Below are 72,089 nucleotides of genomic sequence, written 5' to 3'. Positions count from 1 at the left end.
TCATAAACTTGGTAAGAACGAAGAAACCATCCATTTACAGGTAAGATTCCTTCGAAATATTCTACGAAACCTTAAACAAATCCTATTTCTGCATATTGTATGCATACCATGCTCCGAGACCGAAACCTGGCCGCGAGTTGACTACTCTAAGTCAGAAACTTGGTAAGAACGACGAATCCATCCATTTACAGGTAAGGTTCCTTCGAAATATTCTACGAAACGTTAAACAAATCCTATTTCTGCATATTGTATGCATACCAGGCTCCGAGATCGAAACCTGGCCGCGGGTTGACTACTCTAAGTCAGAAACTTGGTAAGAAAGATGAATCCATCCATTTACAGGTAAGATTTCTTTGGAATAATCTACGAAACCCGAGTTTCTCGTTCGGATGAACTGGATAAAAAATATATCAGAATTGAACATCCCAGGTTCGAAGATTACAAGAGTTAAAATGACCATATTACCCTTACTAGAAATAAAGGTAATAGATATTATGGAGATTGTGAAATTACTAAACTATCCTTATCTGAAATAAGTAAAGTAAATATTACAGATAGTGAAAATGATCATATTACGCTTCATGGAAATTTGTGCAATAAATATTATGGAGATTGTGAAAATGACCTGACTACCCTTATCGAAAAAAAGTAAAGTAAATATTACTGCTTGTGAAAATGACCATATTACTCTTCTTGGAAATTAATGCAATAAATATTATGAAGACTATAAAAATAACCAGACCACCCTTATCGGAAAATAAGTAAACTAAATATTATAAATTTTTAAAATCACCATATAACCCTTACTAGAAATAAAGGTAATAAATATTATGGAGACTGTGAAAATTACCAGACTATCCTTATCTGAAACGAGTAAAGTAAATATTACAGATAGTGAAAAATGTATGTGATTATTTACAGAGAAGGCGTGTATGTGATTGTTTAGAGAGAAGGCTTCGTGCTGTTTGCGGCTCAGTCACCTGAGCATTATTTTTGAGCATTACATTTTGTTTTACAACTCTTATGAAGCGTTGTCATAAAGTTAGTGTATTAAAGAACCATAAACTTGACAGAACATGTAATAGTGTAGGTATGGTTAGTGGTGCAGACTTCCATACAGTAGGCTGAGGATCAAATCCCCCCATCCTCATTTCTTCCAATGTTTAATATTTTTACTTCAACAACACTTATAAGTGTTGTTATAGATTTTTATTAAATAAAAAAAAAGTCAAAACTTGTGAACGGTAAGGATGGTTGATGAGCTAGACTTCCATGCAGTAGATTCATGTTCGAATCTCCCCTATAACCTCATTTTTTCCAACATTATATATTTTTACTTCAACAACACTTATAAGTGTTGTTGAAGGTTCCTATTTAAAGAAAAGAAAAAAACCAAAACTTGTGAATTGAAAGGATAGTTGATGAACTAGACTTCCATGCAGTAGGTTCATGTTCGAATCTCCCCTCTAACATTTTTTTCATCATCATATTTTTGTGTTCTTCAACAACACTTGTGAGAATTGTGATAGGCTAAGTCACTACATATATGGAACAGAGTTGTTATAGTTAAATGTTGTCACAACTGTTATGCTTAAGGAATTGTCGTTTGTTTTCTTAGCGCAACCCCTTGTTTCCTAAGGGTTGGCAGTGATGATATACGACAACTCTTCCTTTGAAACCAGTTGTAAAACATAGGGCTTTCTACAATGTTTAGCTAAGTGTTGTAAATCTCCAGTTGTAGATGTATATTTTTCGTGTAGTGTGGCCCGCATCTCAAATTTTTTCTGCTTTAATCAGAAACTGGTTCCCTAGCCTAACTAAAAAAAGCATATTACAGTAAAGATCCATATACGTACTGTTTTTGTATATATATATTTGAGAATGTCCAATGAAGTGTGAGCCAACCAAACAGATCTGACTGCAACCAACGTGACACACGTTGTTAATTGATTAGAATGAAATGTACAACAATAATGACAGTTGTATATCGGATACTCAAGTTTGGTTCATGGATTAAATTTAACACCAAGTTGCATTTCATTGAGACTTTCCTTATCACCGATGTGCAAACTCAAAAGAGAGCAAAAAAGATGGTGAGCTAAAGTAATAAAGATTATTCCTTCCATCCAAATTTAGTTCAAGGTTTATGTATTTTCATGTAGATAAAGAAAAAAGCAAGAAAAAACCTGTTTGGTAGAGGTCATAAAACGTTTTTCATTTGTTTTCAACAAGTAATCATTTTCTTTGTTTTTTTTTTCGTTTTTTTTTCTGTTCAAAACAAAGTAAGAGCTTATGGAAAAAACTGCATGTGAAAGAATTATTTTTATCATTATCTTGGGTCTTTACATTTGATTTAGTTTAGTAAGGGGTGGAACTTGGGATGGTTGGGCGGGTTAGAAGGCTTGGCCGAGGCAGACCCAAGCTAGAAATTCTTTGTCCAGATTGCCCATCGAACCCGTGGAATCCATGGAGGTACTGCCCAAGTCCGTCCAAGTTCTGTTCCTCGGGTTTCCCGGTTCCTCGGATTGGCCCAAATTTCGCTCGACACATGAGATAATAAGATAATATCTTAAATTTTAGTAATAATAAAAAATTCAATTGCTAATACGATCATAACAAATTTTAGCAATAATAAGATTTAATTGCTCAATTTATCTTAAATTTCCAAGTAACCAAAGATTATTTACAATGATATAAACTTTTTTTCATACTGAATAATTGATTAATGAGATAGATATAATTTATATTTTCATTATTAAATGTGAAGATAATATCTCATAGTTCCTCGGGTTGGCGGGCTACATGGGTGCCCAAATTTAACTCGGGTTTATAAAATTTATACCCAAACTTGCTCAAAGTTTTGATGTACGTTGACCATGCCCGTCCAACGTTCGGGTTGGGCATGGGTTGGGTGAATTAACCCAATCCAAGCTCCACCCCTAAATTTAATTGATTTTCCTTAATTTTCAAAACCGTTTTTAAATTTTCTATCATATAGCTTTTAGAAAATGAAAATAAAAAATAATGGTATGTTTTTAAAACAGTGAAAACTATCTTTGAAAATGATGTTCAGAGAATAGGGCGTAACAGAGGCTGAGGTTTGGTAACGAATGTATTCGGAGGGGTCAGGACTCGGGCAAGAAAATGGCAGCCATCTAATACATTAATTTCCAGGACCATATGGCTACTTACGATTAGCACCGCTTGTATTTTCCGAAACTCCAGTCACCTTTCAATTACTTGAGTTTCATTGATGATTTTGCAGTCAACAGAAACTGTACAAACATGAGCACTTCCATGGAAAATTATACAGTGCCATACGTGCAAATCGAGTTCAAATGAGGTTTCACTAAAGCTATGAAACTCTGTTTTATCACTAATTTTTCTTTAATAATGTATCAATCACTTTATTCTCATTGAAATACGCCACACCAATTATATGAAGCAACCAAAAAATTATTTAAATACCAGATGAGGTATTATCACGATGAGACATGCCCTGAAAGGACATTAAAACGTACGCAGGTGCGAAGAGCATTATTCTTTTAAAAAAAATAAAATAAAATTACACTCTCATCAAGCATGCGAACAAAATTACAATTACCACAAGAATAATTTATATAAGAAATCTTGTGTTTAATACCTAATAGTACCCATATACACTTCCACAACCGGTCTTTTTCTTTTTTAGTGGTAATGTATACCATTAGAACCAACTAAAAATCAAGATCGATCTAAAGTGTAAAGCAAATCAAAGAAAAGTACCAGATTTATTAATACTTACTTATTCTTTTGAGAGAAAATATCGTCATGTTATTTTCCAGTTTATGAATGAGTCTATGGAGTCTGGACTATGAAGATTTGTTACAAGTGGAGAAAAAAGATAGCTGCATAAGGTTTAATGGATATGAGAATGTTGATTGTGGTTTAATCCAACAGGATTTCATCATCTGCTATCTGCTATCCGATGGTTTTCCAGTCGAGTGTCGGACCTGTATGGATGATCTTCGGAATCAGGACTAAGCAACGTGATTATAGGAGATAGAAAACAATTGCATCACAGGAAAACATCTATGAGACATGATAAAGAATAGGTTTACCGACAACATAAGTGCATCAAAATTCTATTAGTTGATATGTAATTGTCCTATAGCATGCCTTATAATCTAACTAGCTGGGTTTCTTCTGCTAATACTGTGCTTTAAAAACCAAATGGATTGAAACTAATAAGTGATCCTTTCGGTAGGAAGCAAAATGCACGGAATGAACAAGAACCAACGAAACTAAGTAAAAACAAGGACTCTTGGCATACAAAAAACTTCTTATGCTATCCCATTGGTGAAACAAATGAAATAACATAAGAATAATGTGTAGTTTAAAATGCAATTAGTGTTAAGAATTTACCATTTCAATCCACATTGTAGGGATACCTTCCCTACCACCTGTATACTGAGCCTTCACTTGTGACCGTTCCTGCTTGTTCAGATTTTTTCGGAATTTTTCTTCAGGGATGTTATTAATAAGCTTTTCCCAATCATCTTTCTTACAGTATGTTGCAACTTCCTTTTCATTTCTTGCACAGTTGTAACATCCTTGACCAATCATTGCTTTTGTTGATTTTTCTGTTCTCCATGCACTATTTGCTTTTGTTAAAACATATTTCTTATGGATATTGGTTACCTGGTACAAACTCTGTAATTAGAAAAATAAATAAGATGCACTCAGAATTACGGTATCAAGATAATGCAGTGTAAGCATTTAATTTAAGCACTTGGTAAGGTTATATGAAAAGCCGAGAAAATATAGAATCACATATGAACGTAACCTAAGGGGAAAAGAGCCAACTGGACGCACTTGAACATAGTTCCAAATGTCTTCGTTGTATTCTTCCGGAATCTTTTCCCAATCCTATTTGTTTCCTTGTAATCTCTCGGATCCAGGTTGCAAATTGTGCTGGCCCATTCCATTGCCCATTCTCATTAAAGAATACCGGCAATCGCTCATCTGGGTTGGAAAATATAAAATTAGCATAAGTAATGAATCATATGTGATTTAGAAAAGAATGCATTTCAAGGAACAAAACTTACTAGAAATGAATATATATTGTAGTTAATATAACTTAAAAACTAGGGAAATCAATGAACATGTATCTAACATTACCATTAAAGTTTTCATGAATGTTTTCGATTTCATTATCTTGTGAATTAAGAGCATAGTCTGATCCATTGGTTAACACAGATCCATCCAATTGACTCCCTAAACTATGTTCAGCATGACTAGATTTAGACACCATGGGGCTGCGTCTAGGAGACGAGGGAGACCAGTTAAATGTGGGGCTGCTTTCCCTCGAAAAAAGAGCTCCATCATCTGAAACATCAACAAATCTATGGAATACAAAAATACGACATATATATAAAAATAAAAAAAAGAAAAATAAACAATTATGTTATTAGCTGCTTGATTTTGGGATGTTAAATGAAGTTTCTCGGCATTGAAATACTGGATCATAATAAAAGTAATAATAACATCTCAACCACATCTGTTAACTAAACAACAGAGAACATTACTAGATGCTGCCCATGCTATCTATACTTAAGCCTTCTAACCCGCCCAACCATCCCAAGTCCCACCCCTACAGAGAACATTTACTAGATGCTGTCCATGCTATCTATACTTAGGCAGCTAATAGCAAATCAAGAACACTAACAATGACAATCAAGCTATTTTTCGATTTTGGCAGATCTGAATATTCTTTTCCTTGAGTTAGACCACCGTCATTGAAAAGTATGTTTTTCCTATCAGGTTTGTTGTCTCTGACCAGAAGTGCTGGGATTATGTAAGCCGCCATTAGAATAAAGTAAGCTACGAATCAAGATTGATCTAAAGTGTAAACAAAATAAAGTGATCGATTAGTACTTACTTATTCTTTTGAGAGGAAATACAATCATGCTATTTTCCAGTCTGTGTGTGAGGGTTCCTCCACCAGGATCCCATACAAAACCAGATTCCCATCGATAATCCATTTATTTTATTTTCCACCTACAACAGAGAATATAGGTGTTAAGTGAGAGATTTGTATGAATCTCTATCTCTGGAGAGGGTTTCGAAAAGTGGAGAAAAAGATAGCTGCCTAGGGTTTTTTTTCTTTTTCTTTTGAAGCATGCCTAGGGTTTTATGGATATGAGTTATGAGAATGTTGATTGTGGTTTAATCCGAAACGTTAATTTTTGTTTTCATCGTCGGCTATCGATGCCACTTTTTTCCACTCGAGCCCAAGACTAGTCAAGGTGCCAAATGCATGTCAGAGCAAGGGACGCAAGTGGTAACTGCTGATCTGAAGTTGCTACAGAGCGGATTATTTAGCAAGTATGCGTGAAAAACTAATGGGGATGCGGCGGTGGCTTAAGAGAACCCCAGACTTTCATCCATCTTGTACAGTTTTTATGCTCACCAGGAAGAATGTGTGACTTGTGTGACCTTGACCATTATATAAGTCGATGACATACAAAAATTTTCTATGCAATTGAAAAAAAAACTAATATTAAGCAAATTAAAGCTGAAGCTGATAAAAAAAAATGTAAGATTCGTTGCACATTACAAAGAACTTCCATATGAGTACTGCTGTTTGAATCTTACTGCTGGGTTCTTGACTTGATGAACTCATCTATTCGAGATTTCAGTTGAACATCGGGAATCAGCATATCTTTGGTAAGGTGTGAACGGTTGAACGGATCAATGGTGTCAATAAGAAGATGCCTTTCGATGACCAAACGATCAACTGTAGCATTAGAAGAAGGAAGAGTCACTGGATCTCTCATTAGTGTGCACTGTTTTGGGTCTAAGAACTCATCTGGTATCTCCCCTAGGGCTGTTTCCACGTCCATTTCCTCCACAGCTGCAAGTTTTACCTTGGCACTAAGGTTAACAAACTCTCCCAATTCTATCATCTCTTCACCTAAGCTAGGTATATTTACTACCTCAGTAAATAACCTTTCGTTATATGATCGACCATATTTACAAATTGCAGCAGCAAAAGTATATTCCGTATCAACCCGCGCTATATGAACATAAATGCTAATAATATTCTTTAGTAGTATCCTCGGTTCGAACCCATATTTTTCAGAACTCTTAAGGTTAAGAGAATTCCGTTTAGGGCCGACTAGTTGCACCAAGAAATAATTCAGCATATTAGCTATTCTGTCAACCATCTGGGGAAGAAGAAAGGGAGCAGTAATATGCTCTGAAGTGAATGCTAGCATGCTGATATCTTCCAATGCCAACTTCACGAACTCCCTGACTTTATTTTCTTGAGAAAGGAACTCATCACTTCTATCATTCGTCTCTTTCAATTCCATTTCTTTTAGTTCCCGAATTTTATTGAACCCTTCGTCCAGAAGATATATGCTATCGGTTATTAGGAAATTCAAAAAGTTCAAATAAACGCCCTTCTCCTCTTTTTGAGCAAATTTCGTCCATGCATCATGATGCCTTGGTTCTTCCCGCAAGTACTTGAGAAGGTGTGTAGTCTCATGACGTAACATGAATTTCTCTAAATAACGAGTATCCGAACCAGTAAGCTCAATGTCGACATAAAACCTCAAAATAGACTCAACGAGATACTGACCAAGAGATAATTGATGGTCGTGGAAAGGGGAAAAAACTGTTGAATTTGAGTCTGTTCTCTTGGGAAAAAAGTTCAAAACTGTTACCATCTTTGCTCTGAGAAAAGGGTTTCTGACATGATTGGGACTTGCTGCGAACATAATAATCAAGTTCGTAAAATCGTTTAGCAAGATGGGATCCAGTTTCTCAGGTATAATCTCGGAGACAAATATCAGCAACTCCATTGCATCATCAACAAACTGCTCAGGCATACAACCAAACTCCATAGGGCAACTCGATGGCAAGGGCATTTTAAACCCTCCAACAGAATCTACCAACCAAACGATCATCAACCGGTAGAAAGACAATGCATGCTGAATATTATAATCCTCGAACAAATGAGATTCATAACTCGAGTTCGCTATAGAAAGCAATTCAATTATTTTACTGAGACGGGAAATCTCCTCTTGGAGAAAATTTGAGGGAGGCTGCTTCTTGCTCCGCCTCTGCAGTAAGTAAAGTGCATGTCTACTATCCGACAAGAGTTTTTTAAGATCTCTGTACTCAGCCATGACTTTAAGTAAACCCAAGTTAAGGACCCTAGCAGTCATAAAAAAACAGTCGCATATAAAACTATACTGTTCAGCAAGTACAACAGAAGATCCGTGAGTCCACCATATAAATCATTCTTGGGAAAGAGTCTAGATGATATGTCAAGTGCACCAAATGTTGAAGAATTTGAAGAATATAGGATCTGGTTAACATCATGCTCGGTCGCAGTCAAGTCAGGTAGTCCACTAATATGGAAAAAAGAACCCAGCATACTCTCTTCCTCAATTACGCGCCCATTCACAGCTTCACCTTTAGGTAACCACAATGGGTGATTCACCGATGCTTTTCCACCATTCGGAAAACGCACTAACATCTTTAAAGCCTTCAACGGTTGAACAAAATTTCCAAGTGGAGAATCATTAACTTTCCTGATCTCATGTTCAAACTATCATACAAATCCTTAAAAACTCGAGCCATAATATCATAATCAGCAGTATCAGTAAAAAAACTCATTCAAAAATTCGTTTCCACATACCGTATTGTTTTCTGAAACTGCAGAAAAGATTATCGGCAATAAAGCAGAACCTGCTGATATTTTTTCACTGTGAGGAAACATATCTGGGTTATGTAAGTAAATCCGGCAATAATTAACAACCGATTTCTTAGCTGGTTCAATAACACCATTCACTAAAGAAGACTGCAGATCGACATCCTGCATATTAGTAATAATCTTCTTACCTTCTTCAAAAGCACGACCGTAGCATCCTGTAAGGTATTGAAACAGCGATTCACCACTAAACTGACCTGAAAGTTTGCCAACAAGAAGAACTTCGTCCATCAAATCACGATTCAAAAGAAGCGACTTGCCTACGCGGAGATTTTCAGCTGCCATCTTCTCTAAATACATCACTTGTTTATTATCCGCACTCGTTAACGTGACTAAGAAGATTCTTTGGATCAGAACATCTTCTATCACTTCCGGGGATCGCTTCCGCTTTCCTGTAGCCATATCAACTGGTATATTACTACCTAGGTTTTCAACTTCAAACAGTGGGTTTCTGTCTGAACTAGATTCTCGTCTGTGAAAAAAAAAAACTTATGATCGTAGACTATGGCTATATAGGTGGATTATTATTAACTGGGTCCAGAATCATAATATATAACTGTGTCTATATTTATGGGGATACAGAACCTATGATCAAAATAGAATTCTTAAACCGGAAGGGACTAGAGGCTGACAGATTTGCTTAGTCCACACTATGAGTCCACGTGACACCTAGGAAGAACGGACGCCCAGTTAACCAGGACTCTTTTTCTCTGATTGAGGGTAAGCATTTGGATCCAATCCGTGAATTCATTCCGGCCCATCCAATGTTTGTGGGTGGATGTCCAATGTGAACATTAACTTAAGGGACTTGGCACGGGTATAATATGTGGGACCCAACGGATTCTTGATCAAGATGCAAATGGTGCTTTAAGACATCCACACCTACCATAGAAGCTCTTTTAATTAATACTCGATCATTTAATAAATTCTCTTAAATGATATTTTTGGCCGGTCCTGAGTACGGGATAACATGCCAAATTAATAACTCGCTAAAATTATAAGATAATACTTTTTTGATTATCTATGTAGACCCATATGAAATATAAATTAATAATACATTATATATATATTCAATACATTAATGATTTACGAATACTTTTTGAAAAATGATTTCATTGTCTTCTGTGTTTTGCTAAAATCAATATCACATTGAATTTCATCTTTAATTTTTCTTATCATTGCAAGAATTTTTGGTGTTGTTGGATTATCCTTCTTGTGCTTGAATAATGCTCTACGAATTTCATTGGTCATTGTTGATTTTTTAACACCGTTAAGATGAGAAGCCATATTTGTGTATATGATTTGTTTGTGTTAGTAGTATGATTTCATATTGTATTTCTATATGAAATATATTTTTTTTTGATAAAAATTTATTTAGAAAATATGATTTGATATTGTGTTTATAAAAAAAATATGATTTGATATTGATATTGTGTTTATATAAGAAATTAAAAATATGATTTGATATTGATATTGTATTTATATAAGAAATATAAAAAATATGATATGGTATCTTGTTTATATAAAAACTACTTATTTGACATGAAATTTATCTATGAATTAATAAGTATTAATTTATTGGTTAATTAATATCTCGCTTAGTTAATAAATTTTGATGGTCCCAACAACATTAATTTATAGAGTTTCTACTGTATTTTGCTAAGAGCATCTCCAATGGGACATCTTTAATTTCCCATATTAACGAGGCACATAAGATTTTTACAATTTTTAACCTAAATCCTTCTCCAACGGGAATGTGAGGATTAAATGTGAAGGTGATGTGGAAGGTAGTTACACCAACATCCTCAAACTCATCCTCTAGTTTTAGAGGTTCTTTTAGAGGATATAAACATCCTAGTCACTAAGAGCATCTCCAACGGAACCTCAATGTGGTTCCTACGTGGGTGTTAATTGACGATATCCTTGAAACGATTTTTCCTTATTTGTAGAAAAGTTAAGATAATCATCTACAACGGAAGACCTTAAAGGAGAAACTGGTAGTCTATTTGTAATCATCTTATTGGCCGGATATTAATCTTTTGATTTAGTTTGAAAATTAATTGATGACATGGATTCTTCACATCCTTTAAGAGAACCTCTAAAACCACAGGATGGCTTAGAGGATGTCTAAGTAACTAACGTACACATCATCCTCACATTCAGTCTCCACTTTCCCGTTGGAGAGGAATTTTTGCAAAAAAGTGAATAAAACCAACGTGGCCAAATAAATAGGCCATTGGAGTTGCTCTAATGTCTATCGTTAATAACATATAAATAAGATATTTGATTTTAAAATCAAGGGATTGAAAAGTTCCAAACCGAGTGAAGTTGTTTATGGTTGGAGACTATCTATCTGATATTCCTAAAATAATGGAAATATTAGACTTTAAGTTTTCAAAGGATGTCTTCTTACATCAACCACGTAGGAAGCGCACCACAACCCATTGGAGATGCTCTAAGAACATATACAGTGGATGAGCCAACCTGGTGTCGGACTTGCACCCTCAATCAGCCGGCTCCAAAGCCTAATTTCGTAATTAAAAAATCTAGTTTATTTTTAAGCCTAATTTTGCTTCTTTGCAACCCCTAAAATCTAAAGACTTTAAGGCTTATACAACTAATGCTCTCATGTTGAGCGGTGAGGTAACCCCCACTTCCTATTGGCCGGAATAAGCTTTTTATGGCTTGTGTGAAACAACAGTCTTGATGAGAACACTTGACAACGCATGATTGACTTGTCGTTTTTGGAATTTTATGGAATTCCAAATTCAATTCGGAAGTCGAGTACCTACCATATTAGGACTCTTTTTCACAATTAGTACATGGAGGGGGAAAAATTCACATATTTTGTGCGAAAATAAAAGACAAAAATAAATAAAATTTTCACATATTTCCTAACTTTTTCCACCTATTTAATGCATCGAGGTGGGACGGGGCGATGCTAAACCAAAAATGTACCGCCACGGTGGGGCGCACACACCAAATCAAAAATATGGTTAAAAGAAAAAGATTCCTGGTGCATAGCAAGAGTATTTATCTAGCATTTTTTATACCCAAAACAAATTTTTGCACCCCTAACACAAAGATCTTGGCTCAGCTCCTGGATAAATATAAAATTTTCATAAAATTTAGGACGATATATGATTTACATATAATCATTATATATTCATCTAATCTCTTCAACATTAACTTTCATCGAATAAATTGTGAGAAGAAGATATAAATCAGGTATAACTGCATTTCGTACTTTGTAATATTGTGTTAATTATTGTGGTTATGAATTGTAGTATTTATAGTTAATTTAAGGATCAAGAAAGATATTCAAACACATTCTATTTTTTATTTAGACATTTCCTACACAATTGATCATGCTCGAAGAATATGATCTATTAATAACACCTACCCATTTTATTGTGAGCAAGAGTATCAAAGGTTCATCCTTTATAAGCTTTACATATCCCTACATTAACTTTTAGCCATCAAATTTAGGAATATTCTAAAAAATATTTTGTCACAAAAAAGACTCCCGTCGTAAACTGTTGTTCTTAGCGGTTTAATCGTTAGAACAATGACTTAAGTGTAGATAGATTAAAAATCGATAATTAAGAAAATGTCATTTTTATAAAAGTGAAGATACCAATATATGAAAACTTTACATCTTACAAACTATGCGTCGCATGATTGTAAAATTCATATATTTGGAGAGCCCTTTAAATTATCTATATAACTAGCATAGATAATAATAATATACAAAAAATACGTAGTTTAAAAATAAATAGAACTGATGACGTAAAGTCAGTTGTTACTTATGGATACTAACCTGAATTTGTGTGAGAACCATCAAGTGATGGTTCTCAAGCTTCCTCCCATAGGGGAGGTTGGGGATCGAACTCCTATAATAACATAAATTCATCATAAGGCATGTATTTAGGTTTAGTTCTAGAGACCACTATTATAACGTATTAAAAAAAAACTGAATTTGTTTTCATATTTGCACCTGCATTTCTTTTTCTTCGAATTAAGTTTACCTTGGTAATAAGTTCATGGGTATATCCAAATGAGAAGTTATAATACAAATAAAACTTCACTAATACCATGTAAGAAACAAGATTAATATTATGGCTATGTTTTTTATATAAGTCCTTGTAACTCTGTATTTTTTTTTGCTTTTCTGTGATTAAGAAAATTTACGCCATTTTAGTTTACACTTGTTACACCTGATTTCTCACAGCAATTTGGTAACATTGAATATTATTGCCTCCCTTTTTTCGTAGAATGCCTTTAAACCTATAGCATTGGACATATGCATATCAATTTTAGTGGTACGGAAACTGAGGTAGTTGCAGGGTAATATAAAATTGAGTGAAAATTAATTTTGACCAGCCAACGTAGACCCACCCTCCTTTTTTATGTTGCAAACAATAAAATGTTGTTTCTGTTGTAGGAATATGTGTGGATGATCACATGTCAAGCACCTCCCTTATCCTTGGACACATGTCATGCACTTCCCTTCTTCTAGACACATGTAATACCACCTAACTTTCAATCTAACACATGTAATATCTAGAGTTATCTCCCTCTTGTATATATATATGAGAATAGTCAATGAATGGAATACACTGATTCTCCTTCTCCTCTACTTTTGTTTCTATTATGTTTGTCTCTTATTTCCAATATACTTGAACGCGTTATCAGCACCTTGCTTTAGCCAAAAATGAGTGTTTTTTTTACATCAACTATAATTACTAGTTCTAATGATCCTTCACCACTACAGTTCTTCTTGTTTTCTAATTAAATCAAGTAAGGAAAGCTAAAGAAGGTATATCTAAACTATGACTTCTTCTTGATTTGTTAAGAAAATCCATGTATTCTTCTACACATGCATTTTTCCTTACCAAAGTCTAGTCTTGGGCAAAATCTAGACTAACGTTGGACAAATGTTAGACCAAAGCCTAGTCTTGGGCAAAACCTGAGTACGAAAGTCTAATTATCCAAAAAAAAAAACATCTGATTTTGTTCCTAACTCAACATGTGATGTTGTACTTTCTCTTTCATTTTTGAAAAAAAAAAGTATTTCTTTTGATACATGCATGTTTGTTCCCTTGAAAGAGACATAGTTGGTTTTATCATATACTATTAATTATCTCCCTTAAAAATAATGAATGTTTGTCCTTTTACCCTCATTAATTTAGTCACGTGATATACAAAAGTATCTCTGATTTATTTTAAAAAGATTTACCATATAGAGTTGTACCTTTATGATATTTTAATATTAATATGTTGTCACCAAATATATATATATAGTTTATGTATGGTATGTATGCATGCTTTCTTATTTATGCAATGGATTTGTTTTAGTAAATCATGATATTGTCCTGATATACAATTAATGCTATATAATAATTAATATTCATTTTATATCCTTGTTTAATATCACCAATCCATGCTATAAATATTAACCAAAAAAAAATCATTTATAAATTTTCTTTATATATTTTCCCCGCAAATGGTTTGCTACTAAAACATGCAAACGGATTAAAAATTAAATCCTCATAATTATGCGCATGTAAATGATAAATGAGCCCGTAGTTTACTTTTTTTAATGGGCCTGTTGTCAGTTGACTATTTTGTCAGCCTTGTTATCAAATTGTTTGCAATTTTTAAACCATAAATAAAGTTGGTTAGCAAATGATTGGTCCTTGTTATAACCATAAAGAAAAATGGTTCACAAACGGAGCGCTTGTTTTTACAAACGGTTTCAACTTCGAGAACCATAACGAAATTTGGTTTACCTGTTTGAACCTTCGATAACCATGTCAAAGTTTGGTTTACGGGTTTGCTCCTCTAATAACCATAACGAAACTTGGTTTATAATTTGAACCTCTAATAACCATAACGAAATTTGGTTTATGGTTTGCACTTCTAATAGCCATAAAGAAATTTGGTTTATTCTTTACACCTTTGATAACCATAAAGAAATTTGGTTATTTAATTCTGTTGATTGGGTTATGATCAGAAATTGAACAATGACATATCCGTGTTACCCACATAACCATAAGGAAATTTGGTTTTGATAATCCATCTCGTCCATAAACAAACTTGGCCACGGGAAAATGGTACCGGAATTTGTCGTATTTGTGGCCTCAGGGGGACTTGAGCACCATATTGTTAGCGTCCCTAAGTTCGAGAAAATACTTAAGAATCCCTCTACTAAATAGGTCGCAGATGGAAATGCGCTTTGTTACAAGTACGGATTTAACGGACATTGATAAAAGCAATGTAAGGCTAGTGTCAACGTAGCTGCGAGCTACAAAATGTACCGGGAAACTCTCGAGCAATAAGTTCACTACAAGAACGAAAATAATCTTAATCCTGACGTCAACCTTATAATTTCAGACTTCTTGTGCAATTCGGACTTTTCCCCAACAATTGAAGTACCTGAATTTTCTTGGGCCTAAATACATTTAGTCTATTGTACTTTATGTTGTCTTAGACTACGATTTGTCTAATGTTGCATGTATAGTTTATATATAAGTACTTGTTTTTCTATTATGTAGAATTTCACTTTGTTTATGATATTTTATTATTTAACATGTATATTAGAATGAAAAGGACATCATTCTAATGGGACAGAAATATCTAAAGAAAGTGAGATATATCGTTCCTTTTAATAACATTGTTTCCTAATATACTTTTAGGAATATCTTAAGGAGAAATATAATGTCTAGCTGATAGTGGAAGCATCCACACTATCCTAAGAAATAGACAATATTTGTATCTTACTCCTTGTAATACCTCTGTGATTACGATGATTTGATCACCATAAGTAATAATTGGGCGACGTATGGCTCAATTTTTGTTTTCAAACGGAAAAATGATTAAAGTCACAGAAGCTCTATATGCACCAAGAGCTAACCTCACCTTGTTGAGTTTCAAGGATATTTGTGCAAATGGTTATCACTTGGAAACTCACTGTGAAAATGGAATTGAGTACAAATATGTGACCTCCAGTGAATGCGGAAGGAAACGCATATTAGAGAAACTAATGAGTCACTCTAGTGGATTGTATATCACCACTATTAGGATTATCGAATCCCATATGGTTGTCAACAATGAACTGTTGTCCAGTGACTTGTATAAGCTTTGGCACGATCGACTAGGGCACCTAGGTCGTGATATGATGATCCGTGTTTTGAAGAACTCATACGGACATCCTTTCTTTCCAATGAAAAAGAAAATGGGACGAAAGATTGTTACAATGCAGAGTAACAATGTGCATTCTAAAGTAAATGATGCACATTTTATTTCTTCCAAAGTAAGAGAAGCGCAACCTTCGTCTTCCAAAGTAATTGAAGCGCACCCCCTGTCCCATTCTTCTTCGATGTCCTTATCAAAGACACATCATTCATTCTGCAAAGCTTGTTCTTTAGCAAAGATAGGACCGAGACCATCCCATGCTAAAGATACCAAAAAAATTATTCCATTTTTACAAAGAATACAAGTTGATATTGGTGGACCTATACATCCAGAATGCGGCCATTTATTTTATGGTTTTAGATGATGCTTCCACCCGTTGATCACACGCTGCATTGTTGTCCACAAGAAATGTTGCATTCGCAAAGCTCCCAGCACAGATTATACGATTAAGGGCTAATCACCCTGATTATCTAATCAAGTCTATCAAACTTGATAATGCTGGAGAATTTAGATCTAAAGGATTTGATGATTTCTGTATGTCTAATGGAATATACGTAGAGCATCTTGTACCCCATGTACGCACTCAAAATGGTCTCGCAGAAGCTACCATCACAAGGTTACAGATGATAGCTAGGGCATTGGTTATGCGTTCCAACCTGCCTATTACTTCCTGGGGGTACGCCATATTGCATGCAGCAATACTTATTCATTTTAGACCCACTGCTAGCCAATCATTTTTTGCGTACCAGTTGGTAACTAGATATGAGCCTGATATTTCACATTTACGCATATTTGGTTGTGCAGTATACGTTCCTATTACGCCTCCACATCGTACTAAGATGGGTCCACAAAGACGAGTAGGTATTTACGTTGGATATCAATCCCCAACAATTATCCGCTACTTAGAACCTTTGACGGGCGATCTCTTTACTATTATATTTTCTGATTGTCACTTTGATGAGACAACCTTCCCGTCGTTAGGGGGAGCTATGGAAAATGACTTCCAAAGGGGGCAACAGGAATTGTCTTGGTGTGTTCCCACGTTGTCTCATCTTGATCCCCGCACTCCACAATGTGAAAGTGAAGTGAAAAGAGTAATCAATATTTTAAATGTAGCAGATTCTATTGCCTGATGCATTTATTGATATCGCTAAAGTGACGAGATCACACATACCAACTGCAAGCATGCCTGCAAGGTTAGAAATCCTTAATATAAGATATGCACCATAAACTAAGGTGTTGCAACTACATTTTGTGGAAGTGTGGTTGAGGTCGTGGATCCAAAAAGGAAGTTGGAGAGACCACCAGGTTCGACAAATGCTCACCTAGAAAGGAAGTAGGTGAGTAAGGCACAATCTAATATTTATATCATCTGCAATCATCTCATGATATTGTCTCTAAATATGTCCAAGAATCATACTGGAGGACACTCAGAAGTTTTAGATGATTCTAGAGAACAATGAAATCCTATTGGATCATGAGAATGTGCATGAGTCAATGGAAGGATCATGCATGAATGTTGATGATATAATTCATACATAGTTGCTCCAAAAGTAGAGCACAATGAGATCGAACCATGCTCTATATTAATTAATCTAAAAAAAAGAGCATATTTGGCCTTCACAATCCAGGAAGAACTTAGTTCTTTGACAAATATACAGGTATTTGGTATGGTAGTGCTAACCCGTCAAGTGTAAAGCCTGTGGGACATATATGATTATTTGTCACAAAGCGTAGTGAGAGGAATGAAGTCTTAAAGTAAAAAGATTCACTTTGTGGCACGAGGTTTCTCACAAATCCCTGGATCCCTTATTCTTTTGTAGTGAGCATCATAATGTTCTACTAATTGTATGAGCTTGGAAGTTTTCAGAAGGGCTTGAAATGCATCTTATGGATGTGGTTACATCATATCTATATGGGGATCCATATACGGAGATTTTCATGAAAGTGCTAGATGGCCTTTCATTGGACAAATCAAGTAACTCTAACCCACAGAGTGCGTTTGCAATCCAGTTGAAACGCTCACTTTATGGATTATAACAAATCCAGTCGGATGTGGTATACATGTCTAAGTGATTATTTGATTGGGAAGGGATATACAAATAAATAATTGTTCCCCTGCGTGTTTGTAAAGAAAACGAGTTCCGCATTTGCATGTATAGCTCATATGTCGACGATATGAACATAGTAGGTACTCTTGACGAATTAATATCTTGGGAAAACTCGGATGTGTCTAGGACTTAAACTAGAACATCGATCTTGTTTAATATTAATTCACTAGTCTGCATATGCCCATAAGATATCCAGGCAATTTAATATGGACAAAGTGCAGCTGGCTAGCACTCCCATGAATGGTAGAAATTTAGATGTACATAAGGATCCATTCGTCTAAAGGAAGGTGACGAAAAGGTATTGGGAGAAGGATGTCCCTACCTAAGTGCAATAGGCACATTATTGTAGTTAGCAATGTACTCGACCAAATATCTTGTTCTCAATGAACTTGTTATCTAGATATAGCTCAGCACCAACGCAACTTCATTGGATTGGTAGAAAGAATATCTTAAGATACTTAAAGGGAACCATTGACTTGGGTTTGTTTTATCCCTATGAAGACAAAAGGAGAGCTGCTAATGTAATTGCGACTCCTTACACCGAAACCTCAAATAATGTTTTGGTTGGTTTTGTTGATGTTGGGTACTTCTCAGACCCACACAAAGGTCGGTCCCAAACTGGATACGTGTTCACCATAGGGAATACAACGATATTATGGAGATCGACCAAGAAAACCCTTGTGGATACCTCGATGAACCACTCTAAGATAATTGCCCTACATGAGGCGGTTCGTGAGTGTATATGGTTAAGGTCTATCATTACACATATTCGAGGGACGTGTGGTTTGATAACTACCACAGAAGAGCCAACTTGCATTTATGAAGATGATGCAGCTGGAATCGAACAGATGAAGCAAGGGTACATCAAGGGTGATAATACGAAACATTATATCACCGAAGTTCTTTTACAATAACCAACAACAATGTCTTCTAAGCATTCAAGTTAGTAACGTAAATTCTGACGAAAATGTGGCAGACTTATTTACTAAGTCATTACCTAAGGCCACATTTGAAAAACATGTGAGAAGTATAGGTCTAAAGAAACTGTCCAAACTTCCATGACTACATGACAAAAGTACTAAAGGAATTGTCTGAAACCCGTGATTGCATGCATAAGACTAATGGAATTGTCTAAAACTCCCATGACCGTTATGGACTAAAGAAATTGTCCTACATTAGAGGGAGCTTCTAATGGTATGTTGAACTCTTTTTTCCTTTCTTCGAGGTTACTTTTCCCCACAGGGTTTTGTTACTCGACAAGATTTTTCACGAGACAATAGTACTACCATAAATGCAAGTCATGAGGAGATGTCGACATCAGGGGGACCATCCAACGATGTGATGTTGACATAAAAAGGGCTAAAGGAATTTCCCAAATGCACCGGACTAAAGTAATTGTCTGACTTCCGTGATTGCATGAATACAAAAGACTAAAGGAAGTGTCTGACTGCATTGTACTAAAGGAAGAGTCCGACCATATAGGACTAATGGAATTGTCCAAGCTCCCATAACTGTGTTGGACTAAAGAAATTGTCCTATGTCAGGGAAAGCATCTAGTGGAATGTTGAACTCTTTTCCTTCACCAAGGTTACTTTTTCCCATAGGGTTTTGTTACTTGGAAAGGTTTTTAATGATACAACTCTGAGACAATAAATGCAATCATGGGGTATGTCATCATCAGAGGGAGTATCCAACGATGCAATGATGACGCAAAAGTGTGTTATACTCTTTTCCTTCACCGAGGTTACTTTTTTTCACTGGGTTTTGTTACTCGGCAAGGTTTTTAATGAGATAACAAAACACTAGAAATACAACTTCGGTTGAGGTTTTTCTTCTCGTTCAGGTTTTCGTGCGAAGTATTTTTCCTGACACGGTTTTACAAAGGAGAAAATTTTTGGCAAGCGACGCCATTTTTAGAATAACAATTGTTTTTTTCCTTCGACCAGTTTTTCATCGACGGACGTTCTCTGGCTAGGTTTTGACAAAGAAATAAGTTTGTAATGGTGGTCATCCAAGGGGGAGTGTTGTAGGAATATGTGTCGATAACCACATGTCAAGCACCTCCCTTCTTCTTGGACACATATCATGCACCTCCCTTATTCTAGACACATGTAATACCACCTCACATGTAATAGCTAGAGTTATCTCCCTCTTGTATTTATATGAGAATAGTCAATGAATGGAATACATTGATTCTCTTTCTCCTCTACTTTTGTTTCTATTATGTTTGTCTCCTATTTCCAATATACTTAAACAGTTTCTAATTTTTTTACGGGGAAAATGGAACCCAGTCTTATTTTAGCTAGTGGTAAAAAATTAGTATTTCCTTCTTGTTTGTTTCTAATTTTCAGTTAGTAACGCCTGAGTTGTACTTACTAAACACCGCTTTTATAACTTTGTTGCGCCCACTTTTATAACTTAATTATAACGACCGGAAAATATGAGTTATTTAACATTTGGTAACAGGTAAATGTTTAATACCGGCTTCGGATCCCCTGTCCCCTTCTCCCATGTGCCACCATGTCCTTCCTATAATATATCGACACGTGTCTTTTATTTATTTTCGTTATTTGTTGCAGTTAGGAGATTTACTGATTTTGGTGATTTTGAGAAATAAAAGCCGCAAGATAATCTCTTTCCATTATTGGCGTTAAGCCAAGTAGGGGTGTACATAATGTCCGGAAGCTTGCGGCCTGCCATGTACCGCCCGGGTTCGAAGGAGCCCGTGGGCCTCCAACATCCTGTCATGGGCTTGCCCGGCCCGCCCGATAATTATAATTGGGCGGATCTAGGTTTTTGTTCAAATATTGAAGTCCGGCTTGTTAGTCTGCCCGGTAGCCTGTTTAGTTACCCATCCTACTTGATTGCCGATTGTCTGGAATAAAGTTTTCTACTAGAGTGATGGATTTCTCAAGAACTTAAATTTCAAATTTGGACAATTTATTGGGATTCGAAAAAAAATTGAATTACATTTCACAATAATGAATATGAATTGCTTGAACTATCATTTGAATGAGTTACAGATATATTATCATTCATCTAGCCAAAAAAACAAACCTATATACTACTTTTTAAATTTTCGAATTATTTTTTGGGCCCGAGGCCTGCCCCACCCGACCTGGCTTGGCCTGTATTGTTTCACAGGTATGGACGGATCATGGACATTAAAATTTTGCTATTGCCTGGCCCGGCCTGGCCTGTTAAACTTAATGGGTAGTAAGGACTACAAGCCTGCCCGGCCCGACCTGTGCTATAATCGGGCTTAAGCTGGCCTGCCCAGCACGATGTACGCGCCTAAAGCCAAGTCCTAAGCAAATTCCAAGCATATATTTCTTTTCATATATTTATTTTCTTCACAAGTTCATGATGTTAATCGTATGATTTGATTCCGTGAATTCCAGACTTGCCGCAGTTAAGAAAATTAATCCGATCTTAGTAATCTAATTTGATTGCTTTTTCTGGTAGGTGCTAACAAAATTTCTCTTGATGACATCACTGGCTTTTCTGTTAATCTCATCTACTTCAGCTTTTTGGGCATGAGAGTACGGGACATGGAGATATTGAGTTGGTCGTGATATTAAAATGCCTTTGCATAATTGTATCCGTGTAATCACCCGTTCCCTTCTCCCTACAGTACTATTTCAGCAACAGTACTAATTCTGCTGAAGCGCCTAAACATCTCTCCCACTACAAGTCTCTCAATCTCTCTCGGATGAGTTTCATATATTTTTCTGGCTATCGAAAGATCTTCTTAATCTATTAATTTAGCTTTTATTTGGATTGGTTGGTTGATCATGGAAAAACATTGCTGATTGATTATGGAAAAACATTGTTCATTAAAAAAGAGAGGTTCAGAATTGGATTAACGCATAAAGGGAAAAAATTAATCTTTCGGCTTTTATTTCCCAAAATTACAAGATCACCTGACCGTAAGAAAAAAAAGAAGGAAAGTTAATAAAAAACACGTGTCGACACATTATAGGAGGGACATGGTGGCACATGGAAGAAGGGGACAGGGGATCTGAAACCTCTGATACCTATCCTTGATACCCAACACTTAAAATATCAAGCGTGCGTACCTAGATCCGACGAAGAACGTTTGGTCAAACCGTCGACTCATCCGAGTTAATAGTTCCGTAACAAAACATGTGTTTCGACAATATTAGCCTCAAGACTTATGACAGTGACTAGATGCGACCCAACATCACCTTAAATAGATTACGTGTGTGTAATGATTTATGCACACCATTTCTCATAACCATTCATTTTGTACAATCTCTACCACTTTATGACAGTTGAGTAACCCTAAAACCGATTTCTGTTCAGTGAGCTTTTAAGGTGCGACCAGTTTATTTCCCAATTCTTGCCGCAGCTAGATATGGAGGTTAGGATCGATTACAAATGTGAATCAGGAATAATAGAGGATAGTAAAACATGGACTAAGTTTCCAGTAGAGGTTGGCAATGAAATAAAGATCAGTGAGACCACGATTGATGGTGTATCGGTGAGTATTGGTGCAATTATGAATGAGACTGAATGTGATTTTGTGAATTATGCAATGATCAGGAAATTGAGAGCGTAACAGGATTTAGACTTGAATTTTGATGTGAGAAATCATTTCAAGAAGAGGGTTACATTCGGCGGTTCATGAAAGAGTGGCTTGAGTTGTGGGGGGTGTTGGATCGAGTTTATATAATCTTCTCCTTCTATACACCACCTCAGTATGAATAATTCATGTAGAAATCTTGTGTTCAATTAATGAAATTCTAATAATACCACTTCCACAACCGATCTTTTTGTGCAGTGGTGACACGAAAACCATATAACTTGGAAGATCTGATTGATTTTTACTTGAGTTGACCGTCAGTATTCAAAAGTATGTTTTTCTTATCAGGTTTGTTATTTGTCTTTGACTCTCTGACCAGAAGTGCTGGGATTATGTAAGCCACCGTTATAACAAACTACGTAAAATTAGGAAGTAGCTTAATAAAGTTGGAGCAGCATCATTCGTGCAGAAAGCTATTAGGAATTTTTATTTTTGTAGATACACAAAATAGGCTCGCCAGGTGCGCACAGGAAGACACGAAATGGAACTGAAGAATCTCACTCAAAGATTCCGATTAGTGACTTGTCAAATTAAAAGTCAGAATTACCTCACCACCAACTAATAACACGAAGCACGATGAGGAAACATCCTAAAGAGAAATATCTCGCATAAGGAATCTAAAACACAAACGAATCAAATTGGAGTACCCAACAAGACACCAGTCACGAAGTAAAGGTAGGCGAAATAAGGTTACTTGGTTGAAAAGATAATTGGCGAAGTCAGTAAATTATGGAGCAAGAAAAGAGACAGATGTCCCGACAAACACCCAAAGTTGCCAGCGAAAGAAAGGGGAAAACTTTATGGAAAATGATCTGGGCGAAGCATAAAGCATCTCCACGAGATCCAGACGAAGTAAAATGAGATGTACACCATTAGGATTGATCGGTCTATAAATAGGGGTCCTTTGACAATGTATAGGAGGTCGGATTCTTTAGGGAGGGGAGAGCTCTGCTTAGAGTGAGATATTAGGGTTTCCTTTTACTCAAGAACTTGTATTTTTCACTACTTGGAGTGGTTAATCAATAAAGAATTTTTTTATCCAAACCTTTATCATGTCTTAGATATGATTCTTTTGTTACTTGGGTGTGCTACTGGATTTACAGTAGTCACATTTTGGCGTCCAGAAACAGGGACTTAGATCGTGGATTCATCCTCATCTAAGAGTTTGAGAAAGGTTGAAATTGTTTTAAAATTGTAGAAGTTAGAGATTTTGGCGAGTTGTTTTAAAATTAGGGTTTTGTAGATCTTAAACGATTCATTCGTAGTTAAGACTAGAAATCTAGGAGAGAGAGAGTAATCCTTGGGTATTGCATCAGAAGATTGAAGGAAAGAAACTAGTCGGAAGATATCGAACCAAAGATTAGTTGATGGCAAGGACACTAGATCGGGCGAGACACGTGATAGCAATGAGGAGGAGCAAACGTTTGGAAGCGAAAAGAGGAGGAAGAATGGAAAGGGGAGAAACATCGGTTGCATGGGAAAGGAAAGATGCGAACCTACGGAGGAATAATCAGACCAATGAAGATGGCTTTAGGGAAGGCTCGATACACACCTCTGACACTGACACTGACACCGCTGCAGAAGAAGAAATGACCCACGAGGAGTTGGAGGAAAACATTGATGAAGAACACATGAAGTTGGAGCAGCTAAGGGAGACACTTCGCCTTGAACGGGAACGAGACATGGATCTAACGGAGCAACATGCCCGACTTATGAGACAAAATGCTAGCTTGGAGCTACTAAATCGCCAACTTAACGAGGAAACAGCAGTTGATGCCATAAACTCGGAGGGAAAAACGATATTGTCAAGAGAAGAAGAGACACGACAGAGGGGGTACGCCTGCGAGGACGACGGAGAAGGGAGACGAAGGAGACAACGAAGAGAAAGCAGTGAAGAAAGGGATCTGAGAAGAGCATTGGAGGAAACGAGATGGGAAGGGAAAAGATGAAGGTATGAGGAAGAAAGGAGGAAGGAAGACGAAATGAGGCGAGAGGAGGAAAGGCAACACGATGTAAACCGGAGACACGAGGAAGCAATCAGACGTGGGGAAGGAAGTCTTAGCGTGATAAGAGGAAACCATCATGAAAGAAATGGAGGAAACTTGAATCAAGAGGTCTTGAATGAGCTACGAGATATGAGGACGCTGATAAACAATTCGCGAAAAGGTGGCAAGGTGCAACTGGCAGAGGCGATAGAGGCGGAAGCTAAATCTCCATTCACCTATGAGATCATGTATGTGGACATTCCTGAGAAGTGCGTGCTACCGACATTTTCAAGCATATTCAGCGGATCGGAAAGTGTTGTGCAACACTTGAAACATTATACTTTATCATTGATGCAGTGGGGACGAAACGAAGCGGTACTCTGTAAATATTTCCCGACGAGATTGACCGGCGAAGCATTGGCATGGTTCGAAGGGATACCAGAAAGGTCGATTTCGTCATTTAAAGACCTGCAGAGAATATTCCTAACAACGTACATAAGTAACAACCTACTAAGGCCAGGAATCGAGACCTTGTTCAACCTAAGGTGAAGACCAACAGAAAGTTTGCAAGGACTAGTAACGAGATGGAGGACAATGTGTACCGAACTCGCGGGACGAGTTGATGAGAAATTTTTTATCCTAGCCTTCGTGAACGCCTTAATCCCGACCGACCTGTTGTACACCCAAATATTCATAATCTGGAACTCCTTGACAATGAATTAATTAAGGGAGTACCAAGAGGAATACACAGTGTTGGAAGAGAAGCAGAGGCAAGTCAGCGAAGCAACACCAATTCCAGCAAACGAAGGAAATTCAAGGAAAAACGAACCCCGCAAGGAGGATCAAAGGCAAACAACTCCAAGAGCAAGAAGGTATCAATAAAAGAGGTTGAGAAAAGCGTTGAATTTCCCGGTCATTCTGGTAAAGAAAATGAGGCATGCGACGAAGACAAGGAGATGCAGCAATTAAAATAGGAGCTCTACCAAGAAGAGGAAGGAAGGAAGACTTGGTAAGGGAACGAATAAGGCTAGAAAGGCAAAACGAGAAGCTCTTGATTAAGAACAATCATCTAAAAGGAAAACATATGGAACATAACACCCAGAGGGGAGAAAATACTTCGGGAAAGAAATTGGCAACTGAAGGACGTCATGCTTATTTGCGAGATAGAAAGCGGCGAGGGTAAGAAAATGAACGAGAAGATTTGAAAAGAGCCATAGAAAGCAGCAGGAGGGAGTTCAGGGAAAAGGAATATCGTATGCAGCAATTGATGGTGACAAGGAGAAAAGGCGCATCAAGCAATGACCCAGTGACAGGGAGAAGATCTGGAATGTGGGAAGAACTCGAAATGATGAACAAATGTGCAATAAGTGAGCCATGTAAACCAAATGCAAAATGAAAGCTTGCGAAGTATTGTGGTAAGATAGGATACGATTTGCAAAGAACTAAAGGGAAGGTTATCAGAAGAAGATTTAGTACGATCGTTCATTTATGCACTGTCGGCCAGACACCCCTTATTTTCAACATTGTTCAAGATCAGGAACGAGGTGAAGATGAAGGAGTTGAAAAGGTACCAGTCTGAGCACATCCACCTAGAAGAAGAACATTGATATCGAGGAAGAATCATAGAGACGAGAAAATGTACTTGTGGACTTATCATTTGGCAATATATCATATTTACAAAATAATAGCAATGATATTTTTAAGTTTGATGAACCGATTCAAAGATACGAGTTTTCATATCCATAAGGCATTTAAAACGAATCAAACCACAATGCATGCAAGTAAGACCTCAGATTAGGAGGCGAATAAGACCCACGAAATAAATGGTTTCTAGGAAAACTTAAACCCTTCGCGTAGGAAGGCTGAGAATCCACGGCATGCACCCTAGTTCACATGAAAGTGCAAGAGGAAAGACCTAACGCATGTCGTGAACAACTCTCAGAAATGAAGCTACGGGCAATGATAAGACCTATACGCTGAGGTTCCCTTTTATGACGACCTTCGGTAAGGAGTGCAGAGTATGACCAAGGCGCCGACGTATTCGGTTGAGTTGTGGGTGCCTGGGATGTATGGAGTGTTACCGTCCATGTATGTATGGCAACTCTTGGCTACAAAGAACTCGATGCTAAAGAAACCTCACTTAGGGTGTGACTTCGTAACCCCAAACCATATCGGCGAAGGGGATAAGAATTCACAAAAAAAACTGAATGTCGTAATAACTGGATGGGAGGAGACCAACATGCATGTTAGGGTTAACCTCCTTGAAGGAGCAATCAGGGGAAATATAAAGGGATGGCAGCCTCCAGATTAGGGAGCTTTGTGACCAAAAAAGACGAAGTAGATGGGATTCATTCATGGGAATGGCTAGGCCTGTCGCATTGTCGCGAAATGGGGTTCATAACAAGTGTTAAGACGAAGTAGATGGATTATTATTTGAAAGAATAATAAGCGCCTGACACTTCGTCGAATTAAGATCCTTCAAAAAGGATGAGGCACAATAAGAACTTGGAAAGAAACACATGAATGAGTAACACTAGAACGATATATAAAGCAAAATTATCATGAAATGAGTAAAAGGACACAGGCAGGCAAAGGACAATGAAGAAGGGTTAAGCAGCGAAAGTAAGGACAACATGAGGAGCATAGGCGAAAAATTAAAGAAAGAATACGCAATCAGGCACGTAACAAGGTCCAAAGCTTGCGCGCGAAGTTAACATAGCGAGATACTAACCATTCATTTCATGCCTTGGAAATACACAAAAGAATAAGAGGCAAGTATATACTTTAAATTTTGTTATTCTTTTGAGTATTCCCTCGGGGAGTATATACTTGGCGAAATAAAGAAACACAATATCGATATAGTCAACAAAAGTATTAAGAATATATGAAAGGAGTCAAGGTGTTTTTCCCCCCAAGCTTGGGAGCACCCAGATACAGAAATTGTTATAATAACTAAAGTTGAAAACATGGGAGAAGGAAAACTAAGATTGTTGTTGAACAGGAACGCCATCAGTGGATGCTTCCCCAGGGATTTCACCACCAGCCCCGCAAGACCATCACCAGTATCTGTATCAAGATTTGAAGGTTATCCCCGAGAACACGTGGAAGCGAAGGCATCCTTGGACTCTTCCTCCTCGACCTTCGTATCTCTGGTTTCTTGCTTGTCGTCACCTTCAATAAGCCTTTCTTCCCCACCTGAGATAATTCCGCGGTTGAGTGGTTGCTCGTCGTCAGAAAAGACTTCCATAGGAAAAGTAGGATGAGGAATTCCTTGCTCGTCGCAGAAGCTGTTGAAGAGAGAGACCAGGTGGTTCTGGGTATTCTTGCGAGCTAACTTCGCTACTTTCCCAGAATCTTCTATCATCTCATCAATATCAACATTCAAATCCTTAACCTCATCTTTGAGGCGAGAAACTTCTTTACGAGACTCATCCCTTTCGTAAGAAAGGTGAAGAACTTGATTCTTATAATGCTCTTCGGATTCTGCAAAAGCAAAACAAGAGTTTATCAGAAACCTGAAATTGGACACAAATGATAGTATCTCGCGTTGCACCTAGAACTACCTTCCATCTGTAAGATAGTGGTATTCAAAGTCTCTTGGATATCAGAATGCAAATGATCCAGCTTGGAGATTTTTAGATCTGACTCTTGGAGTTAAACGCATAGCTCGTGATATGCATTATCCAAAGCTTTACCGTGACCAAACTTTGAAGTATCTTTGCTAGGTTGAATGACGAGAGCACCCTTGTTCTTGCGCAGGTCTGCAGACTTGGTTTGGGAGGAAGATTTGACAGACTTCAAGCATGAGGAGTTATCCAGCTGAGCCTGAAGAAATTCCACCTTTTTCTTCAGACAATCAATTTACTCGTTTAAGCCAGCTACCTTGTTGCGAGATTTACGAAGATCGACCACAACCTGATTTTTTCTACTGATTACACGCTCATTATCTTCCGCTAGCCTCTTATAGGCTGATAACGACGAGGAATGAAGATTCTTCGAAGTAGTAAGGGAATTGTTAACCCGCTGAAGTTCTAGCATAAGGTGCTCGTTCTATTCATGAAGATGAAGATTCGGCTCTTCGTTATGAGAACAATCAATAGACAGGCGGTCCACTTACGAGAAAAGGGTCTCGACCTTCTCATCCAAAATCGCGTTCTCAGCCACATAACAATCATTCTGGGTCACGAGGTTCAAATTCTCAGCATGAATATCTTCCAGCGAGGCAGACACTTCGGAAGCATCCATTTGGCGTTGCATGCATCGATCTTAACGAAATAAGAAATAAGAAAATAACACAAGTAAAAACAAAGGCAAGGAATGGATCTGCAAGGGTAAGGAACTTACTTTGAAGTTTCTCCATCTTCTTATCTTGCTTGCTGGAATAATCCTTCTCATATCTAAGCTCCTTCGTCAAGGCCTTGATTTGAGCATCATCCCTCTTTGCTTTCTCGCAAAAAAGTCTAATCTCCACGAGGCTAGGAATGTGACGATTGAATTCCTGCGAGTCGAAGGACTCAAAGTTAGAAATATATCTCGGAATGAGGAGAAGACATAACGGAAAAAGCATAAAAGACTCACCAAGTTCATTAAGGAAGAATGTTGTTGGCGATACAAATTCATAGAGGCATTTAACAGTGCGGATGCATCTTGGGAAAGAAAGTCGTCAACGCTAAAAGTCACCAGAGATTCAAGAGCACGAGATCTCATGGATGGATCTTCGTGAGCCTTGTGGTAAATATCTTGCAGAAACTTCATATCAGGATAATAAAGGGGATTAGACGAGACAGAAGAGACCCTTTGCTTACCTTCTCACAAAGGGAAGGCTTTTCGGGGGATTCGTCAACATGAACCACCAAAGGAGGAGGAATAGGAGAATCAGCAAGCTTGGAAGAAGAAGTTGTAAGAGGCTGGGAAGATTGGTGCTTGGGAAGAGTAGGTTGACTTAGAGCAGCAATAGAGCTCCTAACCGCGGTCAAACTAGCCAGGTCTAATGTCCTATGCTTCCTCTTAGGCTCGCCAGAAGTAAGGAAAGGGGAAGATGTAGTCTGCGAAATAGCAAGGTCAATACGATTGATAAACGACAGGATCGTAACACGAGAAATGACAATTTCGACAAAGTAAAGACACCCGAGCAGGAGAAGCAGGCGGAGTGGGATGATCACGCCTTTTCCGTCCCTTAGTTAACTCAGAAGAAGGTTGCTTGACAAGGGGAACGTTATCCTGCGAAGAATAGAGGGTTAGAATTTAAGGTTATCACGCCAAAAAGAAATTGATGGGCGAGGTGGCTACCTGTTTGGGAGCATGAGAGTCAGCAGTAACCTCCCTTTTCTTGTGCGCTTTGAGAATACCAGCAACAGGCATCTCGTACTAAATAAAAAGAATAAGAGGTGTGAGATCAAACAAAGACCAAAAAAAAAGAGAGGCCCAAGAAACGGGACTATACCTCGGCGAGCATGGACCATCGAAGCTTTCAAGGATCGCACCTGCGAGGTAACAATGTTGGGGAAGAGGACCCTCACGAGGAACTCCTTTCTCGTCAACACCCCAGATAAAAGGGCCCCTTAGCAATAGAGGGAACATCATACAATCTTCGTCACAAGGGAAGCGAAGTCGGTCATCTCGCCCAAGTTTGATAGGATGAACATCAAGGAGGAGAGCTTTGGACGGGGCAGAAATAGTATTACGGATGAGCTCGACACCCCATTCTTAATACTTTCGCATACTCGTAAACCGAGCAGAATAGTTAGCCACGAAGGAGTCAACGTTATAATCGCGAGGATCATACTCCTCAACCATTGATGGAACTTGTGAAGTGCCACTATCTGAGCGAATCACAAACTCGTTTGAAATATGAATTTCATTGCCAGAAAGCTGAAAGACCCCACACTGAAGCTTGTTCAAAATCTCGAGAAAAATAGGGTTAGAAGGATTGTAAAAGGGAAAGGACAATCCGGATTTTAGCTGACCAACGGAGATGATCATCTTGTCGGCCGACCAAACATCGGACTGAATCCACCTGTAGTTTAATTCCATGTCTTGAGTAGCAGACACGGGAAGACTTACGGAGGAATCAACGGCAGGGGTTAAAGATAAACCCATCTTCTGGAAGTCCGCTTGGAAATCCTCGAAAGTTTTGAGTGAGGAAGGTGTTGAAGCATTCTTTGGAGCCATGACAGTGGAGGGAAGGTGAGAAAGTTGAGAAAAAAGAAGTGATGAGCTTGGGTTCACAGAAAAGAGAAGGAAGAAGAAAGCCAAACTAGGGATAAAAAAATATATTTATAGCAAATAGGAGATTACCGGCAGAACAGGTTAACGACACATTCGAGGAAACTTGACCGGTAATAACCGGTTGCCAAAAGAATGTGGTCGCGTGAAAACCGGAGGGTGGAGAACGTGGCAGCCAAGGAATCTCAACCGATTCTTATTCCATTCTCATATAATTCAAACGAAATAATAAAAAGCAAAATGTAGATACACAAAATAGGCTCGCCATGTGGCCGCACAGGAAGGCACGAAATGGGACTGAAGAATCTCACTCAAAGATCCCGGTTAGTGACTTGTCAAATCAAATGTCAGAATTACCTCGCCACCAACTAATAACACGAAGCACGAAGAGGAAACATACTAAAGCGAAGTATCTCGCATAAGGAATCTAAAACACAAACAAATCAAATTGGAGTACCCAACAAGACACCAGTCACGAAGTAAAGGTATGCGAAATAAGGTTACTTGGCTGAAAAGATAATTGGCGAAGTCAGTAAATTATGGAGAAAGAAAAGAGATAGTTGTCCCGACAAACACCCAAGGTTGTCAGCGAAAGAAAGGGGAAAACTTTATGGAAAATGATCTGGGCGAAGCATAAATCATCTCCACGAGATCCAGACGAAGTAAAATGAGTTGTACACCATTAGGATCGATCGATCTATAAATAGGGGTCCTTGGACAATGTATAGGAGGTCGGATTCTTTAGGGAGGGGAGAACTTTGCTTAGAGCGAGAGATTAGGGTTTCCTTGTACTCGAGAACTTGTAATTTTCACTACTTGGAGTGGTTAATCAATAAAGAATTTTCTTATCCAAAACCTTTATCATGTCTTAGATCTGTTTCTTTTCTTACTTGGGTGTGGTACTGGATTTCCAGTAGTTACAATTTTTGTACAAAACTTACACTCAATGATATTGTAGAGATATACGAGAATCTAAAACTTTTCCACCTATAAGTCCTTTCTCCGAAAGTGATTGTCTATGGACTGAGTCGAGACAATACAACTAATCGGTTCACACTTTGTGTGATCGTCTATGGATACGAGATCGAGAAAATACTACAACAAGATAACATGTGTGATTGACTATGGATACAAGATCGAGACAGTACAACAATGAAGTATATTTACTTGATAAAAGGTTCGGACTTAACCAAACACAATAGGATTACTATCAAGTAAATAGGAATTAACGTTTGTGTAATTTACTTTAAATTATAATAACAAAAATTATAATTGCGGAAAATAAAAGTAAATGACACAGAAAGATTTTGTAAACTAGGAAACCGCAAATGAAGAAAATCCCGGGATCTTGTCCAGAATTAAATACTTTCAGGATTAAGTCGCTACACAAAATCTAAACCAACTTCGTACAGTTGAGACCAAGCAACTAAACCTATGGTTCACCTAGTTCCGTCTGTATCCTTGCGCCTCCAACTTGCAATAAGTCACACACTTGGAACAATTCCTTTGGTTCGTATTCCAAACAGTAAAGGAACAACAAATCTGTTCGGTAACAACTCTTTTCAATCTACATGGTATGAGTTTGACAAAAGGCTCTTCCGTTTATCCCAATAAACTCCTTTGTCAGGTCCTTACATCTATTCAATAACAACTACCAAAGTAATTGTCCAGATTTTTTGCAATCACTACTTTGAATTACAAAGAATTGTATTTATGCCGCTCTACTCAACTAATCAATCAAATTTATCACAAAGATAAACTGATTATAATTGGATCCTATTCCAGCCGAAACAAGTATTGTGCACACCAAAGATTATGAACCCAAATCAGAAATCTTCTTCGTCTTCAAATCTTCTAAGATCTTCAATAAACAAATACGCACAATCAACTTGAATCTCTTGTGATCAATCACACACAGAACGGAGTCTGTTAACAATGGTTTATCACAAGACGTCTTTAGATCTACAAAAAGTTCTAAAGATCCCTGTCGAAACTTCGATCTAGTTTGAGTGAATCTTATATCAGAAGAGAAGATACTCAAGCATAAACAAACTAGGAACAATGAAAGTTCAACAACCGTTAGTCAATCAAATCAATCGAAAACTAATAATAAACCGTAATTATCTAGTTTCCCGCCAACCGTACTAATAGAGATTCTCAATCCCAAAGAAGTCTTTAAACTGAGCGGCTGTAAGAGATTTCGCCTAATTAGGTTACTTTCCTCTCCGAATAGGCGGCTCCACCAGTAACAACACAACTAGGTAGTTTTGCTGGCTCTAAGGATTAGTTTGCTTGAAATGCAAACTTAGTATTTACAGACAAGGAAGTTTGGACACCAAGGAATTTCCAAAACCGAAAATATTCTCAAGATATGCAATATATTACAAATTCGGTTTCCATAATTCCTGGAAATTCTTTGTCCAAATATTGACCGAAATCTCAGTAGAAAATCTCAATTAGTAAATGCACATTACAAATTTTTACTTTCTAAATATATGCATTTTAATTGCTGGAAATTAAAAGCATATAAAATTAAAAACTTTAATTAAAAGATTCTTAATTTATTTCGATCCGGGATCCTCCTTTAGATATTAAGGAATATCTTTGAACAATAAAAGATAAGAGTTACTGCATATGTTCAAAGTGTGTCGACATCTTTACTTAGTAAATCCTCTTTCATATTTACTATATTGGAACGGATTTGCCACACTTCCAAAACGAGTTTAGAATTGGTTCATCTGACTTCCAAGAACCATGTGATTGATTATCCTATCAAATCACCAAACATGGGTTTCACGGTTCTACCAAAACAAGTTTCGGTTCTACCTCCATGTGGGTACTAGAAATAGTCACACTAGTTACCAAAACTTGGTTGACTAGGTACGAGGATCGGTTCCCACATATATATGGTATCTAACTTGTATTTGGTGCACATGTTCATAGGATCGGTTCCCAATAACTAAAAACGTGTTGCACATGTTCATAGGATCGGTTCCCAATAACTAAAAACTTGTTGCACCTCTTACAAGGATCGATTCCCCTTTGTGATCGGTTGCACCTCTTACTAGGATCGGTTCCCTAATGTCTAGAGTTGGTCATACCAATTACAACAAATCGATCATACCATCTCAGGTGATTACTTAAGATCGGTTTCACTAATAAAATTCATACCAATACAAAAGTCAGGCATTGTAAATAGTTTTAACAAGATACATAAACAAGTTATGAGCGGTTATACTAAACACACATATTGGTAATGCAAAAGATATGCAATGAATAACAATACCAATAAGCCTAGCGATTTCCCTTTCGATTCACAAAACAAGTTTATGAATTTACTTTCTTTAAACAAATGTAAAACATTGTTTCCTAGGACGAAATCTTTACCCCATACCCATACATAATCAAAATAGCATTCATATGATTATGTGGATGTATTATATACGAAGTTCAAAAGATAAACGTTATATTTCGTATTGTATTCCTTAATACTATGTCTAACTAGAGTATGATCAATCACAGCTTCGCAATTATGTTTTTAATATGCACGACTTGAAAGATACATTAGGGAATGAAATAGTTCAAGTCAAATATTACTAATCTCAAGTGGAAGGATGATGTCGTCGTTGTAGCTCCTTACTTCTTCACATTCTTCAAGTCTTCACGTAATACTTGTAATGTCTCATATCCTAATACTTTCAAGCTAACCTATACGAAGTTGACTCTAGCATATAATCAAACGACTCTTTAAATGAGTTTTTGGTTCACTAAAATATGACAATCAAACTTGACATACCAACGCTTGGTGGGTTCAACCGAGCTATGCTCTAACAATCCCCCCCTTTGTCAATTTTAGTGACAATACTCTTACATCATATGGATAAAAAAATTACAAGAATTCATTACACATACGCTTGATTCCCAAATTCAACAACACAATAAACTGTATACATTCAATCCATAAATGCCGTTGTTGACATTGTAATAACAAAGATAATACTCCCCCTAAAGGTAAGCTAGGTAGATTTTCAATCCGCACGTCTTTGTTATTTCCATCATCATATGATATGTTACTCCCCCTTAGTCTATGCTTTACTCTTTCGTTAGATATAAAGTTTAAGCATCATTGTCCTTTCCCTTAGTGATACCAAATCAATACCAATCAATAACAATATCACTTTTTTACTCCATATATTTCTCCCCCTTTTTGTCACAAAATGACAAAGGTACGAGCAAATAAAGGACAAAACGAAAGGATCTTACAAATCTTACAAGAGACTTTCAAACCTACAAGAGTTAAGCACGAGGGTTCCACACACCATTTTAGATAACCAATATCAAAACTGAAACTACAAAGTAATTTTGTTTTGATATGTTACCAAGGAAACAATTTCCCGAAGCAATTTTCCCTAATAGTTTAGCAAACCAAAATTTGACTAACATCTTAGTTCTTTTGCACAAGTACAATCGCTTGTTCGATAAGACCAAAATAAAGATCAGAATTAACTCTATTTTTCTCATCCGGTTCTAATTATCCATATAACATAGACCTTTCAATTTTAAACAAGACAAGTACTAGGTTAGTTAACTAGCATTTCTTGTTAAGGCATTCGATTAGACTTGAATAACCGAAACCTCCACTTTGATAAGTCTAACTAAGATCAGAATTAACTTAGTTTCTCTTATCCGGAATCGAATTGGACTAAACAATTCATCCTGAAAACCTTTTCGTTAAGCCATAAACAATTCATACAAACCAAGTAAATCAACTTGCATAATTATTTACCTCCACCGGAAGCAATTGAAACAACATAGACATTAAAGCACCGCAATTGCACCGAAATTTTGCAAGCCTAAACAATTGATACCATACAATAAAGCAAGATAACAATAGTTTTTCTTAACCGGAAACAATTGAATCACACACACATCCATACACAAATAATGGAATAAACATCAATTGCACCGAAATTTTCTTTGCAATAAAAATATGCAATAAAATCAGGCTTTTCTTAAACAGGAAAACGATTAACTAACAAAGTCGTTACCTCAAACTTCGCATCCTCTTCTCCTTTTCCTTTGTGTCTTTCCGAAAAGAATCGATACCAAAATATCAATATGTTGTCATCCTCTTGCAAGACAAAAGAACTACAACAACCAACCTTTACCAAAGAAAGGTTGAAAATCGGTTTTAACTTATGCAATGCAAAAGTTGAAACCCCGAAACACATATGCTTTTATGCTAAATCAAAAGATTCAACATATTGTGACTTTTTCACATATTGTTTCAATCAGAATCCCTCACGATCCTTTGATAAAGCCCACCAACATGGGCTAGAACTCAATCCCGATAAATCAAAAAGTCACCCAAAATCATAAGGGTTCACACATCATATGAGATCGAATATTAAGGTCATGAAAACGGAAATCAAACATCCCATAAACATACATAGCAATAAAATAAAGCATTCAAGCAAAGGCTATGTAATCAAAATTTATCACAAGAAAAATTATAAACTAATAATTTTATTAATAAATAAGATAGTTTTATTCATAAATAGACTTTAAGAAATTATTGAAAGAAATCAAAAACTGATGTCTATTTTCCTGGATTAAGTATTACAACAAATAACTTAATCTCTAGGGGTGCTCTTATTGTTTACCGAGGTTTCCTCAGTACTCAAACTTTTGAAGTATGTCTTAAGAGACTTGTCTGCAACCACTTCCCGAGTTGAGCGGTTATACTAAACACACATATTGGTAATTCAAATGATATGCAATGAATAACAACACCAATAAGCCTAGTGATTTCTCTTTAGATTCACAAAATAAGTTTATGAATTTACTTCCTTTAAACAAATGTAAAACATTGTTTCCTAGGACGAAATCTTCACCCCATACCCATACATAATCATAATAGCATTCATACGATTATGTCGATGTCTTATATACGAAGTTCAAAAGATAGACGTTATACTTCGTATTGTATTCCTTAATACTATGTCTAACTAGAGTATGATCATTCATAGCTTCACATTTATGTTTTCAATATGCACGACTTGAAAGATACGTTAGGGAATGAAACAGTTCAAGTCAAATATTACTAACCTCAAGTGGAAGAATGATGTCGTCATTGTAGCTCCTTACTTCTTCACATTTTTCAAGTCTTCACGTAATACTTGTAATGTCTCATATGCTATTACTTTCAAGCTAACCTATACGAAGTTGACTCTAGCACATAATCAAGCGATTCTTTAAATGAGTTTTCGTTCACTAAAATATGACAACCAAACTTTACATACCAACGCTTGGTGGGTTCAACAAAGCTATGCTCTAACAACGAGCATAGTGGTGTTGCTCGTACAGAGCTTTTAAAGCTCTATTTGTTGGTTGTGAAGCAAGACTTAGCAGTTTCTTAAAATCTCTCTTTTATAGATATGTTACTTGCTTGCTAAATGACATTGGTCTTGCCTATTTATAGGCTTACACAAACCGTCATTGGACACTCTACTTTAATCTATATTTTTCGTATTTAGAAAGCTCTTTACAACATATCTGTTTGTACCATGATAAAATTGCCACATATTGGCACAGTCTATAGTCTGGGCCACCAATCGGCTGTCATTCAAGCCTTCTGGTAGTCCCCGGGAAAGTGTATAGAAATTGAGCGTAAATAAAAACGGGGGCCTACAGTAATACCGCAAGTGCACGGTCGTCAGTTGTAGCTCGTGCAAGTACGGGTCGATCCACAGAGATCGGGTGTGTTTTGGAAGTGTTTTAGCTAATTGGGTTCCTAAATTGTTGTTGGGTTTTGAAGCCTTTTGGCTTAAATTGGGCTTTGAGTGCTAATGGGTTTGTTCACAATAAAAGGAACTGAGCATGGGCTCAGTTTGGTCTTTGAAGTGCAAATGGGCTTAGGCCTTAAACTTAGGCTTTTGATTAAGCCTGAATTGGATTGGGCCTTAATGAATTTGGGCTTTGGTCTTAAACAACTGGGCTTTGGTTAAGCCCACAGTTGACTGAATTGGGCTTCAGTTTGAATTGAGCTTTGGACTTGATAGTGGACCAGATTGGGCTCAGCTGGCTTTGGCAGTGAACTGAGCTTTGGGCTCAGCAGCAGCAGGCAGGAAAAAGAAGGCAGCAGCTTGGCAGCAGCAACAGAAGTGCTGCAGGGCAAGTGCAAGAGAAACAGCAACTGCAGAGCAAAAGCAACAGCAGCTGCAGAGGGAGGCATAGAAGGCAATGCAGCAGCTGTACACAGGGCCAAGAAAAGAAAGCAGTATTGCAGCACAAGACAATGCAAGTAGCAGCAAGAACAGCAAGACAGAGGCAAATGCACAGCAAGGCCAAGGAAACAACAGCAGTAGGGGAAGCAACAAGAAAACAAGTAGTGGGTAACTAACAGGGCAGCAACAGGGAAGACACAACAGCAACAGAAAACAACACAAGATGAACCAAGGCCTAAGCCAAGGGCAGGGGTGATAAAGAAACTGAAATGAAGCAAGGCTAGGCAGAATACAGGCAAACTAAAAGAATGGGAGGAAAATTAGCTTGCTCATTGTCACTAGTGAGCACTAATTTCCCCCAATGCACAATCAGCACATTGCATACAAGCATACACAGGGAATGGCAAGAAAATCAGCTTGCTTTAAGCACTGATTTCTTCCATTACACAATCAGTTCATTGCTTCAAATGTATCTAGCCTAACATTCCTTCAAATGACAGTGAATTAAACATGACACAACAATGAGGATAAACATATAAACAAACATGAACATAAGCACAACTAACAGGAGCAGAACTGAAATACTAACAGGAATTAATTTAACCTAACATGATACTTAACACATTAACAGTGAATAACACAACATCACAAACATAACAAGAGCACAGCAATTAACAAGAAACAATATTGAGAACAACATGAACTGAAATGAGCTTGTAAATTGAAAATTGAAAATTAACAGTTAACAGGACATGAGAGTCCTGGATGTGGGCTAATCCCAACATAGTTTTTACACACATCCCTCACCACATATTTATACCCAATTACATCATTAGGGCTTTCCCCCAATTTTCCCCCAAAATCAGTGAAATTAGGTTTTGCAAATTACCTAATTTTATGGCACAATTCCTCCCATGTGCGACGACCCATTCTTCCTCTGACTCCCCTCATGCTATCCACGCCTCCAATTGCTTCATCTATCAATCTAATTCACCAAATCCAATCCTAACAGTGAAGAGGATGGTGGAGTTGTTGAAATAGCTTAATAGGTGATAGGGGTGATGATAGTAGTGATGGGTTGCGGTTGTTGTGGAGAGTTGGTGGTTTGGTGGCTGTTGCAGGAGGGGTGGTGACGACAGGGAAGAAGGTGGTGGTGATGGTGCGGCAGGGTATGGCTCTGCAGAGGGGGTGAGGTCGATGGAGAGGAAGGAGGAGATGTTTGGTTGAGGTTAAATGGTTCGGTTGCTAGGGTGTTATGCGAGATATCAAGGTTCGATGTCCAGCGAAGGTAAGCCGCTGGATGCGAAGATGGTTGGTAGATCTAACGGTAAGATAAGAGATGAATCGATGCAACCGTTGGATTTTGAAACACAACGAAGTCAACGGTTTCAGATGATGTTAGGTACTGTAGTGTTAAGCGGAAGTATCAAACTTTGATGCACAGCAAGGGAGCGACCGTTGGATTCAACTACCATCTAATCTGAAGGCTTGGAATTTCAGCGCTGTGGTGCTTGGCAGAGACTTCAGATTTTGATGCTCTATGAAGGAGCGACCGTCGGATGCTTCTGAGAAATGATCTGATGGCTGAGAACGGAGGCGCTTTTGTGTGTAGAAAATGAGGTTGTGCGCACCATTCTTCGCGGTTTCCTTGCGTAATTTCTCCCGGCTTTTCACTACTTTTCTGCTCTTTTCGCTCCGCGACTCATCCGAACTTTATTTATTACCTAAAAATGCAGAATTAATTAATAAAAATATTTATTCTTGAAAACAATGAAAATACAGAATATGGGATAAAATGTAGAATTAATGCACAAAAGATGAGTTAAAATGCCAACAAAAAGGGATAAATATATACAATATTTGGCACTCATCAAATACCCCCAAACCTGAATTTTACTTGTCCTCAAGTAAAACAAAACTAAGGAAATCCTAACTATACCACTGTCGCTGGTCTCTCGAATGCATTTAGCGTATGCACTAAGCCTTTTAAACCACTAAGTGTCCCTAGTGGACGAGTGAAGTCTCGTGAAGGTTTACCAGAGGTGTGCCTACAAAACCTAAGGACAAAATATAAGCTCAGATTCCATCAAACGTGACATGTGCAAAACAGTTTAAGCTCACAGCAAAATGGAGATGTCAATCTAGCTATCGAAGGCACAATCCTAGCACTGATAACAAAAAAAGACATGTGATAAGAGTGTAAAGTGTATCTACACATGTGTAAAGAAAGATCTGAAGTCATGACTACTAATCACCAAGAGATAGTTTCTCAGGCTAAGAACTGAGGTCGAAATCTAGCTAGCTGTCCGGACTTTACGAGAATTGTGAATGAGTTGGAGGTATTTCACAATTTCTCGCGTTGTACATCAATGGCATACACCCTCCTTGCTTATTACAACGAAACAACAAAAGATGACTATTTACATGACTCTTATTTACATTGACAAATCTCTTTTTATTTTTTTGGAACAAGAGATGATGGAATTGATAAATACTTGATTTTTTTTTGGTATTTTTCTGATATATTTTTTTTTCTGAATATACATCGTTTTTTTTTTTTTTTTTTTTTTTTTTTTTTTTTTTTTTAAGGAAACACTTTTGATACATAACAATAAAGAAACAAAAGATTACATGACACTTTGCAAGAGGTAGCCCTTTTTGATGCACCCAGTTAAATTCGATGGTTGTCTTTCTTAATGTAACCTCCATCTTCTATCCCAACCAACCAAAGAACAAGCTAGTCAAGTTTCGTTCAGTATTCTAAAGTGATTGGCAATCGTAACTTCCTATCCAACACCTTGAAGATCGAGGCCATACATGTATTGGTAGATCGTGCGCGTGCAAATTTCTTATCACTATGTGAATTGTGCTAGAATCAGGGTGCCTAAATATCTAGACTAAGACTCCTAATAAAAATACATATTTGCACAAGAGTCAACATTTCAAGGTAAATGAGCTCCATTTTTATGATTTTTCATTTTTTTTTTTTTTTTTTTTGAATTTGATTTTTCAATTTTTTTTTTTTTGGAATTTTTCAATTTTTTCAAAAAGAAGAAGGAGTTTTGTTTTCAATTATAGCATATTATCGTGGTATCTACTCTATACCCCCAAACCTAAACTAAACATTGTCCTCAATGTTTCAAAATATGGAAAGAATTAAAATGCAACATATGGAAAGGGACATGCTGAGTAGAGTAAAAGGAGAGAGAATACCCGATTTCGGCGAAAGCAGAATTAAAACTCCGTTATTCAAGGCAAAAATCCAACATATTTCAGCCGAGATCATATTGGATTAGCAAAATATATACAAAAGGAAATTTAACTAACACATTATCTACAAGAAAATTTGGTTTTAAAAAATGGGAGCAAAGTAGAAATTTGGTTTTAAAAATAGGGAGCAAAAGAATTTTTTTTTTTTTTTTTTTTTTTTTCTTGAAAAAGAAAATGAAATTTGGTTTTTGAATTGGGAGCACGCCCACTGTGCAAGCCTCTAATGGAATGGAATGAAGGCTGCGGCCTACGAAAATCCAAGTTTTAATTTTGAAAGTTTAATTTGGCCCAGTTGGTTAAGGCCCGACGTTTGTTTTAAAACTTTGGTTTCGCGGTCCACTTTTCAAGTCCACAATCGGTTACAAGCTCAGCTGGGTTTAAACCCAGAGTCCAAAATACAAGTCCAATGAAAGAATTTAAACAAGCCCACACAAAATAAATACAAGCCCACAAATTAAACAAACAAGCCCAAAATAAATTATTACAAACCCAAAATAGAAAAATAAAAAGCCCAAAAAATTGGGTTAATTATTACAAGCCCACAATTAAAGAAATTTGGAAGCCCACAGGTTGGGTTCTCTCAATGAATGGGTTTAGGCTTACCTTTGTAGCACAGCCCAGCTGCTCTGATATTGTTGCAAAAACCCAGTTGGGTTTTGGTTCTTTTCCTTGGTGGCGTCCCAGCAGAGGAAAACAGGTTCAGAACAGCAGGTCCAACAGCAAATGAAGTGAAGCAGATGCAGATGCAAATGCTATGAAATGAAATGCAAAATAGCTACAAACACAGATAAAACACAGCACCAATCCCCGGCAACGGCGCCAAAAACTTGGTAGCCCGAAAGTGTATAGAAATTGAGCGCAAATAAAAACGGGGGCCTACAGTAATACCGCAAGTGCACGGTCGTCAGTTGTAGCTCGTGCAAGTACGGGTCGATCCACAGAGATCGGGTGTGTTTTGGAAGTGTTTTAGCTAATTGGGTTCCTAAATTGTTGTTGGGTTTTGAAGCCTTTTGGCTTAAATTGGGCTTTGAGTGCTAATGGGTTTGTTCACAATAAAAGGAACTGAGCATGGGCTCAGTTTGGTCTTTGAAGTGCAAATGGGCTTAGGCCTTAAACTTAGGCTTTTGATTAAGCCTGAATTGGATTGGGCCTTAATGAATTTGGGCTTTGGTCTTAAACAACTGGGCTTTGGTTAAGCCCACAGTTGACTGAATTGGGCTTCAGTTTGAATTGAGCTTTGGACTTGATAGTGGACCAGATTGGGCTCAGCTGGCTTTGGCAGTGAACTGAGCTTTGGGCTCAGCAGCAGCAGGCAGGAAAAAGAAGGCAGCAGCTTGGCAGCAGCAACAGAAGTGCTGCAGGGCAAGTGCAAGAGAAACAGCAACTGCAGAGCAAAAGCAACAGCAGCTGCAGAGGGAGGCATAGAAGGCAATGCAGCAGCTGTACACAGGGCCAAGAAAAGAAAGCAGTATTGCAGCACAAGACAATGCAAGTAGCAGCAAGAACAGCAAGACAGAGGCAAATGCACAGCAAGGCCAAGGAAACAACAGCAGTAGGGGAAGCAACAAGAAAACAAGTAGTGGGTAACTAACAGGGCAGCAACAGGGAAGACACAACAGCAACAGAAAACAACACAAGATGAACCAAGGCCTAAGCCAAGGGCAGGGGTGATAAAGAAACTGAAATGAAGCAAGGCTAGGCAGAATACAGGCAAACTAAAAGAATGGGAGGAAAATTAGCTTGCTCATTGTCACTAGTGAGCACTAATTTCCCCCAATGCACAATCAGCACATTGCATACAAGCATACACAGGGAATGGCAAGAAAATCAGCTTGCTTTAAGCACTGATTTCTTCCATTACACAATCAGTTCATTGCTTCAAATGTATCTAGCCTAACATTCCTTCAAATGACAGTGAATTAAACATGACACAACAATGAGGATAAACATATAAACAAACATGAACATAAGCACAACTAACAGGAGCAGAACTGAAATACTAACAGGAATTAATTTAACCTAACATGATACTTAACACATTAACAGTGAATAACACAACATCACAAACATAACAAGAACACAGCAATTAACAAGAAACAATATTGAGAACAACATGAACTGAAATGAGCTTGTAAATTGAAAATTGAAAATTAACAGTTAACAGGACATGAGAGTCCTGGATGTGGGCTAATCCCAACATAGTTTTTACACACATCCCTCACCACATATTTATACCCAATTACATCATTAGGGCTTTCCCCCAATTTTCCCCCAAAATCAGTGAAATTAGGTTTTGCAAATTACCTAATTTTATGGCACAATTCCTCCCATGTGCGACGACCCATTCTTCCTCTGACTCCCCTCATGCTATCCACGCCTCCAATTGCTTCATCTATCAATCTAATTCACCAAATCCAATCCTAACAGTGAAGAGGATGGTGGAGTTGTTGAAATAGCTTAATAGGTGATAGGGGTGATGATAGTAGTGATGGGTTGCGGTTGTTGTGGAGAGTTGGTGGTTTGGTGGCTGTTGCAGGAGGGGTGGTGACGACAGGGAAGAAGGTGGTGGTGATGGTGCGGCAGGGTATGGCTCTGCAGAGGGGGTGAGGTCGATGGAGAGAAAGGAGGAGATGTTTGGTTGAGGTTAAATGGTTCGGTTGCTAGGGTGTTATGCGAGATATCAAGGTTCGATATCCAGCGAAGGTAAGCCGCTGGATGCGAAGATGGTTGGTAGATCTAACGGTAATATAAGAGATGAATCGATGCAACCGTTGGATTTTGAAACACAACGAAGTCAACGGTTTCAGATGATGTTAGGTACTGTAGTGTTAAGCGGAAGTATCAAACTTTGATGCACAGCAAGGGAGCGACCGTTGGATTCAACTACCATCTAATCTGAAGGCTTGGAATTTCAGCGCTGTGGTGCTTGGCAGAGACTTCAGATTTTGATGCTCTATGAAGGAGCGACCGTCGGATGCTTCTGAGAAATGATCTGATGGCTGAGAACGGAGGCGCTTTTGTGTGTAGAAAATGAGGTTGTGCGCACCATTCTTCGCGGTTTCCTTGCGTAATTTCTCCCGGCTTTTCACTACTTTTCTGCTCTTTTCGCTCCGCGACTCATCCGAACTTTATTTATTACCTAAAAATGCAGAATTAATTAATAAAAATATTTATTCTTGAAAACAATGAAAATACAGAATATGGGATAAAATGTAGAATTAATGCACAAAAGATGAGTTAAAATGCCAACAAAAAGGGATAAATATATACAATATTTGGCACTCATCACCTTCCATCCAGCCAACAGACGCATCTCACCAGCCGGACTAGTGTTACATGAACTCAATTTTTGGTCAATGGTCAAAGTTAATGACCATTCAACCGTCAAAGTCAATGGTCGGTCAACTGTCAGTCAACTGTCGAAGCCATGCTGCCAGCTTGTTTCCAGTCAAGTTTCCATCCATACTGCCAGCCAGTTTCCAGCCATGCTGCCAGCCTGTTTTCAGCCATGTTGCCAATCGTGCTATCAGCCAGCCTCCATCCATGTTGATAGCTATCAGTCCTCTAGTAATTTCCAGTCAAGGCAGTCTGTCTGTCATAGATTGACAGTTGCATCCAACATCTGATAGTCAACCCTACAAGTCAAATTCAAGGTCGTTGGTCAAACCCGCTAGCCCATGTCAATTTGGCCCATTCCCGCCGACCCGGTGTAAAAACCCTGGAAGAAGATTCTTGAAGTTTCTGGATGTCTTGCTTCCATACGAAGATTAACTCGAAATTAGGGTTTAACCCAGATATTCAACTGTATAAATAGAGGGGAATCTCAAACCTAAAGGGACACGTCCGGATACATAAAAATACACTAGAAAACCCTAAAACGGATCAGAAATCATTGTAATCCAAACATTAATATAATATCTCTCCCTACGGGGATTTATCTGTGGATGTAGGAAAAACATGCCGAACCACGTCAAATTCGTGTCTCTCTTATTTATGCTTGTTTTGTGTAAATCCTAGTTTTCATCATCATCACCAAATCGATTATGTTTTGTGCTTGGAAATATTTCTTGGTACAAACATTGGCGCTGACGTAGGGGAACCTATGAGAAAAGGAATCGTGTTTTCCCGTTGAGAAAAGTAGTTCAGAAAACTTCAACATCTTGATCATGAGAAAGCAATTTGGACGCTGTCAACAACAACTGCTGCAGTCCAGTTTTCATCGCAATTGTTGCAGTCCAGCTGATCGCAACTGTTGCAATCCAACTTCATAGTTCGAGGTTTGATGAAGCTACCTTCGGAAGCGACCGAAACGGTATCACTAAAAAGTTCGTTGAAAACTATATCACTCGAAAGATCGTTAAACTATTGGAAGATGTTCGATCCGCAACATGTTCAAGTCCAAAGTTCGAAGAAATTGCTTCCCAAATAACGCATCATCCACATACTCGAGCTCGTAGTTTATCAAAATAATTACTACCATGTTCGCAAGGTTGTCTAGCTGCCTACAGATCTATTTGCTTGCATCATCTATCTACATCAATAACACCAACTGCATATATGACAGAGATGGGAGGGAAAAACCCTAGAAAATACCTCCAAAAAAGCATCACGAAGAGCTCCTGAAAGGGTCCACAAAAGCATCTCGAATAACTGTTACCGAAAATTGTTGCAAAAACGTTCGTGAGAAACAGTTACAGTCCACATAAAACTGTTGCTGAAAGTTCAAGCAAAATATCGTTGCAAGAAGGTTTAATGGAAAATAAAAAAGACAAAGAACCATTGCAAAAGGCTCGAGAGGAAAGGCAACGGTTCACAGAAACCATGGAGAAAAGTTTCAATAAATAAATAAATAATAATATTACAGCAGCTGAAGGCCAGCGGACATTGTCGACGGACGTCAGGATCTTGTTCACCAGTTCAGGTGACAATTGATCTTCGGTGAAAAATTCTCGACGACAACTCTTTGGGAAGTTACTTCTAGTTTGCGAGGATCATCATTAGATAAAGATTCATGTAAAGGGTTAGACAAACATTGCATAATCTCACGCATTCCGGGATCCTCGGTATTTCTGAAAAAATCCAGTGATTCTCCTACATCACAAGTATCATAATTCTCATTCAAACTCTTTACGAGCCATTCTTCATCAGTTTCTTCTATACCCAAGTCCTCCTCATCGGAAAAGAAATCAGAATCTTCCATAAGCAAATTGTCGTAATCCTTATGTGCTTCGTCACAAGTTGACTTCTCATTCAAAGTATTCACAATCTCTGAATTAGGGGTGTTATTCACAAAGAAGTCATAATCATCATCGCTCTCATACACAACATAATTCTTACCATCAATAATGGTAGTGTTTCTAGACTCAACTTCTTCCTTTTGAATAGGAGAATGATCATTATCACGATCAAGAGTTGAGCTAGTTACACCATTATTATCAACATTTAAGGATTCGTCTTCTTTGGAATCATCATACTCAATATTGGCATCCATAGGAATATTAGAATGAGTTCGAACCTCTTCCTTGTTCCGCTCTTCATGAATTTGATTCATGCAATTTATGATGTTGTCTATATTCGATTGAATTTCTTGGAGTGATTCATTGTAACTCAACTGAAATTCAAAAAATTGTTTCGTTGTTTGAAGCATTTGTTGCATTACGGGAATAAAAGCTTCAACAAAACTATCAAATTTCTGATTTGAAGATTGCTCAGCGAAACTTGGATACACGCCACTTTCATAGTTTCCAACCCAAGTCTCATCCATTTGAATGGGTGAATGATCATAAAAACAATCAAGAGCTGGGTTAAACTCATTGAAACAAGGTCTGGTTGGTTGTCTACCAAGTTGTGCTACTGCCTTTAGCTCATAAAGAATGTTGTCGAGCATCTGCACATGTCTAGAATTAAACTGATTAAAAGTACAACTATCCTCCCATCCTTGTGATCGTTCATCATATCCAAAAGATTGGTTTTGATTATATCCCAAGTATGGTTGGAAGTTATAAGAATGAAAATTAAATTGATCACCAAAGTATGTACAGTCTTGTGAACTATAAATGTTGTTCCCAAAAGGAAACATCTTGAAAATTGCACACAACTAGTTTAGAGACTTACCTCTTGTTCCAATTGTGCACAAGCAAAACGAGTGATTTTTTTTACCTGAAAATAAGATTCTAAAAAGATAAATTAGTAAATGCAAACAATGAAACTAAATGCAAAAACAGAAAATCAAATAACAACTCAAACTACCGACTGCTCCCCGGCAGCGGCGCCAATTTTGACGAGGTGTCAAACTCGCAAAAATAAATTTCCTTACTTCTCTTACACTAGCTAGTAGTATACGAAGCAGGTTCGTCCCAAGGGAGTAGAGAATCAAAGTTGTCAATTAAAATTTCTAAATGAAAATAATGCGAAACAAATAAATGCAAACAATGAGGATGAGAGTGATCAAAGACTCTTTCTCGGTCACAAAACATGAATCTTATTGATATAGCTAGTTTCTGCAAAGTATCTTGTTACTAACGACCCTAGAATAATTAGTACGCTCAATTATTCCGTTAATATCTCCTAAGTTCACCGGACACGGAAGCGCTCGACTACCAGATTCTACTTGTCAAGTTCCCTAGAAGTACGCTCTCTAGGTGTCACTTAAACAAATGCTCTAAGTTTTATGAGATAAGGTTGTTCCTAGTGATAAAATCAAAAGCATGAATTACCTACTAGTGACAATTTCTACATATGGATACTTAATAAAGTCCCATCATCAATACCCATATATCGTTACTTGTGTTTGTATTCTCTAAACAATTACGGGTCGAAGAAAACCAAAACTAGCATTAGAATTATCAAGCAACCATTCAATTTCAAACTTAAACGATTGAGAAATAAATTCATAAACAATATTGGCATGGTAGAAAATGAGCAATAACAATATAGTTGGAAGAAATCAGGCTCTTTAAATATAATACGAGTTCATGACCGGACGTCAAAATCGTCCCTAATCAAATGCAATTAGCTACTGGAGTTCATGGCAAACACAGAAAAACAATACTAAAATTCGAACCAAATAGCTGCAGGAGGTGGAGTGTGTGGACTGGTGGTTGTTGTCTTGCGACTGAAGTTGACTGCGGAGATGGATTGTGGAACTGTCTGCTGCAGATGGTCGTGAATCCAGGCAGTCTGTTGTAGCTCAGAACTGGTGATGGTGGCGTGCTGGCAGCGAGGTGTATGCTGTTATACTAATGCAGGTGGAGATGGAGATGCAAGTATGTATGAAGATGGAGATGGATGCATGTGGTGAAATGATGTTTTATATGAATGGATTGATGATGCTGAAGGTTATGCAGGTGGGGATGAAGATGATGCAGCTGGTATGCAGGTGGTAATGATTGGAGAGGAGCAGAGAGCTCCTCTCTGTTGGTGATGCAAAACAGGCGTGCAGTCGTGAGAGGGGTATGAGATCCTGATCGCTGTAGCCTTTGATCGTTTTTATATCCTCAGTTCATGTATTCTCTCGGCTTCTAAATATACTCCCTAATCTCTTCCGTTCATCTCATAGGAAATAAGCTTCAATTCCAGACCTAACTTATCGGCAGATATGACCAATCTTAACCAAATATTTTCTGTAAAGTCGCATCCATCACAAACCCAACGTTCACTCTTTCCATGGCTTCAAAATCCTGTTCCAAACCCTTGGCAAATCTCCCTGGAACCATGGCTAGCTGACTGCCTGAATTTGGTGCAACGTCTTGCTATTGATGGAAGGATATCCCTGCTGTTGTTCTTGCAATTCATACAAATGCAAAGAAAACCCATTCATTCAAAGCTATATAACGCACATTAATCTCATCATTTATTATCAAAACTCAATGGCAGCAGTTAAACTTCTTCATCTGAACTTCACGACTAAAACTCCTCCTCTTGGCTGCTTTATTGCTTGAAAACTCTTAATGTAAAGAGTAGCAATTCTTCCATTCACTCTCGACTGTATTTGTTCTTCTCCACTGAAACCATTTCAGACCCTCTCCTAAACCATTACTCAAACCACTCCATTGACAAGAACTGGGGAGACTCCGTGGTTCAGGCATTCTGTCGTGCAACTGGTGTGTAAAATTCTGATAATGGAGAGACGGGCATCAGTTGATATCTGAAATCGTTCTATTCCCTCCCCTGAGACAATTCACATTAACCCATTTGACCTGAACATTCAGACAAACTCAAAATCCGTTCTTAATTAGCCACCATTATGTCATCAGCTAAGGTCTTCCTCTACCAATTGCTCGGATAAATCTTTGCTCAAATCTGATTACAATTAGAATTTAATGCTAACCCATTCTTGTTTTCCTTCTCAGCTTCGCATTCCCTGCCTTACCCTTTAGTAATCTCCTCCATTGATCAATGATGAATCGATGACATCAGCTTAAGTTTCTCCCTGTCTTTCCGGTATGAAGCGAACCCAGAACTTGCCAAAATCACGGTCGCAAACTCTAGCCAACTCTGTTGTCTGTTTTTATTGCCTTACACTCGTATGTTCACAGTGATTGAGGCCCTAGATCAGCCGGCAGTGAACCTGGTGCAAGGGTCTTCAGAGATAAGAAAACAAGAGAGATTTATGTTAAATGAATACAGCGGTGCCCCTTAACATAATGTAGGTGTTCTTAGTAACTCCTGACTATAAAATACTGGCAGCCCTAATATACAAGTCCGTCGCGTCGTCTCCAATAGTCGCCAAACAATGAGTTAAGCTCTTATTTTCACATTTCATTGTGGCATGACTCCAAAGCACCTATAAAATGCAGAAGAAGCGTAATATGCAAAAATACAAGAAAAATAGCTAAGAAAAACATAAGAAATCGATATTCGAAAGATGTATTCTAAGGACTTATCAGTCCCGAGCGGTGACATCAAACACGATCAATGACCACTATCAAGTGAAAACTCCATATCATTCTCAAAGTTCGCAATCGTTGTTGTGTCGATTTTCTATCGACAACATGCTCGATTTCAACGTTTCCAATGTTCTTGTGTCGATTTTCTAACCACAATTGTACGAGTTTAATGTTCGTCAAGGCTGTTGTGTTGATTCAAATCCACAACCTGTTCGAGTTCAAACATTCGCGAATCCTGCTGTGTAGATCTTGCCAGCAACGTTGACAAGTTTAATGTTCGTAAAACCGGTTGCGTCGACTTGTTTTCCACAACGCGTTCGATTTCAAAGTTCGTTTACGCTTTTATAGCTAGGTTCGAGAAATTGTTGTGTTGGGTTCTCAGCAACTGCTGCAGTCCAGTTTTCCTCATAACTGCTACAGTCCAGTTGATCGAACAATTGTAGTCCAGTTTTTCAGCAACTGCTGCAGTCCAGTTGATCGCAACTGCTGCAGTCCAGTTTTCCTCATAACTGCTACAGTCTAGTTCATCGAACTGATGTAGTCCAGTTTCTCAGCAACTGCTGCAATCCAGTTTTCCTCACAACTGCTACAGTCCAGTTGATCGAACTGATGTAGTCAAGTTTCTAAGCAACTGCTGCAGTCCAGTTAATCGTAGCTGTTATAGTCCACTTCCGCGACAATTGTCTGCAGTCTAGTTTTGATTCAACTGGTCACTCCAGTCCCACAGACAAGTCCAGTTGCTAAGTCAATCCATTAAACGAACCAAAAGTCGTCATCTCCAACACGAGACGCTAAGACAACTGCACCGGGCATATCCGTTGCTACAGAGCCAAGTTGTTCGAGCCGTCTTCTTCAGCATGACGTCTTTGTGAAGTCACCTTCCACACAGCAGGATATAATCTTCACTCACAACATGACAACGCATCTCACACAACATCATAACATCAACATGACGTCCAAGTCATCTTCGACGTCGACAGACACCGCTCCAGCGATATTCGTCATCTTCAGCCACCATGGCCGACAGACTTTGCCAACGTCTTTTCAAAGGTCATCAAGTGAAGCCAAGCCGTTACATCAAGCCGACGCCCACAACCACGCCATTCATTTTGACCAAGCCGCATACACCTTAGACGAATCGCCAAGTCAGAGCCGCCTGTTGTACATAGCCATGAGCTATCATATATTTCCACCCAACTACACAATTATTGCTGATTTTCGGCTCAAGCCGAGACATGAGCTAAAGAAAAATAGACTGGACGCTTCCGACCCATTTCATTTTATCAGCGGATAACTCTACCCAACCAGACCAATTGGATCAAGCTTAACAGACGATTCAGGATTTGCACCAAACCAATCCAACTATTTTAGAAAGCACAATGTCAGCGAAAATCAGCGGAATATCAGTTGTTGCATCGGCACCTTCTCCGCTCATCAGAATCACATTAACGATCAAGTCAATTGACTCGTCGATTTTTGGTTCATTACGTTCATCTTTCAATCCCCACCAACATGGTGGCAAAAATTGTTTATTTTTGGGAAAAAAATAATTTGAGGCATAATACAGCTACATCGAAAACGGTCATCAGTCACCGTCAAGTATATAGTCTGGGCCACCATTCATCAGTCATCCAAGGCTACCGTCCATCCAACCGACGCAATTCACCAGCCATCCCAGTACATGAAGTTAACTGTTGGTCAATGGTCAAAGTTAACGACCAGTCAGCCGTCAAAGTCAATGGTCGGTCAACTTTCGAAGCCATGATGCTAGCCTGTTTCCAGCCAACTTTCCAGCCACACTGTCAGCCAGATTCCAGCCATGTTGTCAATCATGCTGCTAGCAAGCCTCCACCCATGTTGCCAACCAATCAGCCTCCATTCATGTTTCCAGTCAAGGCAGTTTTCTAGTCAAAGATCGACAGTCGCAGCCAACATCAAAAAGTCAACCCTGCCAGTCAAAGTCAAGGTCAAACCCGCTAGCCCATGTCAATTTGGCCCATTCTCACCGGCCCGGTGTAAAAATCTTGGAAGTATATTCTGGAAGTTTCTGGAAGACTTGCTGACTAAGTTGCTTCCATATGAAGTTTATCTCGAAATTAGGATTTAACCCAAATATTCAAATAAATAGAAGGGAATCTCAACTCTAAAGGGACATGCCCGGATACATAAAAATACACCAGAAAACCCTAGGGATCAGAAATCATTTTAATCCAAACTTCAATATAATATCTCTCACTACGAGGTTCATCCGTGGATGTAGGAAAAACATGCCAAACCACGTTAAATTCGTATCTCTCATATTTATGCTTGTTTTGTGTAAAACCCTAGTTTTCATCATCTTCACCAAATCGATTCCGATCTGTGCCTGGAAATATTTCTAGATACAAACAATATCCTTAAGCATACTCCAGTGTACAACGGTATGCACTCTAGTTTCCTCTAGATTTTTCTTATCTGGAACATTCATTTGACCTTACTAGCTGACCTAACAAATTCTAGCCAAGTCCTAACTGACTTAGGAAATTCTAGTACATTCTAGTACTTGTTTCTTGCATTTTTCTACACTTATCTAGATCATTTCTTATCTAGACCATTCTAGACAATCACAGATTAGATGTTCCAACAAAAACATGGGACGAACTTTTACAGTATAAAACACAATATAGAGTCAGTAATTTATAGCACAAGCATGAACTATATTTGAATTACTAAAAAAGAAGATGAATATACTAAGCCTCTTTCAAATATAAGACGACATGAATCCTAAACGGCATTCAACAGTTACAGAAAAGATATCGTGAGCACGGACAAGAGACTAATTGATTAAGAAATTAAGAAATGGGCTTTCAAATATAAGGAATGGGCTTGGATGACAAGAGACTAATTGATTCCAATAACTCATGAACACGCTATTAAGATAGAATTGCAATTCAGCTAGCTGATTCGTAGATGAAGTACAAACATTTTCTATGCAATTAAGAAAATACTATCAAGCAAATAAAATCTGAATCTGATTAAAAAATATGTAAGAATTGTAGCACATTACAAAGATCTTTGAATTAAAATTTTCCTGTGCTTTGAATACTTGATCATGAAGTATGCCGGGTTCGTGACTTGATGAACTCATCTATTCGAGATTTCAGTTGAACATCGGGATCAGCATATCTTTGGTAAGATGTGAACGGTTGAATGGATCAATGCTGTCAATAAGAAGATGCCTTTCCATGACCAAACGATCAACTGTAGCCTTAGAAGAAGGAAGAGTCACTGGATCTCTCATTAGTGTGCACTGTATTGGGTCTAAGAACTCATCTGGTATCTCCCCTAAGGCTGTTTCCACGTCCATTTCCTCTATAGCTGCAAGTTTTACCTTGGCACTAAGGTTAACAAACTCCCCCAATTCTATCATCTCTTCACCTAATCCAGGTATATTTACTACCTCAGTAAATAACTTTTCGTTATATGATCGACCATCTTTACAAATTGCAGCAGCAAAAGTATTTTCCTTATCATCCCGCGCTAGATGAACGTAAATGCTAATAATCTTTTTTCGTAATATCTTCGGTTTGAACCCGTAGTTGTCGATGACGTCAGTATTTTTAAGGTGAAGAGAATTCCGTTTAGGGCCGACAAGTTGTACCAGGAAGTAATTCAGCATATTTGCTATTCTGTCAACCATCTGTGGAAGAAGAAACGGAGCAGTAATCTGCTCAGAAGTGAATTCTAGCATACTGATATCTTCAAATGCCAATGCTACGTACTCCCTGACTTTCTTCTCTTGAGAAAGGAATTCTTCGCTTCTGTTTTCCGTCTCTTTTGATTCCATTTCTTTTAGTTCCCGAATTTTATTGAACCCTTCGTCTAGAAGATATATGCTATCAGTTATTAGGAAATTCAAAAAGCTCAAATAAACGCCCTTCTCCTCTTTTTTGGCAAATTTCGTCCATGCATCCAGATGGCTTGGTTCTCTCCACAAGTACTTGAGAATGTTTGTAGTCTCATGACGCAACATGAATTTCTCTAAAAACTGAGTATCCGAACCAGTAAGCTCAATGTCGACATAGAACTTCAAAATAGACTCAACGAGATACTGACCAAGAGATAACTCATGGTCGTGGAAAGGGGAAAAAACCGTTGAATCTGAATCTGTTTTTTGGGCAAACAGTTCAAAACTGTTACCATCTTCGCTCTGAGATAAGGGTTCCTGACATGATTGGGACTTGCTATGAACATAATAATAAAGTTCGTAAAATCGTTTAGCAAGGTAGGATCCAGTTTCTCAGGTATAGTCTCAGAGACAAATATAAGCAACTCCATTGCATCATCAACAAACTGCTCAGGAATACAACCAAACTTCATAGGGCAACTTGATGGCAAAGGCATTTTAAACCCGCCAACAGAATCTACCAACCAAACGATCATCAACCGGTAGAAAGACAATGCACCCTGAATAATGTCATCCTCCAACAAATGAGATTCATAAATCCAGTTCGCGATAGAAAGCATTTCAGTTATTTTACTGAGACGTGCTATCTCCTCTTTGAAATATTTACAGGGAGGCTGCTCCTGCATTATGGAAAGTGCATTTCTACTCTCCGACAAGTCTCTTCTAAGACCTCTGTACTGAGACATGACTCTAAGTAAACCCAAGTTAAAGACCCTAGCAGTCATAAAAAAAACACTCACATATAAAACTATACTGACAATTCCCGGACTTCAATTTATTTTCATCACCCCACTCCCCACTTTCTTCTGATGATGCATGAAGAGCAGTTAATGTTCTCAAGTCCAGACGAGTACTATTGGACACATATTTCGCATCGATCTTGTCCCTCTTTGTAAAATTGGCTAAAAACGGCATACAAAGGCGGAGCAGCACTACACTGAGATTAAAAAAACATACCTGCACTTGCACAAGTAGCAGTATCTACGTGCATATGCGCCCTAGAAGAATTCTTCTCGATGACATTGCCGATATGATATACTCCAGAACACACTCTCGTGTATCTTCATTACATTTCAGCAAGTACAAAAGAACTTCCACCAGTCCATCATATAAAGCATTCATGGGTAAGAGTGTAGATGAATTTGAAGAACATAGGATCTTATCAATTACATGCTTGGTCGAACCCGAGTCAGGTAGAGCACTATATGGAAAAAAGAACCCAGTACACTCTCTTTCTCAATTACGCGCCCATTCACATCTTCACCTTTAGGTAACCACAATGGGTGATTTACCAACGCTTTTCCTCCGAACAAGCCTTTAACGGTTGAACAAAATTTCCAAGTGGATAATCATTAACCTTACTTATCTCATGATTCAAACTATCATACAAATCTTTAAAAATTGGTGCCGTACTATCATAATCATCCGTAAAAAAATTATTCAAAAATTGGTTTCCACATGCCATATTGTTTTCTGAAACTGAAGAAAAGATTATCGGCACTTCGGCAGTAAGGCAAGATAAGGCAAGACCTGCTGATATTTTCTTTTCACCGTGAGGAAACATATCTGGGTTATGTAAGTAAATCCGGCAATGTTTATCAGCCAATTTCTTAGCTGGTTTTATAACACCATCCAGTAAAGAAGACTGCAGATCGATATCCTTCATATTACTAATAATCTTCTTACCTTCTTCAAAAGCGCGACCATAACATCCTGTAAGATATTGAAACAGCGAATCACCACTAAACTGACCTGAAAGTCTGCCAAAAAGAAGAACTGATTCCATCAAATCACGGTTCAAAAGAAGTGACTTGCCTTCGCGGAGATTTTCAGCTGCCATCTTCTCTAAATACATCACTTGTTTATTATCCGTATTTGTTAACGTGACTAAGAAGATTCTTTGGATTAGAACATCTTCTATCAATTCCGGGGATCGCTTCCGCTTTCCTGTAGCCATATTAGGTTTCTGTCTGAGATTTTCGTCTGTGAAAAATAAAAACTCGTACACTATGCCTACATAGGTAAATTATGATTAACTGGATTCAGAATCATAATATATTTATGGGGGATACAGAATCCATGATCAAAATAGAATTCTTTAACCGGGAGGGACTAGAGCCTGACAGATTTGGTTAGTCACAACTGGGTCCACGCGACACCTACCTCAAAGGGCACGGACGCCCAGTTTTTTATTTTATGTTTTTAATCTTTTTTATTATTGGATATAGATTATGACAAGAAAATTTGTTGGAAGCCTAACAAGCTAAACTCCAGCAGCATACTACTCCATTGGTTGAACAGGTTTCTGTGTTAGCCTACCAGCGACCTTTAGGCCTATTCTTATGCACGTGCCAAAAAAAAAATCTGTTTGCAATAATAGAAAAACTTGTATGCAATATTATGGGAAAACCACAGAGCGACGGACTTTTTAGCGAGCGGTATTGACTATAACGCTAGCGATAAAGACTTTATCGCCAGTAGGGGCGGAAACTAGGAATTGAATTTAGGGTGGGGGGCTTCAAAAAAAATTTATGTATACTTGGATATTTTTATATTAGATTTAACTTTAAATGGGCTAAAATTTAAGCCTAATGTAACAAAAAAAATTATTTTTGGGGTGGCCTGGCTTATGTTCCGCCCTTGATCGCCAGCGCTGCCATGAATATCGCTCGATATTTTTTCTAGCGCCAACAATTAGTTTTTTTGCGCTTATAAATAGGTTATTTTCAAATTCAAAACTTATCCCAAAATTCTTACATAAAATTTTCTCTATTTTTCTATCTAATATCTATTTTTCTCAATTTAATTTATTTTTTTCTATTTTTCCCGAATGGCACAATTTCAAACCCAACTTGATTCGGCAACGCAACTTGAATTTTCAGAAGTAGTGCTTGAAGGTGCCGTTAAGAAGATATGTGATAGTTATAAAGAAAGTAAGAAGCAAAGAAGTCTTCAAGTTTTGGATATTAACCAAGTCAAAACCGCAACTAAGAAAAGGCAAAGAAAAGTTCAAGCAAAGGAAAATCAAGGAAAAACATATTTGAAGCCAAAGAAGAAGATAAACAAAGAAAACTCCGTTCATGAGCGTATTGATTGGAAGTTTAGAAAAATGAAGAAGATTAAGAAGTTTAAGAACATTGTTCCAAATTTTATTTTCAAAGTCTATATTTCAAATTATTATTGTCTAGTTTTATGTCTTGTAAAATGACTGTTAATAATTAATTCGAAGTTGAATTTGAACATTTGACGAGAATTAAACTTAATTCTATTTTTAATCCAGTCTTACATTTTATTCTTAATCCAATCTTACATTTAAATTTAAACAAATATTAAAACTTAATATTTCTTAAAAATATTTAAAATTAAAACTTCAAATAATTTGAATAGTTTTAATACTTAAGTTAAGTGGAAAAATAAGAAACTAAAGCACAAATATTGGACAATATTTGGGCAAACATCTTAAAATTTCGAAACAACTTCAAAATTCGAACTTTTTTTGTAGATGCGACGATATTTTGCACGACACCTTGGGCGAAGTTCCGTCATGATTTCACTATTCCTCAGGTTCCGACCTTATTGTTGAACTAAAGCAACAACCTAATAACTTCCTTATTAACAATAGTGAAGCGATGACTTAACCGTGTAACATCATGATTGTTGGGATTCATTGATTGTTCTTGAAATTTTCCAAAAATGCTTTGTCAAAATGGTTGGGGATTGAATTCATCTTCTACTAAAGTCTCCGTAAAATCAACATAATTCCTACAAATATATTCATCTTCCGCAGTAGTAAATTTTGGTACTCGCCTCTTAATTCGAACTCCCACATTGGCACGATTAAATTTTTTTTGATTTTCGGCAGCATGTTGGTTTTCTACGAACTCAACCATGTTTGCATTATCAAACATGCTCTTTGAGGAATTAGAAGATAGGAAAAGAATTGGAGATTGAGAAATTCTAGAAAGATTTAGAAATTCTTGTGTAAGTCGAAATGCGTTTGAAATTGAGTATTTATAGACGGAGGAATTTGTAACCGTTGGATGTGAAATTGATAAGTGATGATCAAGTCAGCGAGCGATATAATGACCATCGTTAGCGCTTAAAAGACCAGCGAATGACATTTTGAACATCTAATTTATCGCTTGCTGGAAAGTCTATCGTTTATGCATGCATGTATGTTATTTATGGCATGTAGGCATATACTTTTGGCAGTTTGGCATACCTATAGTGGGTGCATATATGGCAAAATCTGTTGTTTGGCATGTGCATAAAAATATGCCTTTTGAGGAATCAACCAAGGGAGTCAAAGCAAATGGGGACTTAAATTATGTCCCAAGGGGTCCCAGCTAAAGCCCCGTTTGGGATTGTTTTTCTCAATAAAAAGCACTTTGGAACAAATTTGTACCAAAATTATTTTTGGTAATTTTTTTTCAAAGTGCTTTTGGAAAGAAGCATTTTTGTTTTAGGACTGCTTTTAAAAGATACTCATCATTAGCCTTTAATAGTTAGAAAACCAGTAGCTGCGGACCTATATAATTCAATTTAATTGATTTTATAATTTAAACTTGTTATTTTATTATAAAGAAAAATTGTATCCTTGAATATTATACAATTATCATTAAATTTCTAAAATTCAATTTTGTTCTATCTTTTATTTTTATTTTGAAATAATAAATAATAATACTTTTATTTTGAAGCGAACCATAATCATAAAACTCTTCATTATTATATTATGAAAATAATTATAATTCTACTAACTATTTTTTATTTTATTAGATATTATTTTTTTGCTAGGCTACCGGCCAAAATTTTGTATGAAGCTCTAATGGATCAATAATATCTACTAACTATTTTTTAGTAAAATAAAAATAAAAATAAATGTTATTTATATTCTATTAATATATTAGAATTTAAAATATAATTTATTATAATTACAGTGTATTTAAAACTAAAATATGTCTATTTTTTCATTAGATACATCACCATCACTTCAAAGACCAACTTACCAAACCGAATTTACACTTTGTCCATTTCACAACGCTTTTTAAATTATAATTTACCAAACGCCATGCGAATTTATTTTCACAGCACAACACATCAACGTACAACGTAGTACAACATAAAAACACTTTTTTAAAACTCACAGCAATATCAAACTAGACTTAACTCCGCCTCCCATATGTTAATTTCTGCAAATCGTTGAGGGCTTGAACCTGGGATCTCCTGAAATGCATTAAACTCTGGGTAATAAGTATGACCAGCTGAGCTAGGTACCCATTTTTTTTAATAAAGGATCACCACTGAGGGACTTTATTACTGATAGGAAAAGTGTGATGCAGGCAGTTTCTGCCAACGGGAGTTTCAAACTATGCTGGAGAATCACTTCCCCAGAACAGACATACTGTTAATCCTAGTTTCTTATGCTAAACAACTACTTCATTTGTGTCTCTCTCAACATAAAGATAAACCCAACTACTAAAACTTAATAACAATTCATTGCAATCCATGATAATCGGGTTATTAATCCAACTAAAAGATCCTAGATTCTATTTATGGCTAGATCCACATTCATACAATCTCCTTCCAAATGCAGTTTTAAAATGTTTTCCTTTTCACCCATTTGATTACCTCCCATGATGCAATAATCTCTGCTTGTTCTTCATTTTTAGCTACTCCTGGGATACGCGATGCTCTGCCGAAAGATCCTACATCATAAATCAAAATTGGACCAAATCCCATAGTTTTATTTTATTTTTGGAAAGATGCATCCAAATTTTTCTAGGAAATCGAATTTGGGGGACCCATTTAACCAGTGGTCCACCAATCCAATTTTGTTTAATCATTAGTCCAAAATATTTTATTTTGACCAAGTTTTAACTCGCTGGTCCTTTCCATGTGCATGCATTCTCATGTGAGTCGGAAAAATTCCATGTTTACCCTTATGCAAATATAGAAGAGTAAAAATTTCAGGTGTTCTCATGTCAACCGAATTGTTATTGTCTCGACACTTTCCATAGACGATCACATTCGGTAGAGAACTTATAGGTTAAAAGTAAAAGATTGTGGTGTATGTGGGTACCCCAGGGCCGGCCCTGAGGCAAAGTCAACGAAGGTTGACTTTGGGGCAGCAGCTAAAGGGGCAGCAAAAATAGGATTTTATCTAGGGGGTTTGTGATAAAAAAATGAAAATGAAGGTTTAAAACATGAGTACAGAAAGTAAAAAGGATGTATAGGAAGATAAGTAGGGGGCATATTATGAATAAGAACTTACTTTAAAGGCCTTTTGCTCAATATATAATAAATATCATATATTACAGAGATTTTTTTCTCTCGATTTTTCTATCAAAATCTCGTCTTCTTCCTTTTCCCTTCCCTGCTCCTCTGGCTCTTCGTCTTCGGCTCTTCCATTGTTGCGACACCACCATCTCCACGGTAAGTAGAATCAAAACCCCAATTCAATCATGAAGCATAAGATAGATTGACATTTATATATTATAATTGATTTTGCATCTAATCTTTGGTTTTCAGTTAGTATAACTTAAGTGCATTTTTAGGGCAAAAAGTTTTAAACCCCCAATTCAATCATAAGAATAGATTATCATGTATGTTCTATGATTGATTTTAAATGTTATCTTTTGATTCTCATTTAACATTACTTAATTGTATATTTTAGGGCAAATTTTTTTTAATTGAACCCCCAATTTTTAGTGAAATTTTTTTGTTTGTTGTTCTTGTTTGTTGAGCATTTTTCTTTGTTGAATCAATGGCAGGTATGCCTCTGAAAAGAAAACAATCATCTGGATGTCAAAATAGGAAGAACCAAAAAAAGAGATTGGCATCTACTAAATCTCTTGCAGGTTCTTTTGATAAGTTTTTGATTAGGAATCAACCAATAGTTGGGAACACCACCAACGAAGATGATGCTACAGCTGATAAGGGTATGAATGAGGGGAATGAGAACGATGGTATTGCTGATAATGGCATGAATGAGGGGAATGTAAGTGATGGGGCTGCTGATAATGGGATTGAGGAGGATAATGTGAATGTTGGTGTTGCTAATAATGGTGTTAATTAGGGGATTAAAGGTGCTGATGGTGATAATAGAGATAGAAATGAGGATGATGCAAACACAACAGCAGAAAATAATGAAGTTGGAAATTGTGGTGATAAGTTAACAGATAGAGACATGCTTGATCCAGGTACTTGGGAAACAATTGATAAAAAACTTGTTGATTTTTTGGTAGAGAAGGGTCCGGTAAGAGTTGACAATATCATATTCCCTAGAGATGACAAGAACGATTGTTTCTCTAGCTATCATTACTTTCGGAAATTGAGCAATTTTGAGAAACAAGATAGAAGATGGTTAGTGTATTCGAAAACTTTGGACAAGGTATTCTGTTTTTGTTGTAAACTGTTCATGAAAAGGGAAAGTAATTATCAGTTGTGCAGTACTGGGTTTAATGATTGGAATAACCTAAGTGGAAGACTTGCAAGTCATGAAAACTGTGGAGTGCATCATCGTTGTATGTATGATTGGCTTGAGTTGGAATTAAGATTGAGAAAGGAAAAAACTATCGACAAAAGAATACAAGAACAGATCAACAAAGAGAGAAAACATTATAAAGAAGTATTGGAGAGGATGAAGGATGGAGTGTTGTTTCTAGCGAAGAATGGTTTAGCATTTCGTGGAGATAATGAGAAAGTTTATATAAAAAACAATGGTAACTTCTTAAGCTTCATAGAGACACTTGGAAAATATGATCCCGTGTTAAAGTATCATCTGGAGAGCATTGAAAAGAATGAAATGCGTACTCATTATCTCAGCCACAAGATTCAAAACGAACTGATTTAAATGCTTGTCGATGCAACGAGAAAGCTTATTGTCAAGAAAATCCACGAAGCCAAATACTTTTCAGTTATTCTTGATTGTACTCCTGATGTTTCTCGCAGGGAACAAATGTCTATTATCATCCGATGCGTAGATGTTTCAACAGCAAGAATCGAAGAGTATTATCTTGGGTTTTTGCGAGTGGAAGATAAAACAGGAGAAGGTTTATTTTTTGAACTTGAAGATGCATTAATCAATCTTGGGTTAAACATTGATGATATAAGAGGACAAGGGTATGACAATGGAGCAAACATGAAAGGAAAACATAAAGGTGTGCATGCAAGATTACTCGAGATCAATCCAAGAGCTTTCTACACACCATGTGCTTGGCATAGTCTTAATCTCATACTTTCAGATATGGCCAAGTCTTGTCCTAAAGCAAGTTCTTTTTTTGGATCCATACAACGTATTTATACACTTTTTTCAGCTTCAACCAACCGGTGGGATGTATTTAAAGAGGAGATTGGAAAGAAGGGATGGACACTTAAACCGTTGTCAGATACACGGTGGGAAAGTCGTGTCGCACGTGTCAAAGCAATAAGATACCAAGCTCCAAAAATTCGAAATGCTTTAGAGAGATTGCGAGATTCATCCCCTATCTCTCAAGAAGTCAGCACTACCGACAGCTTAGTAAGTTTTGACTTGCATAATTTTGAATTTTATCTTAGCTTGACTATCTGGTATAGACTTCTGTTTGCTGTTAATACTGTGAGTAAGTCATTGCAATCTAAAGATATGGACATTGGTGTTGCTATACAACAAATGAAAGGTCTTATTGAGTTTTTTAAAGACTTTAGAGTAAATGGGTTTCAAAAGGCAATGGATGAAGCTAAGGAGATTGCAAGAGCGATGGGAACTGAACCTACATTTCATGAAGTTCGTAACACCCGTACTACCGAACCAACATCAGGTGAGGAGTTTTTTAGAAAAAAAATACTTCTTATATATAGTAGATAGTGCTATGTCTTCATTCCGAACCAGATTTGAACAATTTCAAATGTACGAAGAAATATTTGGGTTTTTGTATGACTTGAACAAGTTGAAATATATGAGTGAGGATGAACTGATGAGTGCATGTGTTGCACTTGAAGCTTATTTGAAGCATGGTAGATCTAGTGATATTGATGGCAAGGAATTATGTATGGAACTAATCGTCATGCGAATTGTACTACCTAGTTCGTGTAGTAAGCCAATCGATGTCTTACAATTTTTACTAAGAATGGGTGGTTGTTACCCTAATGCATGGATTGCTTATAGGATATTGCTTACGATTCCAGTCACAGTCGCCTCCGCGGAAAGAAGTTTTTCTAAGCTAAAGTTGATTTTCTCGTATCTTCGATCAACTATGTCGCAGGAAAGACTAGTAGGATTATCTATGTTAGCAATTGAAAATGACATGGCTATGCAAGTTGATTTTAAAATTGTACTTTCTGATTTCGCATCCAGGAATGCAAGAAGGGCATTTTCGAATAGATGGTAATCTGTGTTATTATTCGAATCGAATGAACTGTTATTATTATTGTTTTTTTGAATATATGTTCTGTTGAGATATTTGACAAGCTTGTGGAAACATTTGGGAACTTAATATATGTATTTATAGGCTTAAATATGACAGAAAATGAGGCTAACATAGTTTGTACACCACCTTATGCTCCTGACTGTAGTTTGCTGGGGGGGGCAATATTTTTTAGGTAAGCTTTGGGGCAGCAAAATTCCAGGGCCGGCCCTGGGGTACCCTCATATTTTCACAAACCATCAAATTGAAACACCTCATTCGATCATTACCATCTTCTCTGTGATTTATCATCAATTCCGGTCATTTGTTTTCATCTTGATTTCAATTTCTTAGTTGAACCCTTGATTTACATAAAAGATAACATTTGGACCTCGTCTTCTACATCAATTTCATCCGAACAACAACCACCATTAATTCCTTACGAAAAATCATTATCGATTTATACCATACCCGTGAATTCCACAACTTGGACTTCTAATTTCAACAGATTGAGAAGAAGATGCACTAGCGGAAACTAAGAGTTTTGCGACCGTCAAGGAAATTCATATATACGAGTTAAATGACTTGTTTTAACGGTCGCGTAAATAGTCGTTATTTGAGCGTATTTTTTCATTTATCACGTGGTTATGATAGTCGCGGAGCAACTCATATCGACAACCGATTTTAAAAGTCAAGATGTTAAGACTGACCCCAATCAGATGTGTGACTAAATATGTCCGACCTGAATGAATCTGACTACTCCTCAAATGAAAACAGAATCAAATTCAAACGAAAACAAAATTAAACTTAAATGAGAAACCAAATCAAACATGAATGAGAACCAAATTCAAATAAAATTAGAATCAAATTAAACTTGCACACAAATAGTCTTTCAATTCAACATTCATTAGGTTCAAAATACACAGAAAAGGTATAAAATCTAAAGTTCAGACCAATTTAAGTTCTTACAACCAGAAAATCTAAAGTTCAGACCAATTTAAGTTCTTACAACCAGAAAATACACATTCATCAGACCAATAAAAGGTTCAAAAAATTCCATCTCTATCCAACAGAAGCCATTGTTCTCCTTCCTTTATTTCTGGTGCAAAAATGATTGAGAAGATAACACTTCTCGATATAAATTGGGTTTGTTATTCAACACCCTGTCACCTAGATAAGGGACATACCAGACTGGGACAATTATTTACACCCATACTTAGGATTAAAGACACCCAGCTAGATTGGCAGCCCTTTAACCTTGGCTTAGCTCCTAATATTATTGACCCATGAAATGACCGTTTTTTCCGTTCATCTCAAATTGAATGATTTCTTATTTTTTCTTCTATATGACTCCAAAATACCTATACAACTCAAAACACGCGTAAAATACATTATTCACAAGAAAATTAGCAAAGAAAGCATAAACAATAGATAATAAATAGGATGTATTCTTCACCTATCAAGCAACCTCATAATCTGCCCCTAATGTTACTATTAATCACAATGAATATGAATGCCTTAATGTAACTGATGATTCGAAGGTTTACCAATAAGCAATACATTAAATATCTTCATGAACTTGTAACCGCCTATGAGGTAAAATTTTTGATGAACTTGTAACCACCTATGGAGTAGAAATTTGTCATGATATTGATATTTTATTAGAAAGAATATGTGAAGCTAGTCGAAAGAAGATTGAAGAATATGAACTATAAGAAGACCATCAAGAGGAGCGTGAAATAAGAAGTAGAAAAAGGTCCATATCTGATGACTCTCATGGAAATATCATGGAAAGAAATACTGGGAAACTACCATGCTCTAATGAAAATGGTGATATGGAACATGATCTCATAGAAGAAGGAGATTCAAGAGCTGGAGATAATCCCCAGCTGATGAATGAGGCTGACAATAATCTGGTAATCCATCTCTCTTTAATTAATACCTACTACTTTTCTTCTTTCAATTTTAATATTTTCATTTATTGCGAATCCTATTTTAATTACTTGATTTTTATGAACTCTTGCATGATTTTGTTGCACTCATTATAATTATCTTAACTTGAGTATCAAGTTAAATAGTATTACTACTATCTCTAACATGAAAATTCTGAGCTGGAACTGTCATGGTTTCTTAGGTAAGAATACTAGAGATCATTTGAATTACCTAAACATAACTCATTCCTCTGACATCATATTCTTATCAGAAACTAAGATTAATGATGATAGGATCTTGAATCTCACAAGTTTTCTTAGCATGCCTAATAGGTCATATGTTCCATCTGTGGGACAAGCTGGTGGTATCATTCTTCTCTGGAAGGATGGTTTCAAACTAGATTTAGTCAATTCTTCAAACAATATGTTTCATGCTATTGTTAACAATGACCCTGCTAAGGATGAGTGGTTTCTGTCTTGTATTTATGGAAAACCTTACAAAACTAAGCAACTTAGTCAATGGGAGTATATCAAAAACTTAGGAACCACTGTTTCGATTCCTTGGACAATCATTGGAGATCTTAATATAGTTATGGATCAATCTGAAAGAAATACTAATTCTGATATTACCTCTCAAGATGTCCTAGAGTGCATTAGGAAATTTATCTGATTTGGGTTTTATTGGTAACCTTTCACTTGGACTAGTAATAGCCATGGAACTGGCAAAATAAAATCTTGATTAGACAGAACCCTAGTCAATAGTGAATGGAACTATAAATACCCTGATTCAACTCTTCACCACCTAGTCCAAAAAGGTTCAGACCATTCTCTAATTTTACTTTCTTTTTATTCTAAAACTGTTTCTAATGGTAGAAATTGGAAATATTTTGAACATTGGATTGATAATGATGAGTGCTTAAATGAAATTATGAATGTTTGGAGTACTAACACTACAAGGTCTGCAGCTTTCATATTTTATGATAAATTAGCTAATACTAGACACCTAGTGTCCAAATGGAGCAGACTGAACTTTGGTCAGATTCAAGCAAAGATCTTTAATCTTTAACAAGAACTGAATCACTTGCAAGGCATCAGACAAATTTGGCAATAATACTTCTGAAGTTTTAAAGATAGAAAAATAAATTGATTCTCTAAATGATGTTCAAGCTAGTTCTAATAGACAAGAAGCTAAAGAATATTTTTACAATGACCTGGATAAAAACTCAAAATACTTTCATATCAGAATGAATTAAAGAAGGATTAAGAATAGAGTTGACTCTCTTCAAGCTCCAGATGGTTCTTGGTGTCGGAAAAGGAATTCAATTCAAGGCCTTTTAGTTTCTCTTTTCAAAAATATCATCACTACTTCAAATCCCACAGATAGCTACCACTTTCTCCAGCATATTCCATCTTGTATCACCGATCAAGATAATGAGATCCTCATTGCTATTCCAACTGATGCAGAAATTCATCAAACTATAATGCAAATGGATCCATGGATTTCTCCAGGGCGAGATGGTTTTCCTCTAGGATTCTATCAATCTCAATGGCATGTTGTCAAGGATGATGTGTGTAAAACTGTGAAAGCTTTTTTCAGATCATGATATATGTTAAAAAAGTCACTACAGTTACTCTGATTCCTAAAACATCTTTAGCTCAAAAACTTGAAGACTTCAGAATAGCTCTATGTAATACTATATACAAGATTATGTCCAAGATTCTTGCTCTAAGGTTGAAGAAACACATGGATAATTTTATTTCTCCTTTACAATCAGCTTATGTGCCAGGAAGATTAATTTCATAGAATATATGTATGGTCTAAGAACTTGTTAAATCTATGAAGAAGAAAAAAAAGGAAGAACTGGTTACTTAGCTCTAAAAATGGATATGTCTAAAGCTTTTGATATACTTTAATGGGTCTTCCTCATTGAAGTTCTAAGAAAGATTGGTTTTTGTGAAAAAAATATGTCACTTAGTCATGCAATGCATGAGTACTGTGCAAGTGGAGATCATGATTAATGGTTCACCTTCATCATCTTTCAAGCCTACAAGAGGAATAAGACAAGGAGACCATCTTTCTCCTTATCTATTCATTATTGCTATGCAGGCTTTTCCAAGGCAGCTAAACTTTTATGAAACAAAAAATCAACTTATTGGTATGAAAATCTCAAGGTCAGCTCCTAAGATTAGTCATCTATTATTTGCAGATGATTGCCTTATTTTTTGCAAAACAAATTTCACTGAAACAAACTTTCTTCTTCAGGTGATTGAAGATTTTAGTGCTTGCTCTGGTCAGTTAATTAACTTTCATAGGTCTGCAGTTTTTTTCAGCAAGAATATGAGCCCCTCTACCTGCCATATTATCAGTGGTATCCTCCAAGTAAGGAAACTTTATATCTCTGATAAGAAATGTTTGGGTTTGCCTTTCTATGTGGGTCGTAATAAGAAGCTTCCTTTTTCTACTCTTATTGAAAAGATGGATATAAGACTCTCAAAATGGTTTGGTACTAAAAACTCAGAATCTGGAAGGTCTGTGATGATTAGGAATGTCATAAATGTTATTCATGTTCATCACATGACCAGTTTTAAGCTAACTGACAGTACAATCTCAAAAATGAATTCAACTCAACAAAAATATTGGAGGAACAAGAAGAATAATTGAGGAAACACTTCATTACCTGGAACAATGTTAATCAAGCAAAAGAAGAAGAAGGTTTGGGGTTCAGGAATCTTGAAGTTTTCAACAGAGATTTACTAGCAAAATCTGCTCTGACGATTCTTCCATCTGTGCCAAATCTTTAAGGGATGAATATTTTCCTGATTGACAAATATGCAATAATCAAAACAATAGCAACTCTACTTGGTCATGGTGAAACATCAGTTCAAAATTACAGTTCATAAAGAGATTCAGGTGTTGGTCTTTACGAAATGGTAAGAAGATCAGAATATGGCAGTACAAATGGATCGAAAATCAAGACCTGCACCAACTCCAAGAAATGGTATAACTCACTATATGAATTTTATTTATGTGAACTAGCTTATTGATCCATTAACTGGTAGTTGGAACATTTCTCTTATTTTCAACCTCTTTGAAGACCAAACAACAAGACTCATTCTAAATATGAACATCTATCTCAAGTATGAAGATAAGTTGGTCTGGACTCTTGAAAGAAATGACTCCTTTTCGGTAAAGTTCGCCTACATAAAAATAGTGGAGGATAAAAATGCTAATGTCTCAATGGGTCAGAGGATGAAAAATATCTTTAAGAAATTAGGGAAGCTTCCAGTAGTTCCTAGAATTAACTAATTCATCTGGAAATTAATGTGTTAGAGATATCCTGTCAACAAGAGACAAACTATATTATTTCATTCAGAACGAAAACTCAGGATACCCTTTTGTAATAAAATGCAAGAATATCCTGCTCACTGCATTCTTGATTGTTCTTCTTCAAGACTTGTGTGGTTTGCTACTCTAGGTTTACGATCTGATAATGCAAGCAACTTGAAAGACTGGTTCTGTTCTTGGCTCGATAAATTATTAGCTCATCAGATTGAGGAGAATGAATTCTGCAAGATCGCCATAGTGGCATGGTGCATCTGGAATGTCAGGTGTGATAAATTCTTTAAGAACAATAATGTTTCTCCAGATGAGATCATCTACAAATGCAAGAAAGAAATCTTGAACTTTGAAACTAAACCTATGAGGGATATCAAAACAATTATTCCTCAGGATAGAATGAATCTTAGATGGTCTCCTCATCCTACATGAGTTTTTAAAATAAATGCAGATGGTTCTTTTGTTAATAGAAATAAAACTGGAGGCATTGGACTGATTGTTCGTGATTTTGCAGGTCAATTCCAGGGAGAAAAATGCATCTACTTAACATGCGCGTGGAGTCCAGAGAAGGGGAAATTAGGGGGAGACCCAAAAAAAATAATATTCTCATTGTCAGGCCCACAATTAATTTTGGGTACCGTGAAACCCATAATTATTTCCGTGACACCCATAATTATATGAAATTATTAAAAATGTCTGCATGAAAGATTATGCATCCGCATGACGGGTTATGCATCAGGGGTATAATTGGCAACGCAACTTGGATATAACATATCTAAAAATCCGCGCCTTGGAATTTTACAAATTTTATATCGTTGGAAATCTTTTTAAGAGAGCTACGCAATGAGTACAAACAAGTATATCAAATTTTCGTTTTTCACGAAAAAAATAGGAGGTGATCATCATTTTAGGCAAACTTTTCGAAAACCATTATGCAGCCACCAAAAGAGATGCCTAACACATTCTGCAGACGCATAACGAATTATGCAACCATTTTATCGAATACATAACAAATTATGCATCTGCATAACAACGGTATGCATCTATAACAAGTTATGTAGCCATTGTTTTGGTTGATTTTAGTGCGTACATAAAAAATGGATGCATAATGCACTATGCAACCATATTTTCGGATGCATAACAGGTTATGCATCAATTTTCTCGATGCATAAAAGATTGTGCAACAATTTTCTCGATGCATAATGCATTTCACGACTGCATAACATGTTATGCAGATATTATTCTAGGTGCATGACAAGTTATGCAGTCTTTGTTTTTGTTGTTTTCAGTAGTGACAAAAAAGTTGATGCATAACGTGCTATGCAACCGTTTTCTGGACTGCATAACAAGTTATGCAACGAATTTTTTACATGCATAACAGGTTATGCAACCAATTCCATAGATGCATAACAGATTATTCAACTATACGAATACAAAATACTTTCCTAATGTAAAACAAATTCCACCATTTGCAATTGAGTTCAAGTTCTATCCAAGAGATCGTGACTGAAAAATCCTAAATTGCAATTGAATCTCAATACCAGCAAAACCTTCTTCCACTTCTTTTCTTTCCTATCTCCGCTTCCTTGGTTCAACCACACAACCACAGATCACATTCCCTGTAATAGCATTAGCACATTCCTTCACTTGCAGCTGCATTACTTGCATCTTTACTGCCACCCTGTAACCAATTCACACCAATTTATCTTCTTCTCTGATATCACAGCATCATTGCTGAAGCACAGACACCAGCCATACAACACCACTATTTTATCTCAACCACAGCTAACTCACCAGCAACACTTCCTTCAATTCAGCTGAAGTTCTCAAGAGTCAACAGCTCAGTACCGAGTATCATCAACTCATCAGACACTGTCATTGCAGCATCAACATCATCATATTTTAGAGCTTCACCTATCCTAAACATACATCTAATCAACTCATAAAAGAAAACAAATTATCCTCAATTCCTTTGTTGTTTGTTGTTGGTGCAGGCACCGTCTTTACAACTACATGTTAACCCACACATCTTACCATTTTTTCGGCAAATGAAGTTTTGCATTCCACAACATAATCTGTCAGTAACTTTTCGATAAAAAGAATACAGAGAAAACAAATTTAAACCATAAGAGAAAAGTCTGCAACTTAGCATTCATAACCTCTCAATCCCATACATTCATTACACTGGAAGCCCACACAACACACATCACCTGAGTCATTGAAAAGCATCAACACCACATGTCATTCATTCACCAACAAAGCTCATTCCCTGCAGCTTGCAGCTATGTAATCACAACAACCAGCAACAAAAACTTCTTGTTCCTCTCGGAATCAGCAAACCCATCCTTCTTAGCATCTAGTTATTTCAAACTCAACTTCACATCCACCAGAACTCGAGCTCAGAGACCCTTTCTTTGATATCTCGAAACCAATCAATCAATCTCAACAACGTACAACCTATTATTCCTTGTTCTTCCTTTGTAATCTGAGCTTCTAAAAGTCTTCAATTCATCACATCGAGCATCATAACAAACTCAAATTCATTTCAAATTCACACCACAAATTAAACCTCTCACAACCATTTCTACTTCAATTAACAACAAAACCATTGACAATTGATCGATTAAAATCGATTTCACACAAAATATCAATCAATTACGAAACCCTAAATTAGCTTACCTTTTTATTCTTCTTCTAGTGCTCAATCGACTTCAAAACCATCACCTTCTCTCGATTCATCAAGCTACTAAACTTCCTAGAGATTATTCACACCAAATCAAACTCGATTCCCTTGAACTGAGGTCGATAGAGAGGCAAGAAGAAGAACAGTAGAAAATGAGAAAAAGAAGAGAAAAATAGAAAATTAGAAAATATGGGTTTGTGAATAATTTAGGCGACAATAATGGGTGCGCCCATGAGTTTTCACGCCCGTGGGTTTGAGAGTAGGAAAAAACTGAAAAAATGGGTGTGGTAGTAGTTTTCACTCCAGAGAAAGCTGAATGTCAAGGTCTTTGGGAAGCTACTTTACGGACTAAATAACATAACTTGGAAAGTGTGGAGTTTGGGATGGATTCGAAAATAGTAGTAGATGCAGTCAATAAAGATTCAATCAATATAGATCGGAGACTTCGTAATATGGTTTTAGACATTAAAAACTTATTTAGTCGTTTTAATTCTTGGCATTGTCCTTATGCACTTAAAGAAAAGAATTAGGTGGCACATA

At 37.1% G+C, this 72,089-nt stretch overlaps 3 protein-coding genes, 1 long non-coding RNA gene and 1 pseudogene across 4 annotated transcripts; 2 read left to right on the top strand and 3 right to left on the bottom strand.

Annotated features, from left to right (window-relative positions):
- Positions 1-3,747: 3,747 nt before the first annotated feature.
- LOC113335272 lies at positions 3,748-4,683 on the bottom strand. The gene is made up of 2 exons (XR_003353247.1): positions 4,405-4,683; positions 3,748-3,992 (listed from the first exon to the last, which is right to left on the bottom strand). It is a non-coding gene; the product is annotated as an uncharacterized LOC113335272 (long non-coding RNA).
- Positions 4,684-6,632: 1,949 nt separating this feature from the next.
- Positions 6,633-9,163, bottom strand: LOC113335225 (probable ubiquitin conjugation factor E4). Its single transcript, XM_026581343.1, has 3 exons — positions 8,690-9,163; positions 8,444-8,599; positions 6,633-8,240 (listed from the first exon to the last, which is right to left on the bottom strand). Exons 1-3 carry the CDS (start codon positions 9,161-9,163, stop codon positions 6,633-6,635), a joined length of 2,238 nt encoding a protein of 745 aa, XP_026437128.1.
- A 44,195-nt stretch (positions 9,164-53,358) lies between these two features.
- Positions 53,359-56,172, bottom strand: LOC113335224 (annotated as a pseudogene).
- Positions 56,173-60,978: 4,806 nt separating this feature from the next.
- LOC113335223 (zinc finger MYM-type protein 5-like) lies at positions 60,979-62,067 on the top strand. Its single transcript, XM_026581341.1, has 2 exons — positions 60,979-61,212; positions 61,291-62,067. The coding sequence occupies exons 1-2, from the start codon at positions 60,979-60,981 to the stop codon at positions 62,065-62,067; spliced, it is 1,011 nt and encodes a 336-aa protein (XP_026437126.1).
- On the top strand, positions 62,068-63,583 carry LOC113335222 (zinc finger MYM-type protein 1-like). Its single transcript, XM_026581340.1, has 2 exons — positions 62,068-63,013; positions 63,195-63,583. Exons 1-2 carry the CDS (start codon positions 62,068-62,070, stop codon positions 63,581-63,583), a joined length of 1,335 nt encoding a protein of 444 aa, XP_026437125.1.
- The last annotated feature ends 8,506 nt before the right edge of the window (positions 63,584-72,089 follow it).

This window comes from Papaver somniferum, unplaced genomic scaffold, assembly GCF_003573695.1.
Source record: "Papaver somniferum cultivar HN1 unplaced genomic scaffold, ASM357369v1 unplaced-scaffold_139, whole genome shotgun sequence".
In the NCBI taxonomy this organism is placed as follows: Eukaryota; Viridiplantae; Streptophyta; class Magnoliopsida; order Ranunculales; family Papaveraceae; genus Papaver; species Papaver somniferum.
This window is presented reverse-complemented; position numbering and strand designations above follow the sequence as displayed.

Excerpts from the sequence above, each read along its gene's own strand:
- LOC113335222 (XM_026581340.1), top strand. The coding sequence starts at position 62,068 with ATGCTTGTCGATGCAACGAGAAAGCTTATTGTCAAGAAAATCCACGAA. Across the intron at positions 63,014-63,194 it reads TACTACCGAACCAACATCAG|CTTATTTGAAGCATGGTAGA; the intron begins GTGAGGAGTTTT and ends TTGCACTTGAAG.
- LOC113335223 (XM_026581341.1), top strand. The coding sequence starts at position 60,979 with ATGGCAGGTATGCCTCTGAAAAGAAAACAATCATCTGGATGTCAAAAT. Across the intron at positions 61,213-61,290 it reads ATGGCATGAATGAGGGGAAT|GGGATTAAAGGTGCTGATGG; the intron begins GTAAGTGATGGG and ends GGTGTTAATTAG.
- LOC113335225 (XM_026581343.1), bottom strand. The coding sequence starts at position 9,163 with ATGGCTACAGGAAAGCGGAAGCGATCCCCGGAAGTGATAGAAGATGTT. Across the intron at positions 8,600-8,689 it reads CAGTTTCAGAAAACAATACG|TTTGAACATGAGATCAGGAA; the intron begins GTATGTGGAAAC and ends TTTGTATGATAG. Across the intron at positions 8,241-8,443 it reads GTGAAGCTGTGAATGGGCGC|TATAGTTTTATATGCGACTG; the intron begins GTAATTGAGGAA and ends CTTGCTGAACAG.